The 72,089-nt window shown below is 39.2% G+C and overlaps 1 protein-coding gene and 1 long non-coding RNA gene across 2 annotated transcripts; both read left to right on the top strand.

Annotated features, from left to right (window-relative positions):
* Positions 1 to 25,220: 25,220 nt before the first annotated feature.
* On the top strand, positions 25,221 to 37,995 carry LOC140873344 (uncharacterized). Its single transcript, XM_073276442.1, has 6 exons — positions 25,221 to 26,391; positions 35,463 to 36,687; positions 36,770 to 36,875; positions 36,959 to 37,192; positions 37,295 to 37,588; positions 37,924 to 37,995. Exons 1-6 carry the CDS (start codon positions 25,221 to 25,223, stop codon positions 37,993 to 37,995), a joined length of 3,102 nt encoding a protein of 1,033 aa, XP_073132543.1.
* A 12,713-nt stretch (positions 37,996 to 50,708) lies between these two features.
* On the top strand, positions 50,709 to 51,150 carry LOC140873623 (uncharacterized). The gene is made up of 3 exons (XR_012148089.1): positions 50,709 to 50,780; positions 50,858 to 50,965; positions 51,061 to 51,150. It is a non-coding gene; the product is annotated as an uncharacterized lncRNA (long non-coding RNA).
* Positions 51,151 to 72,089: the final 20,939 nt, after the last annotated feature.

The following is a 72,089-nucleotide window of genomic DNA, read 5'->3' on the forward strand; positions in this document are numbered from 1 at the left end:
TAGGAGGTGTTGTCAGAGTTGTTGGCAACACTCCTTTGACAACATCTGAATTTCCAGAATTATCAAGCAGATCATTAACTTCATCCTCAGCTATTTTCTTCTTTAGATCTGCAAAGTCATCAAAAACAACATTTATTGACTCAAAAATAGTCCTTGTTCTCAAGTTATACATCCTATAGGCTCGGCTATTTGATAAATACCGCAAGAACATACACTTATCACTTTTTGCATCAAATTTAGCAAGATGATCCCTATCATTCAAAACGTGACATACACATCCAAAAACATGAAAATATTTAAGGATTGGCCTCTTTCTCATGATGATTTCATAGGATGTCATAGTCGTACCACTCATCAAATAAACTCTATTTGAAATATGACATGCAGTATTCAAGGCTTCAGCCCAAAAATGTTTTGAAATATTTTTCAAACTCAACATCACTCTTGCCATTTCTTGCAAAGCCTTATTTTTTCTTTCAGCAATTCCATTTTGTTGTGGAGTTTTAGGATCAAAAAATTCATGAAAAAGACCTTTCTTATCGCACAAACTAACAAAAAAAGAGTTTTCGAACTCCTTACCATGGTCAGAACGAATTCTAATTACCTTCAAATTGTATAGGTTCAAAATCTTAGTGAGCAGTTTCTTGAATGCATCAAATGTGTCTGATTTTTCTCTCAGAAAATTTATCCAAGTATATCGTGAGAAATCATCCACACAAACAAAAGAATATTTCTTACCACCAAAGCTTTCAACATCCATTGGACCCATCAAGTCCATATGTAAAAGCTCAAGACAGCGTGTTGTCACAGATGTTGGCAACACCTCATGTGACACCTTAGTTTGCTCCCCTTTCTGACATGCTTCACAAACAAATGGAACACCAGATTTTAAGTTATACATACCTCTCACAACATCTAACTTACTTAAGTTCTTTAAAGTCTTGACATTTGCATGACCCAATTTTTGATGTCATAGGTCAAACTTATTCACTTTTGTGTGCCTACAAGCCATCTCTTCTCCGAGTTGATAACAGTTGTCAGATGATCTAGTACTTGTCATGAAACAGAGATTTGAATCATCAAAAACTTTGCGTAATTTCTTATCAAATTGCACATGCAAATTATCATCACAAAGTTGGATTATGCTTATTAGATTTGCAGTTAGTCCTTCAACATGAAGCACATTTCAAAGCTTAGGCAAACCAGCAACATTCAGAGTTCCCTTTTCAACAATGTTTCCCTTTGAACCTCCACCATAGTTTATTTTTCCACTTTTTTGTTCAACATAGTCAGTGAGAAACTTCTTTGAACTTGTCATATGAAGTGAACTGCCACTATCAAAGTACCAAGCACCTGAAAAATTAGTTCTCAAAGCAGTATAAATCATATGACATTGAATATCAGCTTTTGGTACCCAAACCTTCCTAACATAAGATCTGTTTCTGGAGGTGTTGTGGGGAGCTGTTGTGTAGTAGCCCGTAACCAAAATCAGTAATTAAGGAATTAATCATAATTACTTGGATAGAGTTCGGAAGCTCCGAAGGTGAGTTCGAAAGTTCCGAACAGGATCGGAAGCTCCGATGGTATTACGTCAGGTATGACGTGTGGCAAGATCGGAAGCTCGGATCAGGATCGGAAGCTTTGATCACCCCTATCCGAAGTCAAAAAGTGATATTTTGACACATGGCAGATCAGGATCTTCGGAAGCTCCGATGGTAGGATCGGACGTTCCGATCGAGGTTCGGACGTTTCGATCGAGGATCGGAAGCTCAGATTGTTGTCTATAAATAGAAGGCCGAGAATTCATTTTCAATTGTCAATTCCGGATTTCCTCTCTACTCTAGTTGTATTCGAGTTGTTCCAGCCTTCCTAGGCTCGACCCGGGAGTTGTCAAGGCGTTCGATAGTCGTAGCGGAGTTGTGCCCAAGTTCTGGAGGCATTGACATCAAAGGGCTAACGACGAACGAAGTATAGCTTTTGCTTCCTATAAATATTTAGGAGTATGCAATAGCTTTGTTAAGGCTTTTAGAGCGCTTTTATGATAGTAGTATCATTTGGCAGTGTAGAGCAAACTATAGGCGTGGACCTAAAGTTGGTAGAGCTTGCACTAATTTGATGTACGAAAGTACTGTTCGAGATATCCTGACTGAGTATGCATGTATTATATGACTGCATGGTTTATATGTCATTGATTTATGCCGCATTCATTTACATACTGAGCTATCTCATTCGAGATGTCTGTTAGTAGGGTTTTTCCCTATCTTGTTAGTGGTTAAACTTCCATCGATTTGGGTCCGGCATATCCACTTGTATTATGGTATGGGTGCCACCTCCTGAAGCGACGGCACAGCGTGCTACATACCAGGGCCCGATCTGTCTTTGTTATCTGATCCTTGACCTCGAGTTTATAGGGAGTTCACTTTGCATGCATTTATACTCATACTCTCGTATTGAGCATTTTATGCTCACGTCTCGTACTCTGTGTTTCTGGACACCCTATTCCATGGGGCAGGTTTGCGATTGGACGAGGCGGGTGGATCCAAGAGGGGCTAGTAAGTGGTTGACCAGCTGGAGCTTCGTCTAGGTTTTATTTCTTTTTTTTGTGAAGTTGATACAGCTATTCGATTTGGTTGTATATTATTTGAATAAATTACAGATTCCTTTACTTGGGAATGTATAATGTTTATGGTTTCTGCAGTTTTATTCTGATATCTATTTATTTAAGTTAAATTCATGCCTAAGTTCTGTTAGTAGGTGATCTGGGTAAGGGTCACTACATTTATGGTATCAGAGCATGCAAAAGTATTCTTGGGATTTAGTCTTATCATGAGGTATTTTTGTAGATGGCAGATCGTGATGACCAGAGTTCTCATTGCAGTATTCGTGGGCGTTGGGGTGATGCCGACTGAGAGCGTCGTCAGGAATGGCGTCATCGTCATCATGAGGACGAGCGTTTCACTTTGCATAGATTCTTAGCTATGGGTCCTAAGCCCTTAGTTGGAGGTGATGTTGGAAAACTGGCGAGTTCCCAGACCAATTACGATTGATACCCGGTGCAGCGGAAGTTTAAAATTTTTCTCATGGAACGATTCCATGGTGTGGGTATCAACCATACGACGATTGAATTATTGTGTGTGTAAAATTTAAATAACAGTTATTAAATTTTACCTCCAATCTCGCAACGAGATTAATGGACACCAACAGATTTTATCTGCTCTTGTTGTCTCTCCCTGGAACCAATGAACGCCTTTGATCAGGTCCACGAACAGAGGTTTAATCCCTCTGATAGATTGCACTAGAAAATCTATCAGAAGTTTTCTACGAAGAGAATACACGAATCTGATTCGTTATTCCTGACTGCGATTCAAAATCACAGACCAAAATTTCTCGGGCAGAGCTGGGAGGGGGTTCGGCCAAAATCCTTCTTGAGAGACTAGGGTTTTCGAAAATTTGCTCTCAAAAATTATGACCTGTTGTATCTAATTTCTGTACTGAAATAACTTATTTATAATGCAGGCCACTAACACCTTAGGGCCCATTAATCATAAGCTGGGGCCCGACAAGCAAAGCCCGCTCGTTCAGAAATTAATATAAAATTCATCGTGACTCCGATTGATGAACCGATTTCACCAATGTGCACAGAAACCATTTCTGCACGTTTTAAAGTCAAAATAAATTTTCCTGAATCCGAATTCAGTGGTTTCCAAAAATGTCCATCCCTATGTCATTTTAGGAAACCCTACTCCCTTGCTCTTATTTAAGAAGTCCAACTCCTTAGTTCATTAAATTTAACTCTTTAAATTTAACTATCTCAACGGGGATTAAAACTCCATTACACTGTGTGACCCTCAATGGTTCAGGGATACAGCTAGCCGTGGGCTCACAACTCCTTGTGACTCGGAACAACACTTTCCGACTTGCCCAACGAATCATGGTAAAGCGCCTAGCAACATCGCCCCATGATTCCCTAGGTATCACTGATAGTGCCTACAAGAACCAGTAGATTTTGGTTAGCGTACAGTACGGTCCCTTCATCCATATATCCCGATCGAATCAACAACCATTGGTATATCGAGAGTCGCTCAAGATTCGATAACTATGCAATACATCTTGAAGATCAAATTAGTGACATCGCATGTGCTACTAAGAAACCATTTCTCAAATCACATCAATTACTCTGGCCAGAGATTTATCACACTAATATCTCCTCAGATCGCATAGGATATCCACACTCGCAAGTATGTGGTGAATCCTTGACAACAATGCATTGACTCCTATATGTGTCGTAACTGTACCCAATCTCGACACCTGATGACCCCCTCAGAGTCGGTAAACGAGTCAAAGCACAGTACTAGCATATAGAGTCTCCATGATGTTTCAAGTCATAAGGACTAATGGTGTACAACCAAAACCGCGGACTTTATCCACTCGATAAGTGATAACCACTTGGAAAGTCCGGATAGGGTAGTTCGATTATTCATCCTATGAATATCCATTTGCATGCTTCGAACATCTCCATGTTCCCTACCAATGAAACGTGGTACTCCGCATCGCAAATGCTAGTCTCAAACTCGAGCGATCCTTATCCTTATTATCGGACGGCTCAATCGACTAGGAACGGTTTTAGAATATACAGTGACTATAAGATGTATTTCATGATAGACATCTCCATGTTCTACCACATCTTACATACACTATAGTATATTCAAGGTCTTTATCAAAACAACAATAGTATATCACAATATAACAATATGAAGTAATATAAAGTCATTGCCATAATAGTGTAAATAATATTAAACAAAAGATTGTTTATACAAAGAGTCAACAAAAACCCATAGCCACACAGTTGGCTCACTGGGCACCCACTCTTACAATCTCCCACTTGCCCTATAGCCAACTAGTCATACTACGTAGACCCATTGCTTCGCGATGTTTGTCAAACAATGGTCCTGGCAAAGGCTTAGTAAGTGGATCAGCGATATTGTCTGCAGAGGCCACTCGTTCGACAGCGATGTCTCCTCTTTCCACAATCTCCCGGATTATGTGGTATTTCCTCAGTACGTGTTTGGATCTTTGATGAGACCTTGGTTCCTTTGCTTGAGCAACGGCACCCGTGTTGTCGCAGTACACCGGGACTGGACCAACAAATTCAGGAATGACGCCCAACTCTTGGACGAAATTCCTCATCCAAACGGCCTCTTTAGCAGCAGCTGATGCTGCAATGTATTCAGCCTCAGTGGTGGAATCCGCTGTGGTGTCCTGCTTGGAACTCTTCCAAGAGACAGCACCGCCATTGAGCATGAACACAAATCCAGAGGTTGACTTCGAGTCATCCATATCACTTTGGAAGCTAGAGTCGGTATAGCCTTCCAGTTTGAGTTCTCGTCCTCCATAAACCATGAACATATTCTTAGTCCTTCGCAAGTACTTAAGAATGTCCTTCACGGCTTTCCAATGCATCTGACCAGGATTAGACTGATATCTGCTCGTGACACTCAGAGCAAATGCTACATCCGGTCTGGTAGATATCATCCCATACATGATACTACCTATAGCTGACGCATATGGTACATGTGTCATATTCTCTATCTCTGCATCAGTCTTGGGACACATAGACTTGGATAGAGAAACTCCATGACACATGGGTAGATGTCCTCTCTTGGACCCATCCATTGAAAACCGTTTCAATATGGTATCGATGTAGGTTGATTGAGTGAGTCCTATCATTCTCTTAGATCTATCTCTATAGATCTGTATCCCAAGAATGTAGGATGCCTCACCCAAATCCTTCATCAAAAATCTACCTGATAACCATATCTTTGTTGACTGCAACATCCCTACATCATTCCCAATGAGTAGGATGTCATCAACATAAAGTACTAAGAATGTCACCGCATCCTTAACTACTTTCTTGTACACGCAAGGTTCCTCCGGGTTCTTGATGAAACCAAAATCTTTAATTGTTTCATCAAATTTCTGGTTCCAACTTCTTGATGCTTGTTTTAGACCATAAATTGATCTCTGAAGCTTGCATACCTTATGCTCGCTTCCCATGGATGTGAACCCTTCAGGCTGCTTCATATAGATTTCTTCCTTAATGTCTCCATTAAGAAAAGCAGTCTTCACATCCATCTGCCATATCTCATAGTCATACCATGCAGCTATGGCAATCAGGATTCTTATGGACTTGAACATTGCAACTGGTGAAAAGGTTTCATCATAGTCAACTCCTTGCCTTTGAGTATAACCTTTCGCCACCAATCGCGCCTTGTAGGTCAATACCTTACCATCAGGCCCAAGCTTTCTTTTGTAGATCCATTTACACCCTATTGGAACAATTCCATCGGGAGGATCTACTAAAGACCAGACTTGGTTTGTATGCATCGAATCCAATTCAGACTGCATAGCTTCAAGCCATAAATTCGAATCCGCATCAGAAATTGCTTCCTTGAAGCTTCTTGGATCACATCCAATGTCGGGTTCATCTTGACCCTCTTCAAGAAGAAGACCATATCGAACTGGAGGTCTAGAAGTCCTCTCGGATCTTCTAGGTGCAGGCGTGTCCATCAATGGTTCCTGAGGTGTAGGATCGTTATTTTGTATTTCGGGCTCTTCTCGAACTTCTTCGAGTTCCATCATCTCGCCTTTCTTATCCAATAAGAACTACTTCTCCAAGAAGGTGGCATTCCGTGAAACAAACACCTTTGTTTCAGCAGGATAATAGAAATAATATCCGATTGAGTTCTTCGGATACCCCACAAAATAACACAAGCTGGATCGACTATCCAACTTATCTCCCACTGTCCGCTTCACGTAAGCAGGACATCCCCAAATCCTTAAGTACGAATACTTAGGAGTTTTGCCATTCCATAACTCGTATGGTGTCTTGTCCACTGCTTTAGTGTGGACGTTGTTCAACAACAGTACCACCGTTTCAAGCGCATAGCCCCAAAACGAAGGTGGAAGCTCAGTGAAGCTCATCATGGATCGAACCATGTCCAACAAAGTTCGATTACGACGCTCCGATACACCATTAAGCTGTGGTGTCATAGGAGGAGTCCACTGAGAGAGAATCCCATTCTCTTTTAGATAGTCCAAAAACTCGGTACTCAAGTATTCTCCACCTCGATCCGATCGAAGTGCTTTAATACTTTTACCTAGCTTGTTTTCTACTTCAGCCTTGAATTCTTTGAACTTTTCAAATGCTTCAGACTTATATTTCATTAAATATAAATACTCATACCTTGAATAATCATCAGTAAAGGTAATGAAGTAGGTGTGGCCATGTTGAGTCCCTACTCTAAATGGACCACAAACATCTGTATGGATCAAATCCAACAGATTTTGACTACGCTCAGGCTTCCCCTTAAAAGGAGATTTAGTCATTTTACCTTTCAGGCAGGATTCACAAGTAGGTAGAGAGTTAATATCAGACATATCAAACATGCCCTCTCCCACTAGCTTGTTCATCCTCCTTGAGGAAATATGACCTAGTCTAGCGTGCCAAAGGTTTGCCGGGTTTTGACTATCGATTTTCCTTTTGTTTGTTGTCGCCGGTTTGTCAATACAATTCACTGGAACGTCTTTTAGTTTTAAATTGTATAGATCGTTTTCAAGTTGTCCATTTCCAATTAAACATTCATTCTTGTAAATATTGCAAATCCCATTCACAAAATTACAAGAATAACCATCTCTATCAAGCATAGAAATAGAAATAATGTTTTTAATTAAATCTGGAACAAATAAAACATCTCTCAACAATAATTTAAAACCATTCTGCAAAATCAAACAAACATCTCCAATGGCCGTAGCTTCAACTCTGGAACCATTCCCGAGCCTCAGCTGGGTCTCACCCATTCTAAGCCTGCGACTTCTTGTCATCACCTGCAAATCATTGCAAATGTGAGATCCACATCCGGTATCCAATACCCAAGAAGTTGTATTAAGTGACATGTTTATTTCGATATAGAACATACCCTTTGCAGTTCCTAACTGCTCAAGATACTCCTTGCAGTTGCGCTTCCAATGACCCGGCTTCTTGCAGTAATGGCAAAAATCCTTGGATTTTCCATTGTTTGAAGCCTTTGTCTTATGCTTCTTCTCGGGCTCGACTTTCTTGGGTGGGGCAGAACGTTTCTTGCCCTTCATACTTGGCCCCTTCTTAGCAGAAGATGAGGAGCCCACCAAGAAAGCTGGCTTATCCTTCTTAAGTGTGGATTCATATGTAACGAGCATATTGACCATCTCTTCAAGGGTGGCCTCTATCTTGTTCATATTAAAATTTATCACGAATCCATCAAATGAAGAAGGAAGAGATAGAAGCAACAAGTCCACATTGAGTTCATGCTCCAACACCAAATCAAGGGTCGCTAACTTCTGTATGAGCCAAATCACTCGTACCCCATGATCACGGACCGAAGTCCCTTCACGCATGCGGCACGTCATCAACTCCTTAACAGTAGAGAACCTTTCAGCCCTCGACTGAGCCCCAAAAAGTTCCTTGAGTTGCGCGTGAATGTCAGCAGCATTCACCGTGTCCTCAAATCGCCTCTGGAGTTCATCAGACATCGAGGCTTGCATATAGCATTTGGTCTTGATGTCATGGTCCCACCATGCATCAAGCTTGGCCAATTCCTCCGGACTAACATCAGCTGGTGCTTCCTTCGGAGGTGCTTTCTCTAACACATAGAGCATTTTCTCCGAAGTTAAGACAATCTTCAACTTCCGGAACCATTCCGTATAGTTGGCGCCAGTCAGCTTGTTTTGTTCGAGGATCGAGAATAAAGGATTTCGCGAATTCATTGTATGAAATACTGAAAAGGAAAACAGACATATATCAATGATTGTTTAACAATTTACTAAGACATAAAATAGGCGAATTTAATTTTATGAATCTCACTCCCACTATTTTAACGATTTCACCACCCTCTAGTGAAAACGGGAAACTTTTTCCTTAGTGAGAACATGGAGTCCAATTGACAAACTTATGGTCCCGAATAATATCAGCCAACCATAATTCTCAAAAGGTAGAGCCCAATTGCTTCCAAAGCAACCCCCATGTATTTACCTCATGTCCAATAAGGGCCCAATAATATGACGCCATTTTAAAGTGACATGTCAAGATGACCCATCAATATTAGGTTGTGATGGACGGTCGCCATGTGGATCCCCCAATAATATGAGCCGATCCCATGGGAGTTCCACCCAACTTACAACATTTGTCGATCCAATGTACAGCTTTCCGACGGACGGGCCCCCCCAATAATATGAGCCGGACCGTATCCGCGGGTAGCATCACATACATTGACCGTTGATGGAAGGTAGGAACATTTAAACAATATTTAAATTTCCTTTATTTATCTTGATATAAATTTTAAATCATATTTAAAATGAGGGATTTTTATTTATAAAAATATTTGTCTCATCATATTTAATTTATTGCATGCATTGCCGGATTCACGCAATTTATGTCTAAACATGCATACAATCATAATATCACATATTATATAGGATGATCGATTCCATTTCTAATTGACCCGTGGTTGCCAATCACGGGTCTTAGTCCAATCCTAGGTAATATGCAGTATGCAAATGCAATCCTATTACATATGCTTCCAATTTACATTTCTTCAGTCTTCATTGTCTGCTGGGCCCACCATCTTCAAATCTTGATCTCCCACTAAATCTAATATTTTTACAATAAATAACAATGACAAGTAGGGGATACATTTTTAGGGGTGGGAACGGGCTATAAACCAAGCCCACTTTTATTACATATGACATTCATATCGGGCCATAAACCAGGCCCATTAATAAAACCAACAACAATAAAGACAAAATGTAAATTCCTAACATACACCTACAAAATTGGTCATGGCAATCGATCATCCTTATCCAATAACATTTAATTCAAAATTAATTTATTGGATAACATGCTGTGGCAATTCAAATTTAAACAAGATAAAATCATATTTTATATATAAAATCTCATTTCACATATAAAATCATATTTTATCTCTATATCAAATAAAATCATATTTTATTTATAAAATCCAATTTTACAAATAAAATCATATTTTACTTAATATATCATAAGATCATATCTTATCATCAATTGTACCAAAATAATTGATTTCAAAATTCAATTTACGGATAAAATATTAAAATTTTCCAAAAATTCAAATTTATCCAAAATCAATTTTAAAATTTACGGACTCGAACAATTCGATCCGAAATCTCGTGAACCAATCAAAAACAATTTTTGACCGGACCAAAAATAAAATTTTAACATATTAAAATTAATTTTTAATAAAAAAAATAATTTTTCCCGCGGGCCGCCCGGGACACTCCCGGGCTGGCCCGCACCCGGGGCGCGGGCCGGGGGCAGCCCGGCTGCCCCCTTAGGGCAGCAACCATTGCTGCCCTGGCGGCGCCGTGCGTCGCCCTGGGCGCCGCCGAGCGCCGCCCTGGGCAGCGCCGAGCGCTGCCCTGCGCAGCGCCCAGCGCTGCGCTGGGCAGCGCACAGCGCTGCCCTAGGCGGCGCCATGCGCCCCCTTTGGGCGGCGCCGTACGCCGCCCCCGGGGGCAGCGACCATCGCTGCCCGGGTTTTGCCCCGAAAAAAAAATTTTTATTAAAAATATTTATTTTGTTTCAAAAACCGAGACTCAAAAATTTTGTACAATTGATTAATTCAATCGATTGATCTGAGCAACCTGTCTCTGATACCACTGTTGGAAAACTGGCGAGTTCCCAGACCAATTACGATTGATACCCGGTGCAGCGGAAGTTTAAAATTTTTCTCATGGAACGATTCCATGGTGTGGGTATCAACCATACGACGATTGAATTATTGTGTGTGTAAAATTTAAATAACAGTTATTAAATTTTACCTCCAATCTCGCAACGAGATTAATGGACACCAACAGATTTTATCTGCTCTTGTTGTCTCTCCCTGGAACCGATGAACGCCTTCAATCAGGTCCACGAACAGAGGTTTAATCCCTCTGATAGATTGCACTAGAAAATCTATCAGAAGTTTTCTGCGAAGAGAATACACGAATCTGATTCGTTATTCCTGACTGCGATTCAAAATCACAGACCGAAATTTCTCGGGCAGAGCTGGGAGGGGGTTCGGCCGAAATCCTTCTTGAGAGACTAGGGTTTTCGAAAATTTGCTCTAAAAAATTATGACCTGTTGTATCTAATTTCTGTACTGAAATAACTTATTTATAATGCAGGCCACTAACACCTTAGGGCCCATTAATCATAAGCTGGGGCCCGACAAGCAAAGCCCGCTCGTTCAGAAATTAATATAAAATTCATCGTGACTCCGATTGATGAACCGATTTCACCAATGTGCACAGAAACCATTTCTGCACGTTTTAAAGTCAAAATAAATTTTCCTGAATCCGAATTCAGTGGTTTCCAAAAATGTCCATCCCTATGTCATTTTAGGAAACCCTACTCCCTTACTCTTATTTAAGAAGTCCAACTCCTTAGTTCATTAAATTTAACTCTTTAAATTTAACTATCTCAACGGGGATTAAAACTCCATTACACTGTGTGACCCTCAATGGTTCAGGGATACAGCTAGCCGTGGGCTCACAACTCCTTGTGACTCGGAACAACACTTTCCAACTTGCCCAACGAATCATGGTAAAGCGCCTAGCAACATCGCCCCATGATTCCCTAGGTATCACTGATAGTGCCTACAAGAACCAGTAGATTTTGGTTAGCGTACAGTACGGTCCCTTCATCCATATATCCCGATCGAATCAACAACCATTGGTATATCGAGAGTCGCTCAAGATTCGATAACTATGCAATACATCTTGAAGATCAAATTAGTGACATCGCATGTGCTACTAAGAAACCATTTCTCAAATCACATCAATTACTCTGGCCAGAGATTTATCACACTAATATCTCCTCAGATCGCATAGGATATCCACACTCGCAAGTATGTGGTGAATCCTTGACAAAAATGCATTGACTCCTATATGTGTCGTAACTGTACCCAATCTCGACACCTGATGACCCCCTCAGAGTCGGTAAACGAGTCAAAGCACAGTACTAGCATATAGAGTCTCCATGATGTTTCAAGTCATAAGGACTAATGGTGTACAACCAAAACCGCGGACTTTATCCACTCGATAAGTGATAACCACTTGGAAAGTCCGGATAGGGTAGTTCGATTATTCATCCTATGAATATCCATTTGCATGCTTCGAACATCTCCATGTTCCCTACCAATGAAACGTGGTACTCCGCATCGCAAATGCTAGTCTCAAACTCGAGCGATCCTTATCCTTATTATCGAACGGCTCAATCGACTAGGAACGGTTTTAGAATATACAGTGACTATAAGATGTATTTCATGATAGACATCTCCATGTTCTACCACATCTTACATACACTATAGTATATTCAAGGTCTTTATCAAAACAACAATAGTATATCACAATATAACAATATGAAGTAATATAAAGTCATTGCCATAATAGTGTAAATAATATTAAACAAAAGATTGTTTATACAAAGAGTCAACAAAAACCCATAGCCACACAGTTGGCTCACTGGGCACCCACTCTTACAGGTGAGTCTCCGGAGGATGCGGAGAACTGGTTAGACCGCATGGAGACGACTTTTCAGACTTTCCAATGCACTGAGGAGCAGAAGATGGAGAACTTGGGTTATCTTCTGGATGGACGTGCGCGCAGGTGGTGGAGGTTTACTTCTGCACCTTTTGTTGCGGCCAGAGGAGTGGCCACCTGGGCCGAGTTCCGCACAGCATTTCAGAAGTTGTATTTTCCTACTGCACTCTGTCAGTCGAAGGCAGGCGAGCTACTGAGTCTGCGACAGGGAGCCATGTCTATCGATGAGTATCAGCAGAAGTTCTTTGATTTGCTATCCTATTGCCCCAAGATTGCCGACAGCTCTGGGATGAAGTATAATCTATTCCTTCAGGGCCTTAAACCTGAGATCCATGACCGTGTGGCGGTTGGCGACGACATGTCCTACGAGGGTTTGGTTAGCCGTTGTCACCAGGCGGAGGACAGCATTCGGCGGAACAGGTCTTTCCCTCAGTCTAGGCCTGCTAGTTCTTTGGGTCCCCGTGCCCAAAATTTTAAGAAGTATGGATCTACTTCTTCCTCTGGTTCTGGAGGTGTTGTCCGTTTCGGTAAGAAGGACAAGTGTGATCACTGTGGGAAGAACCATCCATCCGACAAGTGCCGTAGAGCTTCTGGAGCTTGTTTTTGTTGTGGAGAGACTGGTCATATTCGGAGGGATTGTCCACTATCTGGGGGAGGTGGTTCTGGTTCTGGTTCAGGATCTGGTTATAAGGCCACCGTTCAGCAGAGGTCGCAGGGACAGCCTGTTGGGAGTTCTCATTTGAGGCCACAAGCTTCTGGCTAGGTGTTTGCCTTGAGGCATGATCAGGCTGTGGAGGAGAATGAGAAAATCATCACAGGTATATTTCTGCTTTATGGTATACCTGGTTTTGTACTTATTGACACTGGTGCATCTCATTCCTTCATTTTTGCACGTTTTGTTAAGAGGCATAAGTTACCATGCATTGCACTAGACGTAGTGATGTCTATTTCTACTCCGACGGGCCAATCTACTTTGGCTAAGCGTCTAGTGATGGGTTGCCCTTTAGAGTTTGAAGGGAACATTCTGTTAGCGAATCTCATGCTCCTGGCGATGGACGACTTTGATTGCATTCTGGGAATAGATATGTTGACTACCTATCGAGCTTTTCAGTGGACTGCTATCAAAGATTAGTACGCTTTCATTCGGAGGGGAGTGAGAGCTGGTTTTTCTATGGTGAGGGAGCGCGACCCCCAATGCCTTTGGTATTAGCTTTGAGAGCCTGTCGAGCTCTAGAGTCTGGTGGGGAAGGCTACCTTATCTATGCAGTTGATTTGTCCGCTGAGAGTATTGGGATAGAAAGCATTCCTGTTGTGGATGAATTTCCAGATGTATTTTCTGATGAGATTCCGGGTTTTCCTCCTGTTAGGAAAGTCGAGTTTGGCATAGAGTTGATGCCGGGTACTTCACCTATTTCTTGAGCACCGTATCGTCTGGCTCCGTTGGAGATGCGTGAATTGAAGAATCAACTACAGGATCTTTTGGACAAGGGGTACATTCGTCCTAATGTATCTCCTTGGGGAGCTCCTGTTCTCTTTGTAAAGAAGAAGGATGGGTCGATGCGGTTGTGCATTGACTATCGGCAGCTGAATCGAGTCACTGTGAAGAACAAGTATCCGTTGCCTCGTATTGATGACTTGTTTGATCAGCTGCAGAGAACTTCAGTTTATTCCAAGATTGACTTGAGATCTGGGTATCATCAGTTGAGAGTCCGTGATCAGGACGTAGCCAAGACTGCATTCCGTACTTGCTATGGGCATTATGAGTTCCTAGTGATGACATTTGGTTTGACTAATGCGCCGGCTATATTCATGGATTTGATGAACCATGTCTTCAGGGAGTATTTGGACAAGTTTGTCGTGGTCTTCATTGACAACATCTTGGTGTATTTGCGTAATACGGAAGAGCATGTTTCTCACTTGCGATTGGTACTGCAGACTCTTCGAGATGAGCAGTTGTACGCCAAGCTGAGAAAGTATGAGTTCTGGATGGATAAAGTGGTCTTTCTTGGCCATATCATATCCAGGGAAGAGATTTTTGTTGATCCAAGCAAGATTGAAGCGGTACTTAATTGGTCGCGTCCGATGACAGCTGCTGAGATCTGTAGTTTTTTGGGTAGGGTATTATCGTCGCTTCATTTTGAACTTCTCTCAACTATCTCGAACAGCTTACCCGCAAGGGTGTGGATTTCGAGTAGTCCTCCGAGTGTGAGGAGAATTTATGTGAGCTTCGACGGCGGTTGACTTCTGCGCCGGTGTTGACATTACCGTCAGGATCTGGAGGGTATGTGGTATACACTGATGCTTCTCTTCAGGGGTTAGGGTGTGTTCTAACTCAGAATGGGCATGTGATCACATACGCTTCTAGACAGCTGAAGCTTCACGAGGACAACTATCCAGTCCATGATTTGGAATTTGCAGCCATTGTGTTCGCTTTGAAGATCTGGCGTCATTATCTGTATGGCGAGAAATTTGAGGTCTTCACCGACCATAAGAGTCTCAAGTATTTGTTCACTCAGGCGGAGTTGAACATGAGGCAGAGACGTTGGATGGACTTGCTTAAAGACTATGATTGCAAGATAAAGTACCATCCGGGAGCTGCTAATCTCACCGCTGATGCCTTGAGTCGCAAGGTGCGACTATCCGTACTTCAGACTTGTTCGATGTCTAGTGCGATCAGTGACTATTTTACTTCAGGTTATACCTTCAAGCATAAGAAAGGTATGCAGAGTATCCAGATTTTTGCGATATTATCTGAGCTAGCTTTGTATTCGCGGATTCGAGATGCTCAGATGTCTGATTCAAAGACCCAGCGTTTAGCTCGTCTAGCTAACGAGGGTAACTCGTCTGGATTTCATTATCGGTCAGATGGCTTTCTGTGTTTGTCTGGTAGGCTTGTGATTCCGCAGGATGAAGAGTTGCGAGAGGAGATTTTGTCTCAGGAACATCGCACTAAGTTGAGTATTCATCCTAGGAGCAACAAGATGTACAAGGATCTACGTACTCGTTTCTGGTGGAAGAGAATGAAACCTAGTGTTTATCAGTTTGTTTCGAGATGTTTGGTGTGTCAACAGGTCAAGGCAGAGCACCGACGACTTGGAGGATTGCTTCACAGTCTGCCTATTCCTGAATGAAAATGGGAGTTTATCACAATGGACTTTGTGACCCATTTGCTGGTATCCTCGAGGAACTGTGATGCTATCTGGGTTGTGGTGGACCGACTCACCAAGTCAGCGCATTTCATTGCCTATAGCCGAGAGTACTCTGTGGATCACATGACACGGATGTACATTCAAGAGATCGTTCGACTTCATGGAGTTCCTGTGAGCATTGTCAGCGATCGGGACCCCAGGTTTACTTCTAGATTCTGGGGGAGTGTTCAGCGTGCGATGGATACTACTCTCAGTTTGAGTACTGCCTATCATACGAAGACTGATGGTCAATCGGAGCGCACTATCCATACTTTGGAGGATATGCTTAGAGCGTACGTCATGGATTTTGGTTCAGCCTGGCAGGATCATTTGCCATTGATCGAGTTCGCGTACAACAACAGCTATCATACTAGTATTGGGATGGCACCTTTTGAAGCGTTGTACGGGCGACGTTGTCGTACTCCACTCTTTTGGAAAGAAGTGGGGGAGAGACAGGCTGAGGGACCGGAGTTTATCCAGCAGGCGATAGACATTGTTGATCAGATCAAAAAATAGATTAAGACTGCACAGGATCGTCAGGCCAACTATGCTAATATCAAGCGTAGGCCTTTGCAGTTCGATGTCGGGGAGAAAGTGTTTCTGAGAGTGTCACTTTTCCGCAAGATTCTCAGATTCGGCCTTAAGGGCAAGTTATCTCCCAGGTTTATCGGTCCGTTTGAGATCTTGGAGAGCATTGACGATTTGGCTTATCGACTAGCTTTGCCAATGCATCTATCCAGTATTCACAACGTGTTCCACGTATCTCTGTTGCGACGGTATGTGGCGGATGAATCTCATATTCTGGAACGGCCTGAGGTTCAGGTGAACAAGGATTTGACCTATATTGAGAAACCTATTCGTATCCTAGATTATAAGGATAAGGTTTTATGGAACAAATTCATTCCTTTGGTTTTAGTTCAGTGGCAGCGCCGAGGCACAGAAGAAGCTACTTGGGAGCTTGAGGACAGGATGCGTGAAGACCATCCTGAGTTGTTTTGATTTCATTCTTAGGTTGTATTCAGTTGCAAACTCTGTAAATGTTTGATTTGAATAAAGAATGTTTCTGATTTCTGTATTACATTCAGTACTTAAGATCTGATTTCGAGGACGAAATATCTTAAGTGGGGGAGAATGTAGTAGCCCTTAACCAAAATCAGTAATTAAGGAATTAATCATAATTACTTGGATAGAGTTTGAAAGCTCCGAAGGTGAGTTCGGAAGTTCCGAACAGGATCGGAAGCTCCAATGCAGGATCGGAAGCTCCGATGGTATTACGTCAGACATGACGTGTGGCAAGATCAGAAGCTCCGATCAGTATCGGAAGCTCTGATCACCCCTATCCGAAGTCAACAAGTGATATTTTGACACGTGGCAGATCAGGATCTTTGAAAGCTCCGATGGCAGGATCGGACGTTTCGATCGAGGTTCGGACATTCCGATCGAGGATCGGAAGCTCCGATCGTTGTCTATAAATAAAAGGCCGAGAATTCATTTTCAATTGCCAATTCCGGATTTCCTCTCTACTCTAGTTGTATTCGAGTTGTTCCAGCTTTCCTAGGCTCGACCCGGGAGTTGTTGAGGCGTTCGATAGTCGTAGCAGAGTTGTGCCCAAGTTCTGGAGGCATCGACATCAAAGGGCATAATGATGGACGAAGGTATAGATTTTGCTTCCTATAAATATTTAGGAGTATGCAATAGCTTAGTTAAGGCTTTTAGAGCGCTTTTATGATAGTAGTATCATTTGGCAGTGTAGAGCAGACTATAGGCGTGAACTTAGAGTTGGTAGAGCTTGCACTAATTTGAGGTACGAAAGTACTGTTCGAACTATCCTGACTGAGTATGCATGTATTATGTGACTGCATGGTTTATATGTCATTGATTTATGCTGCATTCATTTACATACTGAGCTATCTCCTTCGAGATGTCTGTTAGTAGGGTTTTTTCCTATCCTGTTAGTGGTTGGACTTCCATCGATTTTGGTCTGGCATATCCACTTGTATTATGGTATGGGAGCCACCTCTTGAAGCGACGGCACAACGTGCTACATACCAGGGCCCGATCTGTCTCTGTTATCTGGTCCTTGACCTCGAGTTTATAGGGAGTTCACTTTGCATGCATGTACACTCATACTCTCGTACTGAGCGTTTTATGCTCACGTCTTGTAGTCTGTGTTTCTGGACACCCTATTCCATGGGGAAGGTTTGCGATTGGACGAGGCGGGTGGATCCAAGAGGGGCTAGTCAGTGGTTGACCAGCTGGAGCTTCGTCTAGGTTTTATTTCTGTTGTTTTGAGGTTGATACAGCTATTCGATTTGGTTGTATATTATTTGGATAAATTACAGATTCCTTTACTTGGGATTGTATAATGTTTATGGTTTCCGCAGTTTTATTCTGATATCTGTTTATTTAAGTTAATTGCATGCCTAAGTTCTGTTAGTAGGTGATCTGGGTAAGGGTCACTACATGTTGGCAACAACTTAGGCAACACCTTCAATGCAGATCTATACCTGTAGTATTTCTGCAGCTTAAAATAGTATGGTTTGATATGACCAGGTCTATGACAGTAGTGACAAATGTACTTATGTTTCCTTCTAGACATTGAAGGAGCAGCAAGTTGTGGCTTTGGTTTTGGAGGGACAATTGGTGAGGCCTTTTTGCTTGAGTTTTCAGAATTGCTACTTTCCTTAAAAAACACAGGGCCTTTCGAACTTTCACCAACCTCAAATATGTTGTTTTCAAAACCTAAACCAGCCGTACCATCTCTTCCCATCATGAGTAACGAATCAAGCTTGGAATTGCTTGAATTAAACCTAAGCCAATGTAGCTTTTGCCTTTCCGAGTTCTTCCTTCACTTGACTTAATTCCATGTCTTTTTTACTCATCATAACTTCCAACCTTTACACACCAGCCTTTAGATCAGAATTTTTCTTTGAAAGAATAGTATTCATCTTATTCCTTTCAATCCAATCAGTATGTAACTCTTCAAACATAATCCGAGCTTATTCCATGGACATTGTCTCTTCACCTGTATCATTATCACACATATTATCAGTAATAGAGGAATTCAAACAAACCGACCTTTGGGAGATGTTGCAGCCAGGTGTGGCAACACTAAAGGATTGACTTGAAATTTCTTCTTGCTCTCCAGCAGTGCAGACAAGGAAGTATGGCTTTCTTCATTTTCCAGTTCTTCTTCTTCAGACTCTTCATCACTTAAAGACGTTTTCATCCCTTTCCTAAGCATGTTGGCACACTCATTTGCATAGTGTCCAAAACCTTGACAAGCATGACATTGAACAGTATCCAACTTCTTTGAGACAACCTTCTTCTTCCCTTCCAACATCAGTCGAGGCTTAGGAGTATCAACAGGTTTCTTTGGTGATTGTTCTGGTCCAGTAATCCTTAAAGGCTTGTTAGAGAACATTGGAGCCTTTAGTTTTTGATCCGTATTTCTTGACTCTTTAATCCTTTTCAGATAATCATTGAATTTCCTAGTCATGAGAGAGATCGAATCATCTTCTATGTCAGATTGATGAACTTCTTGATGAAATTGAACATACTCCTCGTATGAGGGTTTTGAGGCTTGAAGGGCTATTGATTTTCCTTTATCCTTCTCTTGTTCTGTATTGTTCATGTCAAAAACTTGAAGGATGCTAATCAGTTCAGTCATCTTCATCTTTGAAGTGTCTTTTATTTCTTCAAGTGCCCAAATCTTCCCATTAAATCTTTTAGGCAAGGATCGAAGAACCTTGTTCACAATGGCTTCACGAGAAATAGGTCTTCAAAGAGCATGTGCCTCTGTAGCTATCTCCCTCCGTTTCTTATCATAATCATCAATAGTCTCATTCTCATCCATCCTGATATTTTCAAATCTTGCGTTTAACAATCTCAATCTTTTTCTTCTCACGCTACCAGTTCCTTCACAGTGTTATTGAAGAGCATCCCATGCATCCTTAGCAATAGTGCAGTCAGATATGATCCCATACATCCTCATATCCACCGTTGCAAAATTTGCATTGAGTGCCTTAGCATTGTAGCTTGAACTTTGTGCTTTCTCGACAATCCAAGTTTTTTCTTGCTTGATGATATAATCTCCATCTTCATCTTGCGTTTTGGAGGATCCAACCAGTTAGAATGCTTTGCCAAGCACGAACATCCATAGCTTTAGTAGTATATCACATCCTATTCTTCCATAGTGCGTAATTTGTGCCATCGAGAACCGGAGGTTTCAAGAACGAGTTTGCAACAGACGATGAGTCCATCTTATTCCTTGTAATAAAATAAACAAACCAAGATCAGTTCTTAGTGTATCAAAAAGATGAATCTGATGCCACTTGTAAGGAAATAGTGGTTGCATATAAACAGTTTGAGGTGTTGTCACAAAGTGTTGACAACACCTACAATAACACCTTGAGTAATTTGCAGCGGAATATAACTTAAGCGTGTATAAAATTAACAAGCAACCAAATAAATAAACTCAAATGAATTAAGCAAGAGTATAAATACTCTTGCAGTGCCTTAGGGCAAAACTTCACAAGAAAACTTTCAAAGAGTTTTACAAACCCTAACACTAGTGATTATTGTCAAATCAATTTTCTCCAACATATGAGAAGATAAAACGAATAAAAATAACTCCTAAAAATTCCATGTGACTAGAATAAAGAAAATAGATCAAGGAGTTTAAAATCTCGATGCCAAAAACTTGTAGGGACGAAAACACTTTTTGATCAAAGATCTTCATGCATCAAGTATCCACGACCGATAATGACTTCAGAAGATCTTCACTCAACGTACGTGTATGAAGCCTTTTCTCTATAAAATCTCTCGGTTTTTCTATGTATCGGTCTCCCTGTTCCTAGATTTGATCATATCAAATCTACATAAATAAATAAAGATATATATTGGATATGATATGATAAATATTCTAATCAGCTTATCAATATCGCAAATAGGAAATAAATCACTTAAATAAAGATTACTTCATGTCCAAGAAAGACAAAATATATTTAATAAAATCTTTTTATAATTAAGAAATTTTAAGGAATAAAATATTCCTTTCAATATATGATTTACTACTTTCCATATGAAATATGTCATGTGCATATACACGTTGAGCCTATACCTTGTTATACCTGATTATAGAGCCGTGCAGCTCTATACTTGTTAGTCTGTCACTGATAGCACCGCTATGGCGGTGACATGTATGTCTGACTATTCTAGTGTCTAGACGAGTGTGGTTGTACCCAGAGGTTGATCCGCGAGGTTACAACACTCATGTGGCGCCGGTACTGAGCATGACTTTTCAGATGACCATTTACGAGTAATCATGTTGCATGCATCATATATATACGTTTACTCATGTTTATGTACTGGGCGTTAGTGCTCACGTCCTAGTTATACACCCTATTAAGCATTCTTACTTTATTAAGTTTAATGCATGCTATTAGTTGTCAGTTAGTAGGTGATTCAATGTAAGGTCACTACACTCTATCTTGATTCTAAGCAGTTTTAGGGGTTTTCCAGCCAACTTTGGCAATGGACGATCCTTGGCGAGGTGTCCCGGAGTAGTATTGGATTTGTGCCCAAGTTTTGGTGTGTTTGAAATCTATGGGCTGACAACGGATGAAGGTATTCCCGAGATCTTAAAAATAGTTTGGAAGTATTTAATAGCTTAGTTAATACTTTTAAAACATTACGAGTAATTCATGGTTATCATGATTTGTAGTGATGGAATGTAGGACAATTATTAAGTACGAAAGTATTGTTCAAGATATCCAGACTGATTATGAATGTATTATGTGTTGCATTGTTTATATGACATGATTTTATTTGAATATTACTTTTCACGATATTATGCATCATACATTAACATATTGAGCTTATAACCTTGAGGTAGTCGATAGTAGGGCGCTCACCCTGCGTGTAGTGGATGGTTGGACACGTGGAATCGTTTTAGGTCACCGATATCCATAGCCACCTCCTAGTGCAACGACATAGAGTGCTATATATATTTGGGGACCGAGTCAGTTAGCAGGATTTCTTGACCTAGTGTCTTGGTACCCATACACTTGCATCCATGCTCATATAGTATTTGTATACTACTACTCTCGTACTGAGTGTAGTTCGCTCACATTCATCTTTTTGTGTTTTTTGAACACTTCATTCGATGGGGTAGTTACAAGTAGTTCTCCTAACACTACAACAAAAATGCACAAACACAACACTTAAAAGACAACGCTTTTAATGAAAAGTGTTGTCTTTTTTAAAATGACAACGCTTTTAGGAAAAAGCGTTGTAGTTATATATTTTTTTTAATCAAAGACAACGCTTTTTTAAAAAAGCGTTGTCAATAAGCGTATTTTTTGGGTCAAATACAACGCTTATAAAAGCGTTGTCTTTGAGCATTTTTTTTTCTATATTACAACGCTTATAAAAACTTTTTTTAAAAAAAATTTAAATAAAAATTAAAATGACTACAACGAAAAAAAAAGAAGAAAACGACACTTCTCTCTCAAGCCATTCTCGGCTCTCGCGATCCCCTTTCTCCCCAAACCCTAGCAGCCTCATCATGCCTTCGTTTCGCCGCCCTAGCCGCCGGAAAGCTATCGATTGAAGCTAGAAAAGGTAAGGTTCGTACTTGGCTTCAATTTAATACCAAAATATGGAGGAATCTCGGACCAAAGCTCAAACTGTCACGCCTCGTTGGCGACTGGAGCTGCGCGGGTTCTTGTTCGTTCGGTAGAAAAGGATTTCTGCGTTTGCGTTTTCTTTTGTTTTTTTTATTATTAGCATTGCTCCAATTTTATTGCTTGCGTTATGATGAGTAGGAGGTGTTTGAGCAAGATAATCCTCTCAACGTTTTGGGTATGATCCAGGTGGTATCTTGATCTCTTTTTGGATTCTAATTTGAGTTCGTTAAATAATACTGATGATTGGAGTATCGAAGATAAGGAAACTAGAATCTTCTTGTTCTTGTATGGAAAGAATTTGAATGAGATCTGCAGGATTCTCCGGCTAATCTGGAAATCAGTCTAAGGGCATTTTGCTCCAGTCTATCGGATTTTGGTAGTATATCCACTAGTGAATTCTATATTTGTATGAAATTTTATTTTATTCGAAGAGGTTTCAGTAGACATCCAGGTTACATGGAGTTAAATTTGTTCCATTAGCTACTGATGGCTTGAGAAAGGTCCAGTCTTTCTCTGTGTTACTCGAGTTTCAAAAGCAAATTGAAAAATAACATGGAATGGGTAAATAAACTAAATAGCTTTTCGATGGTCATGAAACATATGGGAAAGAGTTGTGGTGCAAATAGCCTAAAAATCCTGTTGTCATGCAGTAAACTCTGAAGAATGAAATGATCTGGACTGGTGTTGTGGATGGAGAGTCTTATCCATGCTCGAAAAACATGCAAGATTAAAAGTTTATTTGGCTGGCTAAGTTATTTTTTGTGGATTCTTCATAAAACTTTTGTTTGGGTTTTGCTTACCTATGAGATGATGTATCCCTCTTCAACTTTATAATAGGATCAGGATCTATTTATCTCGCCCATGTCATTCTTGCCATTAGATTTGTTTTAACATTTGCCAATTATTTTTTTTTTTAGTGGATTGAGGAGCCAACACTTTTAGTCACACGCTTTGAATACGCCAACGTATTTCATACCTTTACGGATTGGTATAGTGCATATGTGGCTTCCAGGGTTATCGGTTTGCCTAGCAGACCACGCTTGGTTTTTGTAGATGGCCACTGTCAGGTTTACCTTCTTGGTTTTTCCTTATTAGGCAAATTTCTTATTGTGTTATACTCTTTAGTTTTGCATGATAAATAAACCATTGCTATATTTTTTGACAAATCAGACTCGCTTGGAAGAAACATGGACAACTTTATTTTCAAGCCTTGCTTACGCTAAGAATCTAAGTGGCCCTGTTTGTTTCCGCCACGTTATTCTAGCACCATTGGGATATGAAACTTCTCTCTTTAAGGGTCTTTTTGAAAATATTAATTGCCAAGGGGCTTCTGCGCATGATCTTTGGCAAAAACCGGATGATCGGAAAACAGCTCGATTGTCTGAGTTTGGTGAGATGTTAAGGGCAGCCTTTGGGCTTCCACTGGATAGACATCATATTCATAGGTCAGGCTCGGATCACAATATCCTCTTTGTCCGTCGAGAGGATTATCTTGCTCATCCTCGTCATGAAGAAAGTTTGTGTTTATTTTTTAAAAACTTAATAAATTGAGTATATATTTTACATTTATCTCCCATACATCTATATTTTTGAGAGCTAGGTGTGACAAAGCTGATTTTTTTTTCTTATATAGCTTTATCTTTTCTTTGTTTTCTGATTAATGTTCGTGAAGGATTAATATCAGGGAAGGGGTAGCAACAGGAGATTAACCATTCCAGAAGTTGATCCATTATCCAACCAAGAGGCTCGAAATATTAGGTGGCAATCATCATCATCAGTTGCAGGGGGTTTACTTCCATTAGGCAGGTTCATTTTCAACAGTGTATTCTTTCTTCTGATTTTTTTTACTTGATTCCAAGTTTAGTACATAAACATGATATCATATTTTTCAGATTCTTTATCACTGTTTGATGAAATCAAAGAGCACAATTTGAAAGCCTTAGGGGAGAATAATATGAAACATACTTAAATTGGAAAAAACTATGTAACCAAAAATGTAGATGGAATTATGAGTGGCCAAATATTCCTAAAATGAGTAATTTGAAATGAACATTTTATTTGAGTTTTCAACTCTGCCTCTCTAGCAAGTCATTGAAAATTTCTTCTTAAAATAAAAAATATCCAGTCATTTCATGACAAATGAATAAAAGTCATGACTATTAAAATTATTTTTTAATTCTTTATTTTGTAGTTTAAATGTGGATGCTTATTTATTTTCTGGTTCATGCTGACATGATAAAAACCGTAGAATATATTATGCCTGAACATGCAAGGCAACTGTTTTAAATTGGCATAACAGCCTTTTTGTTTTTTTTTTGGTGATAATCTTTGAGTTATACCTCATTTTTTTCACCAAATTACTACCAACTCCAGCTGATGGCTATTCTAGTTAATGTTTGGCTAACCTATGTAATTATTTGTTTTCTATTTAAATGAATATGCTGCTCAATTGGTGAAACAGAAGATGGATTATTGTTTTGCGTTCCCTGAAATTGCCAATGATATGTATAAAAATCAGAATCAGAAAATACTAAAGCTCTTTAAGAAGTTTCCTGAAATTGCCAATGATGTGCTTTGCGTCCCCTGAAATTGACAAAGAATGGATGCCAAAGTCTTGGTTATCATCAGCTTGAAAATATACATATTAACATTATATCTTTTATTCTCTATAGTGTTACTTACTAAAAGAATGGACAAAGAATGGATGTCAAAGTCTCGGTTATCAAGGGAATATGAGCATGGAGTAGAGTATTTCTTGAAATTTGCAATAAAAAATGCCGAAGATCGGGAAGCAATATCTTGTCCATGTACAAAATGTGGTAATCTGAAGAAGAAAAAGTTAGAGACTATAAGGGCACACATGTATTCTAATGGTATAGATTTGACATATCATACTTGGATATGGCATGGTGAAAGGTCTGCGATGAAGAACTCAAATAATGATCGTGATCAAGAAAGGGAAGATGTACCAAAGTTTGACGCCGAGGAACCAATAGATATGGTACATGCTGCATTTGATAGTTATGCTGAGAATCCAACCACATTCAAAAATCTACTTGAAGATGCTGAGAAACCTTTATATCCTGGATGCAGTAAATTTACAAGGTTATCTGCAGTTGTAAAATTATTCAACTTGAAAGCCAAATATAGTTGGAGTGACAAAAGTTGCACCGACCTACTCAATTTGTTAGGAGAAATGCTTCGAGATGACAACGAATTGCCTTTATCTTTCTACGATGCAAAGAAAAGCTTGTGTGCATTAGGGATTACTTATGAGAAAATCCATGCTTGCCCTAATGATTGCATCTTATATCGGAAGGAGTATGAGGATATGAACAGTTGTCCTACTTGTGGGATGTCAAGGTGGAAGATGGGCCAAAAAGATACGATAAAGGAAGGAGTTCTTGCAAAGGTTCTATGGTACTTCCCTCCAATTCCGAGATTTGTACGAATGTTTCGAAATAAGGAGTTTTCCAAGGAGCTGACTTGGCATGCTGATAAAAGACTTAATGACGGATACTTACGCCATCCAGCTGATGAACCTTCTTGGAAATTAGTAGATCACAAGTGGCCAAATTTTGCTGCTGATTCAAGAAATCTTAGATTGGCCAGTTCAGCTGACGGGATCAATCCCCATGGTATGATGAGTTCTACATATAGTTGTTGGCCAATTTTAATGATCACTTACAATCTTCCCCCGTGGTTGTGTATGAAGAGAAAATTTATGATGCTCACAATGTTGATTTCTGGTCCCAAACAACCAGGAAATGATATCGATGTTTACTTAGAACCTCTAATCGATGACTTGAAATTCCTATGGGATACAGGTGTTGAAGCATATGATGTTGGAAAACTGGCGAGTTCCCAGACCAATTACGATTGATACCCGGTGCAGCGGAAGTTTAAAATTTTTCTCATGGAACGATTCCATGGTGTGGGTATCAACCATACAACGATTGAATTATTGTGTGTGTAAAATTTAAATAACAGTTATTAAATTTTACCTTCAATCTCGCAACGAGATTACTGGACACCAACAGATTTTATCTGCTCTTGTTGTCTCTCCCTGGAACCGATGAACGCCTTCAATCAGGTCCACGAACAGAGGTTTAATCCCTCTAATAGATTGCACTAGAAAATCTATCAGAAGTTTTCTGCGAAGAGAATACACGAATCTGATTCGTTATTCCTGACTGCGATTCAAAATCACAGACCGAAATTTCTCGGGCAGAGCTGGGAGGGGGTTCGGCCGAAATCCTTCTTGAGAGACTAGGGTTTTCGAAAATTTGCTCTCAAAAATTATGACCTGTTGTGTGTAATTTCTGTACTGAAATAACTTATTTATAATGCAGGCCACTAACTCCTTAGGGCCCATTAATCATAAGCTGGGGCCCGACAAGCAAAGCCCGCTCGTTCAAAAATTAATATAAAATTTATTGTGACTCCGATTGATGAACCGATTTCACCAATGTGTACAGAAACCATTTCTGCACGTTTTAAAGTCAAAATAAATTTTCCTGAATCCGAATTCAGTGGTTTCCAAAAATGTCCATCCCTATGTCATTTTAGGAAATCCTACTCCCTTACTCTTATTTAAGAAGTCCAACTCCTTAGTTCATTAAATTTAACTCTTTAAATTTAACTATCTCAACGGGGATTAAAACTCCATTACACTGTGTGACCCTCAATGGTTCAGGGATACAGCTAGCCGTGGGCTCACAACTCCTTGTGACTCGGAACAACACTTTCCGACTTGCCCAACGAATCATGGTAAAGCGCCTAGCAACATCGCCCCATGATTCCCTAGGTATCACTGATAGTGCCTACAAGAACCAGTAGATTTTGGTTAGCGTACAGTACGGTCCCTTCATCCAAATATCCCGATCGAATCAACAACCATTGGTATATCGAGAGTCGCTCAAGATTCGATAACTATGCAATACATCTTGAAGATCAAATTAGTGACATCGCATGTGATACTAAGAAACCATTTCTCAAATCACATCAATTACTCTGGCCAGAGATTTATCACACTAATATCTCCTCAGATCGCATAGGATATCCACACTCGCAAGTATGTGGTGAATCCTCGACAACAATGCATCGACTCCTATATGTGTCGTAACTGTACCCAATCTCGACACCTGATGACCCCCTCAGAGTCGGTAAACGAGTCAAAGCACAGTACTAGCATATAGAGTCTCCATGATGTTTCGAGTCGTAAGGACTAATGGTGTACAACCAAAACCGCGGACTTTATCCACTCGATAAGTGATAACCACTTGGAAAGTCCGGATAGGGTAGTTCGACTATTCATCCTATGAATATCCATTTGCATGCTTCGAACATCTCCATGTTCCCTACCAATGAAACGTGGTACTTAGCATCGCAAATGCTAGTCTCAGACTCGAGCGATCCTTATCCTTATTATCGGACGGCTCAATCGACTAGGAACGGTTTTAGAATATACAGTGACTATAAGATGTATTTCATGATAGACATCTCCATGTTCTACCACATCTTACATACACTATAGTATATTCAAGGTCTTTATCAAAACAAAAATAGTATATCACAATATAACAATATGAAGTAATATAAAGTCATTGCCATAAAAGTGTAAATAATATTAAACAAAAGATTGTTTATACAAAGAGTCAACAAAGCCCATAGCCACACAGTTGGCTCACTGGGCACCCACTCTTACAATCTCCCACTTGCCCTATAGCCAACTAGTCATACTACGTAGACCCATTGCTTCGCGATGTTTGTCAAACAATGGTCCTGGCAAAGGCTTAGTAAGTGGATCAGCGATATTGTCTGCAGAGGCCACTCGTTCGACACTGATGTCTCCTCTTTCCACAATCTCCCGGATTATGTGGTATTTCCTCAGTACGTGTTTGGATCTTTGATGAGACCTTGGTTCCTTTGCTTGAGCAACGGCACCCGTGTTGTCGCAGTACACCGGGACTGGACCAACAAATTCAGGAATGACGCCCAACTCTTGGACGAAATTCCTCATCCAAACGGCCTCTTTAGCAGCAGCTGATGCTGCAATGTATTCAGCCTCAGTGGTGGAATCCGCTGTGGTGTCCTGCTTGGAACTCTTCCAAGAGACAGCACCGCCATTGAGCATGAACACAAATCCAGAGGTTGACTTCGAGTCATCCACATCACTTTGGAAGCTAGAGTCGGTATAGCCTTCCAGTTTGAGTTCTCGTCCTCCATAAACCATGAACATATTCTTAGTCCTTCGCAAGTACTTAAGAATGTCCTTCACGGCTTTCCAATGCATCTGACCAGGATTAGACTGATATCTGCTCGTGACACTCAGAGCAAATGCTACATCCGGTCTGGTAGATATCATCCCATACATGATACTACCTATAGCTGACGCATATGGTACATGTGTCATATTCTCTATCTCTGCATCAGTCTTGGGACACATAGACTTGGATAGAGAAACTCCATGACACATGGGTAGATGTCCTCTCTTGGACCCATCCATTGAAAACCGTTTCAAGATGGTATCGATGTAGGTTGATTGAGTGAGTCCTATCATTCTCTTAGATCTATCCCTATAGATCTGTATCCCAAGAATGTAGGATGCCTCACCCAAATCCTTCATCGAAAATCTACCTGATAACCATATCTTTGTTGACTGCAACATCCCTACATCATTCCCAATGAGTAGGATGTCATCAACATAAAGTACTAAGAATGTCACCGCATCCTTAACTACTTTCTTGTACACGCAAGGTTCCTCCGGGTTCTTGATGAAACCAAAATCTTTTATTGTTTCATCAAATTTCTGGTTCCAACTTCTTGATGCTTGTTTTAGACCATAAATTGATCTCTGAAGCTTGCATACCTTATGCTCGCTTCCCATGGATGTGAACCCCTCAGGCTGCTTCATATAGATTTCTTCCTTAATGTCTCCATTAAGAAAAGCAGTCTTCACATCCATCTGCCATATCTCATAGTCATACCATGCAGCTATGGCAATTAGGATTCTTATGGACTTGAACATTGCGACTGGTGAAAAGGTTTCATCATAGTCAACTCCTTGCCTTTGAGTATAACCTTTCGCCACCAATCGCGCCTTGTAAGTCAATATCTTACCATCAGGCCCAAGCTTTCTTTTGTAGATCCATTTACACCCTATTGGAACAATTCCATCGGGAGGATCCACTAAAGACCAGACTTGGTTAGTATGCATCGAATCCAATTCAGGCTGCATAGCTTCAAGCCATAAATTCGAATCCGCATCAGAAATTGCTTCCTTGAAGCTTCTTGGATCACATCCAATGTCGGGTTCATCTTGACCCTCTTCAAGAAGAAGACCATATCGAACTGGAGGTCTAGAAGTCCTCTCGGATCTTCTAGGTGCAGGCGTGTCCAGCAATGGTTCCTGAGGTGTGGGATCGTTATTTTGTATTTCGGGTTCTTCTCGAACTTCTTCGAGTTCCATCATCTCGCCTTTCTTATCCAATAAGAACTCCTTCTCCAAGAAGGTGGCATTCCGTGAAACAAACACCTTTGTTTCAGCAGGATAATAGAAATAATATCCGATTGAATTCTTCGGATACCCCACAAAATAACACAAGCTGGATCGACTATCCAACTTATCTCCCACTGTCCGCTTCACTTAAGCAGGACATCCCCAAATCCTCAAGTACGAATACTTAGGAGCTTTGCCATTCCATAACTCGTATGGTGTCTTGTCCACTGCTTTAGTGTGGACGTTGTTTAACAACAATACCGCCGTTTCAAGCGCATAGCCCCAAAACGAAGGTGGAAGCTCAGTGAAGCTCATCATAGATCGAACCATGTCCAACAAAGTTCGATTACGACGCTCCGATATACCATTAAGCTGTGGTGTCATAGGAGGAGTCCACTGAGAGAGAATCCCATTCTCTTTTAGATAGTCCAAAAACTCGGTACTCAAGTATTCTCCACCTCGATCCGATCGAAGTGCTTTAATACTTTTACCTAGCTTGTTTTCTACTTCAGCCTTGAATTCTTTGAACTTTTCAAATGCTTCAGACTTATATTTCATTAAATATAAATACCCATACCTAGAATAATCATCAGTAAAGGTAATGAAGTAGGTGTGGCCATGTTGAGTCCCTACTCTAAATGGACCACAAACATCTGTATGGATCAAATCCAACAGATTTTGACTACGCTCAGGTTTCCCCTTAAAAGGAGATTTAGTCATTTTTCCTTTTAGGCAAGATTCACAAGTAGGTAGAGAGTTAATATCAGACATATCAAACATGCCCTCTCCCACTAGCTTGTTCATCCTCCTTGAGGAAAATATGACCTAGTCTAGCGTGCCAAAGGTTTGCTGGGTTTTGACTATCGATTTTCCTTTTGTTTGTTGTCGCCGGTTTGTCAATACAATTCACTGGAACGTCTTTTAGTTTTAAGTTGTATAGATCGTTTTCAAGTTGTCCATTTCCAATCAAACATTCATTCTTGTAAATATTGCAAATCCCATTCACAAAATTACAAGAATAACCATCTCTATCAAGCATAGAAATAGAAATAATGTTTTTAATTAAATCTGGCACAAATAAAACATCTCTCAACAATAACTTAAAACCGTTCTGCAAAATTAAACAAATGTCTCCTACGGCTGTAGCTTCAAGTCTGGAACCATTCCCGAGCCTCAACTGGGTCTCACCCATTCTAAGCCTATTACTTCTTGTCATCATTTGCAACTCTTTGCAAATATGAGATCTACATCTGGTATCCAATACCCAAGAAGTAGTATTAAAAACATTTTAATGTAAAACATACCCTTTGCAGTTCGCAACTGCTTGAGGTATTCCTTGCAGTTACGTTTCCAATGACCGGGTTTTTTTTGCAGTGATGGCAAACTTGTTTAGACTTGTCCAATTTTGCATGTAACATTTGGCCTTGAGATCATGGTCCAACCATTTCTCTAGTTCGGCCAACCTTTCGGCAGTTACATCAGCCGGGGCTGTTTTCGGAGAAGCCTTTTCTAACACTTTAGAAAATCTTTTCCGAACTTAGGACAATCTTAACTTATGGAATCATTCTGTATTATTTGCGCCAATAAGTTTTGTTGGAGAACAGAAACATGTGGATTACTGAGATAAAACAGACAATTATCGATGATTGTTTAAGCAATTTACTAAGACATAAAATTGGCGAATTTTATTTTATGAATCTCACTCCCACTATTTTAACGATTTCACCACCCTCTAGTGAAAACGGGAAACTTTTTCCTTAGTGAGAACATGGAGTCCAATTGACAAACTTATGGTCCCGAATAATATCAGCCAACCATAATTCTCAAAAGGTAGAGCCCAATTGCTTCCAAAGCAACCCCCATGTCTTTACCTCATGTCCAATAAGGGCCCAATAATATGACGCCGTTTAAAGTGACATGTCAAGATGACCCATCAATATTAAGTTGTGATGGACGGTCGCCATGTGGATCCCCAATAATATGAGCCGATCCCATGGGAGTTCCACCCAACTTACAACATTTGTCGATCCAATGTACAGCTTTCCGACGGACGGGCCCCCCCAATAATATGAGCCGGACCGTATCCGCGGGTAGCATCACATACATTGACCGTTGATGGAAGGTGGAAACATTTAAACAAATTTAAATTTCCTTTATTTATCTTGATATCAATTTTAAATCATATTTAAAATGAGGGATTTTTAATTATAAAATATTTGTCTCATCATATTTAATTTATTGCATGCATTGCCGGATTCACGCAATTTATGTCTAAACATGCATACAATCATAATATCACATATTATATAGGATGATCGATTCCATTTCTAATTGACCCGTGGTTGCCAATCACGGGTCTTAGTCCAATCCTAGGTAATATGCAGTATGCAAATGCAATCCTATTACATATGCTTCCAATTTACATTTCTTCAGTCTTCATTGTCTGCTGGGCCCACCATCTTCAAATCTTGATCTCCCACTAAATCTAATGTATTTACAATAAATAACAATGACAAGTAGGGGATACATTTTTAGGGGGTGGGAACGGGCTATAAACCAAGCCCACTTTTATTACATATGACATTCATATCGGGCCATAAACCAGGCCCATTAATAAAACCAACAACAATAAAGACAAAATGTAAATTCCTAACATACACCTACAAAATTGGTCATGGCAATCGATCATCCTTATCCAATAACATTTAATTCAAAATTAATTTATTGGATAACATGCTGTGGCAATTCAAATTTAAACAAGATAAAATCATATTTTATATATAAAATCACATTTCACATATAAAATCATATTTTATCTCCATATCAAATAAAATCATATTTTATCTATAAAATCCAATTTTACAAATAAAATCATATTTTACTCAATATATCATAAGATCATATCTTATCATCAATTGTACCAAAATAATTGATTTCAAAATTCAATTTACGGATAAAATATTAAAATTTTCCAAAAATTCAAATTTATCCAAAAATCAATTTTAAAATTTACGGACTCGAACAATTCGATCCGAAATCTCGTGAACCAATCAAAAACAATTTTTGACCGGACCAAAAATAAAATTTTAACATATTAAAATTAATTTTAAATAAAAAATTTAATTTTTCCCGCGGGCCACCCGGGACACTCCCGGGTTGGCCCGCACCCGGGGCGCGGGCCGGGGCAGCCCGGCTGCCCCCTTAGGGCAGCAACGCTTGCTGCCCTGGCGGCGCCTGGCGCCGCCGCTGGGCGGCGCCGTGCGTCGCCCTGGGCGGCGCCGTGCGCCGCCCCTGGGGGCAGCGACCATCGCTGCCCCTTCCGGGCAGCGATCAAATCGCTGCCCGGGTTTCGCCCCCGAAAATTTTTTTTTTTTTTTTATTAAAAATATTTATTTTGTTTCAAAAACCGAGACTAAAAAATTTTGTACAATTGATTAATTCAATCGATTGATCTGAGCAACCTGGCTCTGATACCACTGTTGGAAAACTGGCGAGTTCCCAGACCAATTACGATTGATACCCGGTGCAGCGGAAGTTTAAAATTTTTCTCATGGAACGATTCCATGGTGTGGGTATCAACCATACAACGATTGAATTATTGTGTGTGTAAAATTTAAATAACAGTTATTAAATTTTACCTTCAATCTCGCAACGAGATTACTGGACACCAACAGATTTTATCTGCTCTTGTTGTCTCTCCCTGGAACCGATGAACGCCTTCAATCAGGTCCACGAACAGAGGTTTAATCCCTCTGATAGATTGCACTAGAAAATCTATCAGAAGTTTTCTGCGAAGAGAATACACGAATCTGATTCGTTATTCCTGACTGCGATTCAAAATCACAGACCGAAATTTCTCGGGCAGAGCTGGGAGGGGGTTCGGCCGAAATCCTTCTTGAGAGACTAGGGTTTTCAAAAATTTGCTCTCAAAAATTATGACCTGTTGTGTGTAATTTCTGTACTGAAATAACTTATTTATAATGCAGGCCACTAACTCCTTAGGGCCCATTAATCATAAGCTGGGGCCCGACAAGCAAAGCCCGCTCGTTCAGAAATTAATATAAAATTTATTGTGACTCCGATTGATGAACCGATTTCACCAATGTGTACAGAAACCATTTCTGCACGTTTTAAAGTCAAAATAAATTTTCCTGAATCCGAATTCAGTGGTTTCCAAAAATGTCCATCCCTATGTCATTTTAGGAAATCCTACTCCCTTACTCTTATTTAAGAAGTCCAACTCCTTAGTTCATTAAATTTAACTCTTTAAATTTAACTATCTCAACGGGGATTAAAACTCCATTACACTGTGTGACCCTCAATGGTTCAGGGATACAGCTAGCCGTGGGCTCACAACTCCTTGTGACTCGGAACAACACTTTCCGACTTGCCCAACGAATCATGGTAAAGCGCCTAGCAACATCGCCCCATGATTCCCTAGGTATCACTGATAGTGCCTACAAGAACCAGTAGATTTTGGTTAGCGTACAGTACGGTCCCTTCATCCAAATATCCCGATCGAATCAACAACCATTGGTATATCGAGAGTCGCTCAAGATTCGATAACTATGCAATACATCTTGAAGATCAAATTAGTGACATCGCATGTGATACTAAGAAACCATTTCTCAAATCACATCAATTACTCTGGCCAGAGATTTATCACACTAATATCTCCTCAGATCGCATAGGATATCCACACTCGCAAGTATGTGGTGAATCCTCGACAACAATGCATCGACTCCTATATGTGTCGTAACTATACCCAATCTCGACACCTGATGACCCCCTCAGAGTCGGTAAACGAGTCAAAGCACAGTACTAGCATATAGAGTCTACATGATGTTTCGAGTCGTAAGGACTAATGGTGTACAACCAAAACCGCGGACTTTATCCACTCGATAAGTGATAACCACTTGGAAAGTCCGGATAGGGTAGTTCGACTATTCATCCTATGAATATCCATTTGCATGCTTCGAACATCTCCATGTTCCCTACCAATGAAACGTGGTACTTAGCATCGCAAATGCTAGTCTCAGACTCGAGCGATCCTTATCCTTATTATCGGACGGCTCAATCGACTAGGAACGGTTTTAGAATATACAGTGACTATAAGATGTATTTCATGATAGACATCTCCATGTTCTACCACATCTTACATACACTATAGTATATTCAAGGTCTTTATCAAAACAACAATAGTATATCACAATATAACAATATGAAGTAATATAAAGTCATTGCCATAAAAGTGTAAATAATATTAAACAAAAGATTGTTTATACAAAGAGTCAACAAAGCCCATAGCCACACAGTTGGCTCACTGGGCACCCACTCTTACATATGATGCATATAGACAAGAAACCTTCTCGCTCAGAGCTGTCTTGCTGTGGACCATCAATGACTTTCCTGCATATGGAAACATGTCAGGATGTATTGTGAAAGGATATCACGCATGTCCGATTTGTGGTGAAGAAACATATTCAACAAGGTTGAAACGTAGCAGGAAAATGTCGTACACAGGCCATAGAAGGTTTCTACCTGCAAATAATCCTTATCGAAGGCAAAGAAAGGCATTTAATGGGTACCAAGAGTTCAACCCTGCACCCAAACCATTGAGTGGCGATGAAGTGTTAATAAAAGTCGATGGAATTCATTGTCATTGGGGAAAAATGAGAAAGAAGATTCAGTCCACGAAAGATGATGTAAAACCATCCTTCAAAAAGAAATCAATTTTCTTTGAACTTGAGTATTGGAAACATCTCTTTGTTAGACATGTTCTTGATGTGATTCATATAGAAAAGAACGTTTGTGAAAGTCTTCTCGGTACGTTGCTTGACATTCCGGGAAAAACAAAGGATGGAATTGCAGCTAGATTAGACCTTGCTGAAATGAATTTGAGGACAGATTTGGCTCTAGTGATGGGGGAGAAGAAATCTTTTCTGCCAGCAGCATGTTATACACTTACAAAAGATGAGAAAAGAAAGATTTTGAATTCTTTGTGTGGAATGCAATTACCTACATGTTACTCATCCAACGTTAAAAACTTTGTTTCGATGAAGGACTTGAAACTTGTTGGCCTTAAGTCACACGACTACCACACTTTAATGCAGCAATTACTTCCAGTGGCCATACGTGGTGTCTTGCCCAAACATGTCAGAGACTCTATCACTCGTTTGTGCTTCTTTTTCAATGAGCTATGTAATAAAGTGATGGATCCCTCAAAGTTGGATGAGCTGCAGAGAGAGATTGTGATCATATTGTGTTTACTTGAAAAGTATTTTCCACCTTCGTTTTTTGACATAATGATTCATTTAACCGTTCATCTTGTGCGAGAGGTGAAATTATGTGGCCCAGTTTGGTATAGGTACATGTATCCCTTTGAAAGATACATGAAGATTTTGAAAGGTTATGTGCGAAATCGCAATAGACCGGAAGGTTGCATGGCTGAATGTTATATTGCTGAAGAGGCGGTTGAATTTTGCTCAGACTATCTTGGTAGTTTGCACACAATTGGGATCCCTACAAGTCATCGACAAATAGAACTTACTAAACCTTTGTCGGCTGCAATTGTGCAATCCATTGCTGAGGATGAGTTGCAACAAGAACATCGTTATGTATTGGAAAATGATGTTGACACTGATCGCTATATTGAGTAATTTCTTCCACTTACTAATATGTTCATTAAGTTTTCTTAAATCTACATGTTTGCTTACTCATAATAATAATTTTAATAGGGAACACATGGCATATTTGAATGCAAGATTTCCACAAAGGGCTAAGTCCAAGAGGTGGTTACAGGATGAGCATAACCGAACGTTTAGTACCTGGTTGCTTGATCGTGTGAGTTCATTTATTATCACAATTGGCGTACATTTATTATCATGACTATGCATAAATAATAAGTTATCACATAAATAATATAGGTTGCATGTGTTGATGATCATTCCACTTATCAAGTATCCGAAAGATTAAAGTGGATGGCGCGTGGACCTTCCAAGCAAGTCTTAAAGTACTCTAGTTATTTGATTGATAGGGTTACTTATGCTACAAGAGAGCGTGATGATATGCGAGTTGTTCAAAACTCCGGAGTCAGCTTAGTTGCAAAGACAATGCAAGTTTCTAGTGCAAAGGATAAACATCCTATCGTGTCAGATATGGTTTTTTATGGAGTAATACAAGAAATATGGGTGGTTGATTAGCACAAATTTCAAATTCCGATGTTTAAATGTAATTGGGTGGAGAATAGTAATGGTATCAAGGTAGATGATCTTGGATTCACGTTGGTCAACCTCCATAGAATTGGATACAAATCTGATTCATTTATTTTAGCGAGCCAAGCGAAGCAAGTTTTTTACATTGAAGCTCCTGAAGATCCTTTATGGAGTGTTGTACTTGCGACTCCAAGTAGGGAGTACTTTGAATACACAAAGGGTGAAGAGTTGGAAGAAACTGCAATGCATTATCAGTCTTCTAGCAGAGGGTTAGCACCAATGGATGTTGATGTTGCAGATGACAATGAACCATGCATTCGTGAAGACTGTGATGGGATTTGGGTTGAAAATAATTAAGTACTTAAGTTTCACATTTGAGATGAGTTTGTAAAAAATTTACATTGAGATGTTATTTACGGTTTGAAGATGCTTGTTTGACATTGTTAGTTATGATCAGATATTTTTTGAAATTCAGTAATCGAACAATGGCAAATTAGTAGTTCTTGGATATTGAGAGTACTTCTATCTTACATGAATTGTTCTTATTTTTGGTTGTTGCCTATATTTCTTTCTTATTTCTAGACAATGCATTTATTTGTGATTACATAATGCATAAAAGTTTACAGGAAAGAGTTCGACAACTAGCGAATACTTATCAGTGCTTGTATTTGCTGTAGGTTTTGGCTTCTGAAAAGCTGTTGGAGAACAAATATAAAGCTGCCCAACGAAGCAAAGAAGTTCCTGATTAGCGTCTGCTGTTTCAAAGTTTTTTCTGCTTTTTTGGGGCTAAATCTGGTTTGAACTAGCGAATACTTATCAGTGCTTGTATTTCTAAATATGCTTGTATTGATTGATATCTAGGTATGCCAATAATAAATAACAAAATATAGTATACCAAACCGACGGGTACAATTCAAACTAAAAAACAAGATTAAATTTTGTTCAGCTGCGTGCATGCATGCTTTCATTTATATTACTGCTATTCGTCTCATAGATTCTATAGTACAATTTAAATATGCTTGTATTGATTTATTTCTAGGTATGTCATTCGTCTCATAGATTCTATTAACTTCAGTCTTGTTAAAACTTTTTGTTAGAATCACTCACTTTGCTAATGGAAGATTAAATTTTTTGCAGAATCAGATTAGTGAAGTTGGTTCTGCCCTCTACAATTGCAAACAATAAATATTAGTGAAAGAAGCAAAAATGGGAAAGGGTAAAGAGAAATTAGAATATGCTGCCACTATTTCAGACGCAAAGTTGGGCAAGGGTAAAGAAAAAGTAGAATATGCTACCACTAGAGAGAGTTGGTGTGGTAACACTGGGTTGGATTCTGCTGACAACGACACCACTAGAACTCCTAGAGGTCGCACAAAAATGGATAGTCTTGCAATACAAAGAGTTAAAGGAATTAAAAAGGATGTTGCATTCAACAAACTGGGACAGCCAGTTGGAGAAGCTGCTATTGGAATGCAGAGTTACATTGGCGTGGTTACACGGGAAAAGGTCAAGATTTCTTACAAGACATGGAAGCAAGTTCCAATAGATGTTAAAGAATTGATATGGGATTCGGTTAATGTAAGTAATTTATCATGTATTAAAATATAGGATATATTTAATATTATTATGTTATTAATTTCTAATGTATTCTCGCTTTTGTTATTTGTAGTTGTCATATAATGTTGACGCAAAGTGGAAGAAGGTTGTTTGAGATCAGCAAACATGAAGTGGCGTCAATACAAAGCCCATCTTACGCAGACGTTTATTTTAGACAAGCTTGATAAACCTGAGGAGTTGTATGAGCCACCTGCTGGTCATGGTATACCAAAAGATGATTGGAGTGCGTTTGTCATCAGTCTTATGTCTGGAGACTTCATTGTAAGATTCATTATTATTTTATAATTTGTACATAATCAACCAAAAGTCATTCTTTAACTATTATTCAAATTTGACTTGTCGCATATTTGAAATGACTAGAAACTAAGTGAGCAACAAAAAGATAGAAGAAAACAAAACATATATCCTCATCGGCTTTCACGCAAGGGATATGCACGATTTGCGTCTGAAATAGTAAGTATTTCTTTACAAACCATCCAAATTATTCACATACAATTTATTCACATGTGTTATTGTATTTTTCTTCCTTGTAGGCGGCTGAATTAGGTGACGATGATGACATTAACAGGGCTATTATGTGGAAGAAAGGACGAGCCAACAAAGCAGGAGACTTTGAAGGGGAGGATTTGACGCAAAGAGTACAAAAGATTGTAAGTGAATTCACATTTTAGAAAATCAGCATGTTTTTTGAAATGACAATTATTTTAGTAATTATTCTTTTAATTTGCATGACAGGATGATTATATCCAACAAAAAAGAGATGGTGTGCTGAGAATTGAAGGGACAAAAGAGGATGTCCTTACAAAAGCACTTGAGACCAAAGAATATGATGGGCGTGTGAGGGGGATTGGAGGTCATGTCACTCCAACCTTATATTTCAATGCTGGCAGAACATTGAAGAGCATTGGAGTTCCCACAGATGTACTCGTGGAGCATGAAAGGAAGTTGATGGAAGCAAATAGAATAATTTCAGAACAAGGTGCACGTTTACAAAGACTTGAGGAAATGATGCATAACATGGGTGCACGCGACCTTTTAATGGATGACAAAGGCAGTTGCTCAGTGAAAAATCAAGTTAACCAAGCCAAGATGGAAGACAATGATTATGAAGACGTGCTGATTTTGAGCAAAGCCGATGCTTTACAGGTATGACAATAGTTTGAGTCATATTAAATAGATGTAATAAACTTATTGACATGTCTATTTGTCTTTTTTAGGGTAAATCAGCTGCATTAACTTTGGAATCTAGCACAAATATTGTTGCTTATGGTACAATTATTTGTGTTGATCCTCAAAAGTTGCTTCATGGGGTTCCATTACCAAAGAATTGCTACCGAGTCTCTATTGATGTAGTAGTTGATAAATCAGCGCCTTTGCCATTTCCTATTGCAAATGAATGTGAAGTTGTGGGCGATGCTCTTGGAACCCATGTGGCTTGGCCACAACACTTGATAGTGGAGCAAGATAAGGTATATGTGATATTGCAACTTTATTCATTATTCAACCTATCTAACTTGTATGTATTTACAATTAATAGAAGCCTCGAAAGAAGGATTTGGCACCACCCAAAGAGAAACATGTTGTGTCACCTTCTGTCCCACTGTCACTACATATGATGTATTGTTATAGCAAGCATGCTTTGGGTGAAGGAAGATTTATATCACTGCGTTTAGATCGTGAGGTGTTCGATGATGATTGTGTAATTCTTTTGCACTGTGAGGACATTGATGGTTTGTATCATGTTGGGCCAATATCAGGCAATTGTGTAATTGCCTATATATGGTAAGTTTTTTGTTTTTTAAGCTAAGTAATACATCAACTTTATATTTTTTCTTACATTCATTTTTATTTTATTATATTTACAATGAAAGGTATCTTTACAAAAAAATATTGGAAGATAACAAGGAAGGAAAATTCAGATTTGTGAATCCACACAGAATTTCGTATATGGGAGAAACTACACACGACAAAAAGAGTAAGCTTGAAAGGTTGAACCAAAGGGCGAGTGCTTTAGCAGATAGACTGAGTGGTGCATCGGTTGATCAACTAGTTTTGGCGCCATGTAATTGAAAGAGTGGGTGCCCAGTGAGCCAACTTGTGGCTATGGGCTTTGATGACTCTTTGTATAAACAATCTTTTGTTTAATATAATTTACACTTTTATTAATGGCAATGACTTTATCTTTCTTCATATTGTTATATTGTGATATACTACTGATGTTTTGATAAAGACCTTGAATATACTATAGTGTATGTAAGATGTGGTAGAACATGGGGATGTCTATCATGAAATACATTTTATAGTCACTGTATATTCTAAAATGTTCCTAGTCGATTGAGCCGTCCGATAATAAGGATAAGGATCGCTCGAGTTTGAGACTAGCATTTGCAATGCAGAGTACCACGTTTCATTGGTAGGGAACATGGAGATGTTCGAAGCATGCAAATGGATATTCATAGGATGAATAATCGAACTACCCTATCCGGACTTTCCAAGTGGTTATCACATATCGAGTGGATAAAGTCCGCGGTTTTGGTTGTACACCATTAGTCCTTACTACTTGAAACATCATGGAGACTCTATATGCTAGTACTGTGCTTTGACTCGTTTACCGACTCTATTGGGGTCATCAGGTGTCGGGATTGGGTACAGTTACAACACATATAGGAGTCGATGCATTGTTGTCAAGGATTCACCATATACTTGCGAGTGTGGATATCCTATGCGATCTGAGGAGATATTAGTGTGACAAATCTCTGGCCAGAGTACTTGATGTGATTTAAGAAATGGTTTCTTAGTAGCACATGCGATGTCACTAATTTGATCTTCAAGATGAATTGCATAGTTATCGAATCTTGAGCGACTCTCGATATACCAATGGTTGTTGATTCGATCGGGATATATGGATGAAGGGACCGTACTGTACGCTAACCAAAATCTACTGGTTCTTGTAGGCACTATCAGTGATACCTAGGGAATCATGGGGCGATGTTGCTAGGCGCTTTACCATGATTCGTTGGGCAAGTCGGAAAGTGTTGTTCCAAGTCACAAGGAGTTGTGAGCCCACGGCTAGCTGTATCCCTGAACCATTGAGGGTCACACAGAGTAATGGATATTTAATCCCCCTTGAGATAGTTAAATTTAAAGAGTTAAATTTAATGAACAAAGAAGTTGGACTTCTTAAATAAGAGTAAGGGAGTAGGATTTCCTAAAATGACATAGGGATGGACATTTTTGGAAACCACTGAATTCGGATTCAGGAAAATTTATCTTGACTTTAAAATGTGCAGAAATGGTTTATGTGCACATTGGTAAAATCGATTTATCAATCGAAGTCACGATGAATTTTATATTAATTTCTAAACATGCGGGCTTTGCTTGTCGGGCCTCAACTTATGACTAATGGACCCTAAGCTATTAGTGGCCTACATTATAAATAAGTTATTGCAGTACAGAAATTAGACAACAGGTCATAATTTTTGAGACAGAGTTTCGAAAAACCCTAGCCTCTCCTCTCAAAGAATTCGGCCGCCCCCCTCCCTTCTCTGCGTGAGAAATTCCGGTCTGTGATTTTGAATTGCAGTCTGGAATAGCGAATCAAATTCGTTTATTCTCTTCGTAGAAAACATCTGATAGATTTTCTAGTGCAATCTATCAGAGGGATTAAACCTCCATTCGTGGACCTGATTGAAGAAGCGTTCGATCATCAGTTCCAGGGAGATACAAGAAGCGCAGAGAAATCTGTGTGGTGTCCATAAAATCTCGATTCGAGATTGAAGGTAAAATTTAATAATTGTTATTTAATTTTACACACACAAACAATTTAATCGTTGAATGGTTGATACCCACACTATGAAATTGTTCCATACTAAAATTTTTAAACTTCCGCTGCACCGGGTATCAATCGTGATTGATCTGAACGCCAGTTTTCCAACAGTGGTATCAGAGACAGGTTGCTCAGATCAAACGATTAAATTAATCGATTGTACAAAAATTTTTGAGTCTCGGTTTTTGAAACAAAATAAATATTTTTAAATAAAAAAATTTTTCGGGGCAAAACCCGGGCAGCGATTGGATCGCTGCCCGGTGGGGCAGCGATGGTCGCTGCCCTGGGCGGCGCACGGCGCCGCCCAAAGGGGGCGCACAGCGCCGCCAAGGCAGCGACTGTCGCTGCCCTAATGGGGCAGCCGGGCTTCCCCGGCCCGCGCCCACGGGTGCGGGCCGGCCCGGGAGTGTCCCGGGCGGCCCGCGGGAATAATTAATTTTTTTATTTAAATTAATTTTATTGTGTTAAAATTTTATTTTTGGTCCGGTCAAAAAATTGTTTTTGATTGGTTCACGAGGCTTCGGATCGAATTGTTCGAGTCCGTAAATTTTAAAATTGATTTTTGGATAAATTTGAATTTTTGGAAAATTTTAATATTTTATCCTTAAATTGAATTTTGAAATCAATTATTTTTGGTACAATTGATGATAAGATTTGATCTTATGGATATATTAAGTAAAATATGATTTTATCTATAATATTGGATTTTGTAGATAAAATATGATTTTATTTGATAAAAGGTAAAATATGATTTTATATGTAAAATATGATTTTATATATAAAATATGATTTTATCCTGTTTAAATTTGAATTGTCACTGCATGTTATCCAATAAATTAATTTCGAATTAAATGTTATTGGATAAGGATGATCGACTGCCATGACCAATTTTGTAGGTGTATGTTAGGAATTTGCATTTGTTTTATTGTTGTTGGTTTTATTAATGGGCCTGGTTTATGGCCCAATATGAATGTCATATGTAATAAAAGTGGGCTTGGTTTATGGCCCGTTCCCACCCCATAAAAATGTATCCCCTACTTGTCATTGTTATTTATTGTAAATACATTAGATTTAGTGGGAGATCAATATTTGAAGATGGTGGGCCCAGCAGACAATAAAGACAGAAGAAATGTAAATTGGAAGCAAATGTAATAGGATTGCATTGCATACTGCATATTACCTAGGATTGGACTAAGACTCGTAATTGGCAACCACGGGTCAATTAGAAATGGAATCGATCATCCTATATAATATATGATATTATGATTGTATGCATGTTTTAGACATAATTGCGTGAATCCGGCAAGCATGCAATAATTTGAAATTGATGAGACAAATTTTTATAATTAAAAATCCCTCATTTTAAATATGATTTAAAATTGATATCAAGATAAATAAAGGAAATTTAAATTTGTTTAAATGTTCCTACCTTCCATCAACGGTCAATGTATGAGATGCTACCCGCGGATACGGTCCGGCTCATATTATTGGGGGGGCCCGTTCGTCGGAAAGCTGTACATTGGATCGACAAATGTTGTAAGTTGGGTGGAACTCCCATGGGATCGGCTCATATTATTGGGGGATCCACATGGCGACCGTCCATCACAACTTAATATTGATGGGTCATCTTGACATGTCACTTTAAACTGCGTCATATTATTGGGCCCTTATTGGACATGAGGTAAAAACATGGGGGTTGCTTTGGAAGCAATTGGGCTCTACCTTTTGAGAATTATGGTTGGCTGATATTATTCGGGACCATAAGTTTGTCAATTGGACTTCATGTTCTCACTAAGGAAAAAGTTTCCCGTTTTCACTAGAGGGTAGTGAAATCGTTAAAATAGTGGGAGTGAGATTCATAAAATTAAATTTGCCTATTTTATGTCTTAGTAAATTACTTAAACAAACATTGATATATGTCTGTTTTTCTTTTCAGTATTTCATACGATGAATTCGCGTAATCCTTTATTCTCGATCCTCGAACAAAACAAGTTAACTGGCGCAAACTATACGGAATGGTTCCGGAAGTTGAAGATTGTCTTGACTTCGGAGAAGATGCTCTACGTGTTAGAGAAATCACCTCCGAAGGAAGCACCAGCTGACGTAAGTCCGGAGGAATTGGCCAAACTTGATGCATGGTGGGACCATGACATCAAGACCAAATGCTATATGCAAGCCTCGATGTCTGATGAACTCCAGAGGCGATTTGAGGACACCGTGAATGCTGCTGACATTCACGCTCAACTCAAGGAACTTTTTGGGGATCAGTCGAGGGCTGAAAGGTTCGCTACTGTTAAGGAGCTGATGACGTGTCGCATGCGTGAAGGGACTTCGGTCCGTGATCATGGGGTACGAGTGATTTGGCTCATACAGAAGTTGGCAACCCTTGATTTGGTGTTGGAGCATGAACTCAATGTGGATTTACTGCTTCTGTCTCTTCCTTCTTCGTTTGACGGATTTGTGGTAAATTTCAATATGAACAAGATAGAGGCCACCCTTGAAGAGATGGTCAATATGCTTGTGACATATGAATCCACACTAAAGAAGGATAAACCAGCTTTCTTGGTGGGCTCCTCATCTTCTGCTAAGAAGGGGCCAAGTATGAAAGGTAAGAAACGTTCTGCCCCACCCAAGAAAGTCGAGCCCGAGAAGAAGCACAAGACAAAGGCTTCAAACATTGGTAAATCCAAGGATGTTTGTCATTACTGTAAGAAGCCCGGTCATTGGAAGCACAACTGCAAGGAATATCTAGAGCAGTTGGGAACTGCGAAGGGTATGTTCTATATTGAAATAAACATTTCACTTAATACTACTTCTTGGGTATTGGATACCGGATGTGGATCTCACATTAGCAATGATTTGCAGGTGATGACAAGAAGTCGCAGACTTAGAATGGGTGAGACCCAGCTGAGGCTCGGGAATGGTTCCAGAGTTGAAGCTACAGCCATTGGAGATGTTTGTTTAATTTTGCAGAACGGTTTTAAGTTATTTTTAAGAGATGTTTTATTTATTCCGGATTTAATTAAAAACATTATTTCTGTTTCTATGCTAGATAGAGATGGTTATTCTTGCAATTTTGTGAATGAGATTTGCAATATTTATAAGAATGAATGTTTGATTGGAAATGGACAACTTGAAAACGATCTATACAACTTAAAACTAAAAGACGTTCCAATAAATTATGTTGATAAACCGGCGACAACAAACAAAAAGAAAATCGATAGTCAAAACCCAGCAAACCTTTGGCACGCTAGACTGGGTCATATTTCCTCAAGGAGGATGAACAAGCTAGTGGGAGAGGACATGTTTGATATGTCTGATATTAACTCTCTACCTACTTGTGAATCCTGCCTGAAAGGAAAAATGACTAAATCTCCTTTTAAGGGGAAACCTGAGCGGAGTCAAAATCTGTTGGATTTGATCCATACAGATGTTTGTGGACCATTTAGAGTAGGGACTCAACATGGCCACACCTACTTCATTACCTTTACTGATGATTATTCAAGGTATGGGTATTTATATTTAATGAAATATAAGTCAGAAGCATTTGAAAAGTTCAAAGAATTCAAGGCTGAAGTAGAAAACAAGCTAGGTAAAAGTATTAAAGCACTTCGATCGGATCGAGGTGGAGAATACTTGAGTACCGAGTTTTTGGACTATCTAAAAGAGAATGGGATTCTCTCTCAGTGGACTCCTCCTATGACACCACAGCTTAATGGTGTATCGGAGCGTCGTAATCAAACTTTGTTGGACATGGTTCGATCTATGATGAGCTTCACTGAGCTTCCACCTTCGTTTTTGGGCTATGCGCTTGAAACGGCGGTATTGTTGTTGAACAACGTCCACACTAAAGCAGTGGACAAAACACCATACGAGTTATGGAATGGCAAAGCTCCTAAGTATTCGTACTTGAGGAATTGGGGATGTCCTGCTTACGTGAAGCAGACAGTGGGAGACAAGTTGGATAGTCGATCAAGCTTATGTTATTTTGTGGGGTATCCGAAGAATTCAATCGGATATTATTTCTATTATCCTGCTGAAACAAATGTGTTTGTTTCTAGGAATGCCACCTTCTTGGAGAAGGAGTTCTTATTGGATAAGAAAGGCGAGATGATGGAACTCAAAGAAGTTCGAGAAGAACCCGAAATACAAAATAACGATCCTACACCTCAGGAACCATTGCTGGACACGCCTGAACCTAGAAGATCCAAGAGGACTTCTAGACCTCCTATTCGATATGGTCTTTTTCTTGAAGAGGATCAAGAACCCGACATTGGATGTGATCCAAGAAACTTCAAGGAAGCAATTTCTGATGCGGATTCAAATTTATGGCTTGAAGCTATGCAGTCTGAATTGGATTCGATGCATACAAACCAAGTTTGGTCTTTAGTAGATCCTCCTGATGGAATTGTTCCAATAGGGTGTAAATGGATCTACAAGAGAAAGCTTGGGCCTGATGGTAAGGTATTGACCTACAAGGCGCGATTGGTGGCGAAAGGTTATACTCAAAGGCAAGGAGTTGACTATGATGAAACCTTTTCACCAGTTGCAATGTTCAAGTCCATAAGAATCCTTATTGCCATAGCTTCATGGTATGATTATGAGATATGGCAAATGGATGTGAAGACTGCTTTTCTTAATGGAGTCATTAAGGAAGAAATCTATATGAGGCAACCTGAGGGGTTCACATCCATGGGAAGCGAGCATAAGGTATGCAAGCTTCAGAGATCAATTTATGGTCTAAAACAAGCATCAAGAAGTTGGAACCAGAAATTTGATGAAACAATAAAAGATTTTGGTTTCATCAAGAACCCGGAGGAACCATGCGTGTACAAGAAAGTAGTTAAGGATGCTGTGACATTCTTAGTACTTTATGTTGATGACATCCTACTCATTGGGAATGACATAGGAATGTTGCAGTCAACAAAGATATGGTTATCAGGTAGATTCTCGATGAAGGATTTGGGTGAGGCATCCTACATTCTTGGAATACAGATCTATAGAGATAGATCTAAGAGAATGATAGGACTCACTCAATCAACCTACATCGACACCATATTGAAACGGTTTTCAATGGATGGTTCCAAGAGAGGACATCTACCCATGTGTCATGGAGTTTCTTTATCCAAGTCTATGTGTTCCAAGACTGATGCAGAGATAGAGAATATGACACATGTACCATATGCGTCAGCTATAGGTAGTATCATGTATGGGATGATATCTACCAGACCGGATGTAGCATTTGCTCTGAGTGTCACGAGCAGATATCAGGCTAATCCTGGTCAAATGCATTGGAAAGCCGTGAAGGACATTCTTAAGTACTTACGAAGGACTAAGAATATGTTCATGGTATATGGAGGACGAGAACTGAAATTGGAAGGCTATACCGACTCTAACTTCCAAAGTGACATGGATGACTCGAAGTCAACCTCTGGATTTGTGTTCATGCTCAATGGCGGTGCTGTCTCTTGGAAGAGTTCCAAGCAGGACACCACAGCGGATTCCACCACTGAGGCTGAATACATTGCAGCATCAGCTGCTGCTAAAGAGGCCGTTTGGATGAGGAATTTCGTCCAAGAGTTGGGCGTCATTCCTGAATTTGTTGGTCCAGTCCCGGTGTACTGTGACAACACGGGTGCCGTTGCTCAAGCAAAGGAACCAAGGTCTCATCAAAGATCCAAACACGTACTGAGGAAATACCACATCATCCGGGAGATTGTGGAAAGAGGAGACATCACTGTCGAACGAGTGGCCTCTGCAGACAATATCGCTGATCCGCTTACTAAGCCCTTGCCAGGACCATTGTTTGACAAACATCGCGAAGCAATGGGTCTACGTAGTATGACTAGTTGGCTATAGGGCAAGTGGGAGATTGAAAGAGTGGGTGCCCAGTGAGCCAACTTGTGGCTATGGGCTTTGACGACTCTTTGTATAAACAATCTTTTGTTTAATATAATTTACACTTTTATTAATGGCAATGACTTTATCTTTCTTCATATTGTTATATTGTGATATACTATTGATGTTTTGATAAAGACCTTGAATATACTATAGTGTATGTAAGATGTGGTAGAACATGGGGATGTCTATCATGAAATACATCTTATAGTCACTGTATATTCTAAACTGTTCCTAGTCGATTGAGCCGTCCGATAATAAGGATAAGGATCGCTCGAGTTTGAGACTAGCATTTGCGATGCAGAGTACCACGTTTCATTGGTAGGGAACATGGAGATGTTCGAAGCATGCAAATGGATATTCATAGGATGAATAATCGAACTACCCTATCCGGACTTTCCAAGTGGTTATCACTTATCGAGTGGATAAAGTCCGCGGTTTTGGTTGTACACCATTAGTCCTTACTACTTGAAACATCATGGAGACTCTATATGCTAGTACTGTGCTTTGACTCGTTTACCGACTCTATTGGGGTCATCAGGTGTCGGGATTGGGTACAGTTACAACACATATAGGAGTCGATGCATTGTTGTCAAGGATTCACCACATACTTGCGAGTGTGGATATCCTATGCGATCTGAGGAGATATTAGTGTGACAAATCTCTTGCCAGAGTACTTGATGTGATTTAAGAAATGGTTTCTTAGTAGCACATGCGATGTCACTAATTTGATCTTCAAGATGTATTGCATAGTTATCGAATCTTGAGCGACTCTCGATATACCAATGGTTGTTGATTCGATCGGGATATATGGATGAAGGGACCATACTGTACGCTAACCAAAATCTACTGGTTCTTGTAGGCACTATCAGTGATACCTAGGAAATCATGGGGCGATGTTGCTAGGCGCTTTACCATGATTCGTTGGGCAAGTCGGAAAGTGTTGTTCCGAATCACAAGGAGTTGTGAGCCCACGGCTAGCTGTATCCCTGAACCATTGAGGGTCACACAGAGTAATGGATATTTAATCCCCGTTGAGATAGTTAAATTTAAAGAGTTAAATTTAATGAACAAAGAAGTTGGACTTCTTAAATAAGAGTAAGGGAGTAGGATTTCCTAAAATGACATAGGGATGGACATTTTTGGAAACCACTGAATTCGGATTCAGGAAAATTTATCTTGACTTTAAAATGTGCAGAAATGGTTTCCGTGCACATTGGTAAAATCGGTTTATCAATCGGAGTCACGATGAATTTTATATTAATTTCTGAGCATGCGGGCTTTGCTTGTCGGGCCTCAACTTATGACTAATGGGCCCTAAGCTGTTAGTGGCCTGCATTATAAATAAGTTATTGCAGTACAGAAATTAGACAACAGGTCATAATTTTTGAGACAGAGTTTCGAAAAACCCTAGCCTCTCCTCTCAAAGAATTCGGCCGCCCCCCTCCCTTCTCTGCGTGAGAAATTCCGGTCTGTGATTTTGAATTGCAGTCTGGAATAGCGAATCAAATTCATTTATTCTCTTCGTAAAAAACTTCTGATAGATTTTCTAGTGCAATCTATCAGAGGGATTAAACCTCCATTCGTGGACCTGATTGAAGAAGCGTTCGATCATCAGTTCCAGGGAGATACAAGAAGCGCAGAGAAATCTGTGTGGTGTCCATAAAATCTCGATTCGAGATTGAAGGTAAAATTTAATAATTGTTATTTAATTTTACACACACAAACAATTTAATCGTTGAATGGTTGATACCCACACTATGGAATTGTTCCATACTAAATTTTTAAACTTCCGCTGCACCGGGTATCAATCGTGATTGATCTGAACGCCAGTTTTCCAACAGTAATATCGGGTAAGTAAAAATTTAAATATCAATTTGGTTGCTTTATTTCGATTATTTATTGAATTAGAAGCACTAATTATGTTTTTTTTGCGTAGCTATCATTGGATTCTCACTGTTATTCAACCATACAAGGATGTTATTTATGTGTTGGATTCCTTAAGTCTCCGCATTCGTGATGATGATTGGAAATATGTAGTGGATATGTGAGTTTATATTTATTTATTTTTATCAAATATTTATTTCACTCATACAAAAACTCATATATCAAGTATATTGAAGGGCCTTGCGATTGTTTAACTCAAACAAAGGAAGGAAGGGTAGAAAGAATGCTATGTGGGTAGTAGTACAGGTATGCATAATTTATGTTTAATCTATTATGTTTAAATATCTAAATTTGTCACCAAAAATTTTTCTCTACTACCATAGGGTCCTCGGCAGCCAGATGCAAAACAATGTGGTCTTTATGTGATGAGATATATGAGACAAATTATTCAAGAAGTTGAGAATATCGAGAACGTTTCACTACGATCAATAGTAATCTTTCTTAACTCAAATAATTACAACTAAATTGTTTTAAATTTGCAAAGTTATTGTTATATGATTTTTTATTACCATAATATATGTGACAGTTCTCAAAAGGTGAGTACTCGTTAGAAGAAATTAAAGACGTGCTTTCAGAGTTGACAGAATGTATACAAGAACACGTTTATGAATAGGTATGCACATGTATTTTGTGTCTTGAATAATGCAACAACTATCATAATGCATGGATGAATTGAATTAATTAAAGCCTCGATTGCATGGAGTACATGCGTGAATTTGGTGGTTTGGGCACATGCAACTACTGTCCATATTTTTTTTTCAAGCAGACAGTAGGCGAATTGTACAACATCTGAGTTGGTCAGTTTTTGATTGGTCCGAATGGTTGAGAGACTGGAGGTGATTGAGTTCAAGCTGACTGTTATGCTATCCATAAAAAAAATGTACATAAGATCTCCATTTTAGGAGATTCAGAAAGTTGAGGAACTTCCTTAGCAGTGAAAACAATCAAGCAGTTTCTTGGACCTGCCTCTTGTGCGTTAGAATTCTTTACTGGCTCACTTGATACTTGGTCCTCAATTGATTTAGTATTCACAGCTTGTTATCTTTCGGGTGTCACTACTTTTTCTGTTAGTACCATTGGTTCTTGAATAATTTCCCCTTGCACAACTGGTTTCTGAACACTTGGTGAAACTTGGAACATTGGAGGAATTTTTCAAAACTGTCTCATAACTTACAAGTTGCTCTACTGATTCTTTCATCTCATGAACTGATTCAAGAATCATTGGCACAACAACTTATTTGAAACTTCATTATGCTCAACTGTTTCTTGAATTTAAATCTCAGCTAATTTACTTACTTCATTCACTGACTCTTCAAATATCTTAAACACAATCAACTGCTTTTCTGAGGCCAAATCTCTAGACATGCGAGATGATTGAGCAGTTGTTGTCTCAATCATAGAATTTCAATCTTGGCCAAGATGTCTTCGTCTATTTATTAACTGACGTTCCTGGTAGCTCAGTCATTGTATTTTCTGGAATTACTGCTTGTTGAACTGCATTATATCAGCGTCATCTTCATTGCCCATATTATATGTGTCATATTATATGTGTCTCTTGGTGTGTGAAATCTAACGTCAAATGGTGGTTAGTCTATTTTCTGTTTCATGATGTTTGATATGCTTTTACTGTGTTGTCATTTATAAATTTATGGTTAGATTTATATGGTTTGATATGATATTATATTTAACATGTTTTATCTAATGTTGTATTTCAGAAGTCTGGTTCTTACTGGTGGCGGAGATCGTCTAGTTCTTGCTGGTGGCGGAGATCGTCGCTAACTGTGGTCGCATTCAGAAAAATTGCATTGTTAGGAACAATTTTCTTTCAATATTGCAGCACCATCTTTGTGGAGATAACTAGCGTTAAATGCTTGTTGATACCTTGCAATTTCAATATGTTGCAGCACAATGACTCTATAATTTTTTATGAGAATATTTTGCCACAGATTTGCAATTTCATGTATTTTAATAGTGTTATTTATATAGAAATTTAAATTTAAAAAACGTTTTTTTATTGGTAGCGCGCACAATGATTTTTTAAGCAACATTTGCCAAGCACAACGCTTTTTTACACGGAGAAAGCGTTGTAGTAGCTGCAATCCACAACGCTTTATATGCGTTGTGATTTCTACAAAGAACAACGCTTTAAAAGCGTTGTTCTTTGTACAAATCACAACGCATATAAAGCGTTGTGGATTGCAGCTACTAAGCGTTGTTCTTTGTACAAATCACAACGCATATAAAGCGTTGTGGATTGCAGCTACTACAACGCTTCCTCAGGGAATGCAAGCGTTGTAATATCAAAGTAACACAACGCTTTTAATCGATACGACAACGCTTTTTAAGCGTTGTCGTATCCAAATACCACAACGCTTTTTAAGCTTTGTGTTTTCTGGAAACGACAACGCTTTTTCCGCGTTGTCTTTGAGCGTGGCTTTTACAACACTGGCTACGACAACACTTTTTTGGGGTCATTAACAACGCGGAAAAAGCGTTGTCGTAGGCCATTTTTCTTGTAGTGTAGGGATTTGGAGATTAGGTGGTGATCAAGGCAGGATTTCAAAGTTAGTCTCTAGGTTTTACTTCATTTGTATTAAGTTAATTTGATTGGGTTGAATTATTTGGGTCTATTTACCGATTTTATTCTGCCGGTTCAGTATTTTGAATTAATTCCGCAGTTACTCTGATTATGTTTATTTTACAATTTAATTGCATGCCTAAGCTTCTAATTAGTAGGTGATCACGGAATGGATCACTATAGAAATTATATACGATCTTTGTGGATACAATCAAGTTTTCAAAGGAAACCTTGACCCTTGATGAAGTTATAACAACACTTGAATCCAAATAATCCCAAAAGAATAGAATTCTCGAAAAAACAAATGTAAAAGGACTTATGGCAAGAGGTATACCTGGAAAAATAATTCCAAAGACAAAATGGGAGGAATAAGTAGATCAAAATCAAGGTCAAGATTCAAGTATTTTGTTTGTCACAATGAGGGAAAATTTAAATGGGACTGTCCTAATAGAAAGAAAAGGGATAAATAGAAAGAAAATAAGCCCTTAGAACAGGCCATGATCACAGATGGATATGATAGTCCTAAGGTATTTGTATTGTCAACAAGCCATGGTGGGGATGAATGGATTCGGGTTGCACCTATCATATGACTCCCAATAAAGATTGTTTTGAAATTTTCAAAGATTATGGTGGAGGGAAATTCATCATGGGAAATGATGCAGAGTTCCATGTTAACAAAATCGTTTCCATAAGAGTCAGTATGAATGATGGAACTAACAAAGTTATTTCTGAAGTGAGATATGTCCCAGATCTTAAAAAGAATCTGAGTTCACTTGGGACACTTGATAATAGAGGATACACATATAAGCCAGAAGTTTGAATACTTAAAGTGCACTCTGGATCATTGGTGATAATGAAAGGCCTGAAAAAGAATGTCTTATATGTTCTTCAAGGTAACACTAATCCTTCAACTTTTAGACTCAGAACTAGATTCAGATATGACTAGAATATGGCATTTAAGATTATGACATATTATCCAGCGAGGTATTGATGAATTTAAGAAACAAGGTGCCTTTGGTAAAGATCATGTACATACATTGGAATTTTGTGAGCATTGATCTTACAGAAATGCAAAGTACTTTCTCAAGTTCAAATCAAGCTATCTCTTTCTCTCTCCGCATTTAAAAGAGAGAAACTAGAATGTCAACTCCTTGCCGATATTGTTGCAAAAAGTATTTTCGCAAAAGGAGGATCTTTTGCTAAACTGACAGTTGAAAAGTTCAAGGTGATGACCACTATTATGAAGGGCGTCAAGATCAACTAGAGTTATATTCTATTTAGAATATTTTTTCAAATGATTATTGCTTCCAAACAATCTTTAGGATATGTTTCTCAAATTAGTAGACTCCTCGAAAGCTTGGGAGTCACTCTTCAAGAGATTTCTCTTGTAAGGCCCGGGATTAATTAATATTAATCTGAATTTATTTAATTTTAATCCGAGTATATTTAATTTAGGAATATTTATAGTTTTGATTTAAATTCTAATATTCTAAAATTATTTAGGATTGAAATTGAATTAAAATAAGGGCCGAGGACCAAATTGCAAATAGTGAAATTGAGGGGCCAAAGTGCAATTTTGGCTAAAGTTATCAGATTTTAATTGTAAGACTCAGCATGTGCACGTGTAATTCCTTCTCAATTCAGAAACATAAGAACAGAGCCGAGATCCTTTCTTTTCTTTTGGATTTGCAATCTTCAAATCCTTATAACTTTTGCACCAGTTATTCGATTTCGATTTCGTAAATCGTTCTGGAATCCTTACGACGAGGGCTTCGATCTCGTGTAAGTTTTATGTTGTGTTATATGGATTTAAAAATCAATAAAGGGCAGATATCAGATGTTGAGTTTTCGATTATGTTTATCGACGTTTATGCGATTCTATATCGAAACCGGATTGATGAGTTTGTATTAAATGTATCCAATCTTGATTTCAGCATGTTAATTGATATGTATAGCTATTGAGATGAGGATTTGAATGATTTATCAGCTGGTTATTGACTTGACTATACGTATGATTGGGTTTTGAAGTTAGAAGTGGTTTCGGGATTACGTCGGTTATCGATTTTCAATCACTACGCTGTCGATTCGAGTTTTTGGATCGTTTTGATAGCCTATATCTGAGCTGAAGTTGTTATCTTGATGATGTGAATGTTATAGCATTTTTATTCTTCAATTTCGGTTGAGTTTGAAGGCTAAACGACACAAGACGTCGACTTGAACGAATGAAGAAAGAGTGGAGGTTTGAAATGCGATTGATTGACGATTTTATGATGGTTTTGATTCATTTCTGAAATGATAATCTTGAATGAAGTTTGATATATGTATTTTGGTCGTATCTTTCAGATTTTAAGAGTTCAAAATCAAAATAAACAAAGGTATAATGACGAAATCGTGAAGTAGGGACTTTGAAACTCAAGAACGATTATCTTTGAGTTGGCCCGCAAAAATCACATACTTGTTTATGTTTTGATTTGATTGTGATGTTGTCGATCCATCTCAGGTAATAGATCTTTATATTCGAGTTGATATGATGCTATATTGAATTGATTCTATGAGGTTGCTGTTAACCTTATTTGCGAGTCGGTTACGAACTCGTTAGATGGATATCCATGTCAAGATCAGTTATGAATCTTGATGGCTTTGAAGTTATGTGAATCAATTTGTTTGTAAAGCGTTTACGTACTCTATTTGTTGAGTCGATTTTAAATAGAGTCAAGATGATTTATTTAACGCTTTCTATATGTTGGTTATACTGAGAATTGTTTTTCACCGGAGTTTATCCGGTTGTTGTCTTGTTTTGTATGTGTGCATGACAACAGAAGGTGTTGGAACACGGTCGTTCCTCGGATCGAAAAAGAAAGTGATACCCAGTGCAGCGAAAGTTTTAAAATTTTATATGGAACGATTCCATATGGGTATCAAATTCTACGATTAAAATTGATAACATAAAATTTAAACAATGTAAATTTTACCTTAAAATCTCGAAGCGAGATTATGGACACCAATAGATTAAACTGCTCTTGTTGTATATCCCAGAAACTGATGAACGAACAATTCTTCAATCAGGTCCACGAACAGAAATTTAATCCCTCTGATAGACTGCACTAGAAAGTCTATCAGAAGTTTCTACGAAGAGATAGAACAGATATGATCTGTTAAATAAGTCTGCAAATTCAAAAATTTACAGACTGAATTTTCGAACACTATGAGAGGGAGAGGGAGGGGTCGGCCGAAAACCCTATGAGAGAGCTCTCTAGGTTTTTGAAATTATGACCTGTGTTGTGTAATTTTTGTACTGCAATAACTTATTTATAATGTGGCTGCTAACAACTTAGGGCCCATTAGTCATAAGTTCAAGCCTGACAAGCAAAGCCTTCATGTTCAGAAATTAATATAAAATTCATCGTGACTCAGATTGATAAACCAATTTCACCAATGTGCACAGAAACCATTTTTGCATCTTTTAAAGTCAAGATAAATTTTCTGAATCCGAATTCAGTGGTTTCCAAAAATGTCCATCACTATGTCATTTTAGGAAATCTTTTTCCCTCTACTTTTAAATAAGAAGTCCCACTTCTTTATTCACTAAATTTAACTCTTTAAATTTAATTATCTCAACGGTGATTAGAAATCCATTACTTGTATGACCCTCAATGGTTCAGGGATACAACTAGCCGTGGGCTCACAACTCCTTGTGACTCGGAACAACAATTTCCGACTTGCCCATCGAATCATGGTAAGAGCTCCTAGCAACATCGCCCCATGATTCCCTAGGTATCACTGATAGTGTCTGCAAGAACCAATAGATTTTGGTTAGCGTACAGTACGGTCCCTTCATCCATATATCCCAATTGAATCAACAACCATTGGTAATTGAGAGTCGTTCGAGATTCGATAACTATGCAATGCATCTTGAAGATCAAATAGTGGCATCGCATGTGCTACTAGGAAACCAAGTAACCAAAAACACATCATGTACTCTGGCCAGATATTCGTCACACTAATATCTCCTCAGATTGCATAAGATATCCACACTCGCAAGTATGTGGTGAATCCTTGACAACAAAGCATCGACTCCTATATGTGTCGTAACTGTACCCAATCCGGACACCTGATGACCCCAATAGAGTCGATAAACGATTCAAAATACAGTACTAGCATATAGAGTCTCAATGATGTTTCAAGTAGTAAGGACTAATGGTGTACAACCAAAACCGTGGACTTTATCCACTCGATAAGTGATAACCACTTGGAAAGTCCGGATAGGGTAGTTCGATTATTCATCATATGAATATCCATTTGAATGCTTAATTTGAACATCTCTATGTTCCATACCAATGAAACATGGTACTCGGCATCGCAAACGCTAGTCTCAATCTCGAGCGATCCTTATCCTTATTAATGAACGGCTCAATCGACTAGGAACTGTTTAGAATATACAGTGACTTTAAGATGTGTTTCATGATAGTCATCCCCATGTGCTACCACATCTTACATACACTATAATATATTCAAGGTCTTCATCTAAACATCTTATAGTATGTCACAACATAATATAAAAGATAAAGTAAATGCCATTATAAAAGTGTAAATTATATTAAACAAAAGATTATTTATACATAGAGTCATAAAAGACCTTAGCCACAAGTTAGCTCACCGGGCACCCACTCTTTCAGAAGGGGCAGGAGCTAGTCATCGACGTCATTGACAGCTGGGAGAGTCTAGCACGTGAGGATTCGGGTTGTAGATTATGTCTTGAACTTTAGAAGCACTAAACTTTAGTTATGTTGGTTTTGGAATACATGTATGAAACTTGATATAGTTGTTGTCGTTTACGATCTTTAGCGACTTGTTGATGTAATGAAATGCATGTATAAATGCTTATGATCTTGTTTATATGTAGATGCATGTTTTGGAGTTGATATATCATATTTTGGATCGAATTTGGTGATTGGAAGTGATAGTGCTCAAGTTTGAAAGCAAAATGTGATATGCAGATTTTCTGGAATTTGAAGCCCGCTCGATCCGCAGAAGTTGATGGATCGAGCGAGCCCTGTATTTTGCAAAACAGAGATTTGAGTTTTTGGCTCGCTCGATCCGCAGAAGTTGACGGATCGAGCGAGGCCAAATTTTTTTCCATCCGAGAGTTGAGCAATTGTGCTCGCTCGATCGGGTGTTTTTCACCGATCGAGCGAGGCACTGAAAATTTTAAAAAAAAAAATTTTTACTTGGCTCTTGGTTTTTTAATTGATGTTTAATGAATGTTAATTGTTTATTAATTGTCCTAAGATGAGATTAGCAACCCAAGGTCCCCACAACAGGTGGTATCAGATCATAAGTTTCTTGGACTAAGATTAGATGAGCGGGGTAGATCGAGTCTTCTATTCTGATTTATTTATTGCTTTCATAATTGTATGGTATATGATTGATTGATTACAGATATTAAATTGTCACATGATGCTGTGATAATTTGCAAAGAATATGCTATACAATGGTTTGAATTACATGCTATCTAGTTATTTGATTGAAGTACTAGCATGTATTATGAGGATGAATCGAAACTCGATCTTTTATGAAGGCAATGTGGACTGTAACAGACTTGTTGTAATTGAGATTGAAATGTACACTAATCTGTTTGATAATCAGATATGCCTCCCCGACCAGCACCGAGAGTTAGACAGACGTTGGCTATGAATCAGCCTAAACAGACGAATGTTGAACAGGTCCCAGTGACAGTGTCTGAACATGGACAAGGTAGTACGTCTACTGATGATTTTAGTGATGCTAATCCAATGGAGAAACTTCTGAAACGATTCCAGTCATTCCAACCACCGAAGTTGCAAGGAACTGAGAATGCTGTGGAATGTGAGAATTGGCTGGAAGATATTGAGCAGTTATTTGAGTCTATTGACTATTCAGATGATCGTCGTGTGAGACTGGTTATTCATCAACTGCATGGCCTTGCCAAGAGTTGGTGGATAGCGACGAAGAAAGCATTGGAAAACCAAGGTACTGTTATTACCTGGTCTGTATTTCGAACTACTTTCTATCAGCGTTTCTTTCCTGTGTCTTATCATAAGGACAAAGGAGCATAGTTTGCAAGTCTGCAACAGGGGCAGTTAAATATCGAAGAATATGTTGCCAAATTCACCAGCCTGTTGAAGTTTGCTCCACATATCGCTGTTAATGATGAAGCTCAAGCCGATCAATTTATCAATGGCTTGAATCCTGATGTGTTTACACTTGTGAATTCGGGAAGACCGAATACCTTTGCTGATGCTCTGAATCGAGAAAAGGGTGCAAAAGCAAGGATACTGAAACAACGAGGAGCACAGTTTGTGCCACAGCCAGTGAGACAGTCCCAAGAACAATCACAGATTCCACTGCCACCTCGATTTGAAGCTGGAGGTAGTAGTAGTGGAAAGAAAAATTTCTTCAAGGGCAAGAGCAAACAATTCAAGAGATCTGGTGGTAGTAGCTCTTCAAGTTCAGGTATGTGTATTGCACCAAGTGTGGTGGACGCCATACAAATGAACAATGCCGGGGGGTATTTGGAAGCTGCCACATTTGCAACAAGATGGGACATTTTGCACGAGTGTGTCCACAACGAGGTTCTGAAGGTGCACAGGGTGCGGGATCATCAAGACCAGTAGGTCAATCTACATCTTCTCTTCACTCTTTTCAACCACAGCCTGCAGCACCGAGTAGAGGAGGAGGTCAGATAGTGAATCAACCTCCGAGGCAACAAGCACGAGTGTTTGCATTGACAGAAGAGTAAGCACAAGCAGCACCGGACGATGTGATTGCAGGTAACTGTTTTCTTTCTGGTTATCCTGCTTATGTCTTATTTGATACTGGTGCGTCGCATACCTTCATATCTGAACAATTTGTTACGTTGTATTCATTGCCTGTTGAGTCATTAGCTACTGTAGTGTCTATATCTTCACCGTTGGGAAAAGGTATAGTATCAGTGAAGTCTGTAAGAAATTGTGTACTACAGTATGAAGGTAATGAAGTTGAGCTTGACTGTATCGTTCTTGGTTTATCTGATTTTGATTGCATAATCGGTATCGATATGCTAACCAAGTACAAAGCTACATTGGATTGTTTTCAGAAGATTGTAAGGTTCAGACCTGATATGACTGATGAGTGGAAATTCTATGGTAAGGGAACACGAGCCAGAATTCCTTTGATATCTGTTCTTTCTATGACTGACTTGTTACAGAAAGTGGCGGAAGGATTCCTTATTTATGCAGTCGATATACTGAAGTCTAGTCCGACATTGACAGATATACCGGTGGTGAATGAGTTTGCAGATGTATTCCCTGACGAGATTCCAGGATGCCACCGTACAGAGAGGTAGATTTTGGTATTGAATTGATGCCAGCTACACAGCCGATATCGAAAGCACCTTACCGTATGGCACCGATTGAACTGAAAGAATTAAAAGACCAACTCGAAGATTTGTTGGCCAAAGGATATATTAGACCGAGTGTATCCCCATGGGGTGCTCCGGTATTATTTGTTCGAAAGAAAGACGGATCAATGAGATTATGTATTGACTACCGGCAATTGAACAAAGCAACGGTAAAGAATCGCTATCCTTTACCTCGTAACGATGATTTATTTGATCAATTGCAGGGATCGTCAGTATATTCGAAGATTGATCTATGATAAGTGCATTTTGTATGCATTATTTCATGTTATTTTTATGTCTATTTTGTGTGCATTCATATTATTTTTATGTGTTTTTATGTGTTTTAGTGCATGTGTGTGTATTTCACTCCTTGGGTTAATTTTGTAGGAAAATGGATTTTTGAAAAGTGAATTACGGAGCAGCCTTGATCGAAAAAACATATTTAATTTTAGAGACATTGAAATCAAATCTCCACCATTCAGATTAAAGTTAAAGATGTTTTGAAGCTGCTGTCCAAATTTCAGCTCAATCCGATTGCTAGTCTCGAGATATGAATTTTTGAAAATTGTCGCTCGGTGCATATTTTTTGTACTGCGCGCGCACGAGAATCAAGCTCGCACACGCGCGAGTCCGACGTACAGCCTTCTGTTTTTATGTGTTGCGCGCGTGCGAGGCCTATGGCACGCGCGCGCGTGTTCGGGGGTCATATGTGTTTCGAAAAATCCTTATTTTGAGAGGAAATTAACTGGTAGGCATTCCGGACCATATATATAGAAGATATAACATATTTTTGAGGGTTTCGGAAGCTCCAGAGCGCAGACAACGCAAGAGGAGGCGGCTACAAGGCTTGGGAGAGAAGATTTCTCTTTTCTTTTCTTCTTCTTATTTTTATTTTTGAATTATTGTTTTTAATTATTGAGTAGTTTATTTTCAACCAAGACGGCGTGATTGGGCCGAACAAATTCATGTAGAAAACTTGGATGTTTGTTTGGGATTTTTTAGAGTTGATTTTATTTTATTGATTGTCAGATTTATATTTGTCTTGTGAATAGTCTGATCAACTGTTTTCTTGCATGTTAATCAATTCCAAATCGACAGAGGAGGTTTTGATTTTGATCACTCTAATAATTAACATATTGTAAAACCGACTAGAAATAGAATTCGATTTCAATGTGCGGTTTAGGTGTAAACTGAATTTTCACAAATATTTAATGCATTCAAATTTGATTAGAATTACGAAAGATTAGTTCATCAATATTTGAATAGGTTTGATTGTTCTAGAAATAGACCTTTGAACAAATTAGGAGAATTCCCGTGAATTAAGATTAAATCTGAGTCCTGAATCGACTACATGTTACGTGATTTGTTCGGTACCTACGTGTGTCTTGGTTGTCTTTATTTTAATTATTTTTATCTTTAGTTATTTTTATTCGTATTTCTTAAGCAATTTTTATTTTATATTCTTATTTTATTTAATTCAAAATCCTTCTATTATTTTGTCTAGATTAAGTAAAATAATTAATTCTTGAGAATTGACTGCAGTCCCTGTGGTATTGATACTTGGACTCTCTGTCCACTTTACTATTACTTGACCTGGTACGCTTGCCAGTAGATTTATATCACACCGATTTAGCCGGTCAATCTACGATCCCGATATCATCAGTTGAGGGTGAGAGACGAAGACATTCCTAAGACTGCATTTAGAACCAGGTATGGCCATTATGAATTCATAGTCATGCCTTTTGGTCTAACGAATGCACCGGCAGTTTTTATGGTATTGATGAATAGAGTATTTCAAAGATATTTAGATGACTTTGTGATTATCTTTATCGATGATATTTTGATATACTTTAAGAATCTGTGTGAACATGCTGATCATCTCCGAACTGTATTGAGAATATTAAGAAAAGAGAAATTATATGCCAAGTTATCCAAGTGTGAGTTTTGGTTGCAGCGAGTTGTTTTTATTGGTCATGTAATTTCAGGAGATGGCATTTCCGTGGATCCGAGTAAGGTTGAAGCTGTGATCAGCTGGCAGAGACCGACATCTGTGCCAGAAATTCGAAGTTTTATGAGCTTAGCTGGTTATTATCGTCGATTCATTCGAGATTTTTCATCGATAGCGAAGCCTATTACACAGCTTACACAGAAGAATGCACCATTTATTTGGTCTGAGGCTTGTGAAAGGAGTTTTATCGAGCTAAAGAATAGATTGACTACAGCGCCTGTTTTAATAATCCCTACAGGTACTGGTGATTTTTTTGTTTATTGTGATGCTTCTCACCAGGGTTTGGGATGTATTTTAATGCAGAAAGGACATGTTGTCGCTTATGCTTCTTGAAAACTGAAACCACATGAAGTCAGGTATCCGATTCATGATCTGGAATTGGTTGCAATCGTCTTTGCATTGAAAATCTGAAGACATTACTTATATGGAAAGAAGTTTGAAATCTTTTCTGATCACAAAAGTCTAAAGTATCTGTTCTCACAATCTGAATTGAATATGAGACAACGACGATGGCTTGATTTATTGAAGGATTTTGATTTTGAAATCAAATACTATTCGGGAAAATCTAATGCAGCAGCGGATGCCCTAAGTAGAAAGGTATGTGTTTTATCCTTGTCTACGATAGGTGTATCTAATTTGATTGAAAATTGTTGTATTTCGGGGTATGTGTTTGAGACAGATAGAAGGCCGATGAGAGTGTATGCAATCAGTGTTGAGCCAGAGTTATTGATTCGTATCAAAGAAGCACAAAAAGCCGATCAGAATGTGCAGAAATCGATTGAAATGATTCGATTAGGACATCAGTCTGAGTACAAGGTTAGTGACGATGATATCTTGTATGTAAATGACCAAATAGTTGTTCCCGATATTGCAGACTTGAGACAGAATATTTTGAAAGAAGCCCATTGTAGTCGCTTCAGTGTTCACTCTAGAGGCAGAAAGATGTACAACGACTTGAAGAGTCAGTACTGGTGGAAACAAATGAAGTCTGATGTGACTGAATTTGTATCTAAATGTTTGAATTGCCAACAGGTAAAAGCTGAAAGAAAGAAACCAGGTGGCTTATTACAGAGTTTATCGATTCCTGAATGGAAATGGGACCACATTTCCATGGACTTTGTAACGAAGTTGCCATGATCATCTCGAGGATGTGATGATGTTTGGGTGATCCTCGACAGATTGACGAAATCTGCGTGCTTTATTCCCCTACCGAATGACTTATCGTTATGATCAAATGGCGGATCTCTATATTCGAGAATTGGTAAGACTACATGGTGTGCCAAAGTCGATTGTATCTGACCGAGATCCGAGGTTTACTTCGCACTTTTGGCATAGCCTACAGCAAGCTCTAGGTACGCGTTTACATTTGAGTACTGCTTACCATCATCAAACTGACGGTCAATCTGAACGAACTATACAGACGCTTGAGAATATGCTGAGAGCTGTAGTACTTGATTTTGGTGTTACATGGAAAAATTCTATACAACTTGTGGAATTTTTTCTTATAACAACAGTTATCAAACGAGTATAGAGATGGCACCATTTGAAGCATTATATGGGAAGAAGTATCGATCGCCTTTGTATTGGGATGATGTTTCTGAGGTACCTGAGTTAGGGCCGGATATGATCAGACATATGACTGAGAAAGTGAAATTGATACAGCAGAGAATGAGAACTGCGCAGCATAGACAGACGAGATATGCAAATGTACGACGACGACCGTTATCTTTTGATCAGGGAGATAATGTGTTTCTGAAGATTTCACCGTTCAGGGGCACAGTTCGATTTGGCAAACGAGGAAAATTATCTCCGAGGTATATTGGGCCGTATGAGATTCTCGAGAAGATAGGCAATCTTGCTTATCGACTCGCTCTTCCTATGTCTTTATCTGGGATACATGATGTCTTTCATGTATCGATGTTGAGGAAGTATATATCTAATGTGTCTCATGTGATTCGATCTGATGAAGCTGAGTTGTATGATACTCTTTGCTATTTCGAACGACCTATTCAGATTCTTGATAGGAAAACAAAGCAACTCCGAACGAAGACCATTCCATTGATGAAGATTTAATGGAATCGACACGGAGTTGAAGAAGCAACTTGGGAAGTCGAAGAAGATATGAAGCAACGATTTCCTTATCTATTTTACTAATGTGAGTTCTTATTCAGTTTTCAGTTATTCTTTATTCTTATGAGCATGCAATCTGCATATCTATACTATTTATGAATTCGAGGACGAACTCATGTCTTAGTGGGGGAGAAATGTTGAAACGTCCTAAACTTCTACATAAATGCGGAATTTTTTTTTTTAAATAATACTAAGTAAAATAGATGTACATACATGCCCATACATATATGCACAAAATAAATATATTTAAAAATAATATAAATAAAACGCAACATTTTTACTAAAATAACTGAGTCAAACTTATCAGACATTCTACCTAAAAGTTTGCATGCAATAAAATTACTTAATAAAAATAATATTAAAATTCACCACTGATAAAACATAAAAGAATAAATAGAAATAGAGTTTAAAAATTCTTAAAAATGTTCTCAAGACTCAGCCGGCGGTCACGGGGGATCACTGCGTGTCCGCTCATACGTCCTCACCACCGATAGGACTTACATCTTCCTCTACGTACTCACATGCACCATATAAGTGTAGTGAGCCTAGAGGCTCAACATGTCTAATCCTTTATAACAAGATTAAAAATAATTCATCACATAATTGCATTAATACATATCATATACATGAATGAGCATGCTTAAAAATCATGAATCATGACTGAAAATCTTTCTTAAACTTGATCTTAGATATAATCATATAATACATACATAACATTGTAGAGCATAACATTTTCTAACATCGCATGGTCATATCCGTAGTGTAACCTTAAACTTAAAAGTTCAACTGATCAGTCTCTTAGAACCAACGTACGCGGCGGTGACGAATCACCTCTTACTGGTAGTAAACTACCCTTAAATTGACAGTAAACTGTCCTTAACATGTGGGGACTGGTCCCTCTTAAATTGTCACACTACTTCAAATTCCAACATAAAATTATTTTCTAGCTCAACCTTAAAAATTAAATCATGCCATAAAATTATTTCATGAATGCATGCACTGAAAATATGTCTGTAATATATATTTAATTAATTTTTCATAATATAATATACTTATACTTAAAATAGACTTTATGCATAAAAATAATTAAATATATATCCCGGACATATTTATTTTTCATGGGTTGGTCTAGACTGCTGGTCACTCATCTAGGCCCAATAATCTTAAATAAATTTCCAATCATTTTATTCAACTTAAATGGGACTAAAGAAAATATTTAAGCCCATTAACTTAAACAAGCCCAATAAGACTCTAGACAGACCCAAAAATCTCCTGATTGACCCAAAAATTTATATGGGCCCACGAGCCCATAAAATTTATTGAGTTAGCTTAAAAATAATTTAAAAAGCCCAAATAAAATTATTTGAAGGCCCAAATAATTTTCTAACTAATTTTAAAAACCCAAAATACACTTGAACTATTAAATACTTAAAAATTAAAATACCCGAGCCCGGCCCACCTAACCCGAACCCGGACCCTAGTGACCCAACCCATGACCTACCAAACCCGACCCAAAAACCCAGCCCCAGCCCAAAACCCGACCCCCTCCTTTCCCAGCCCTCCTCGGCCGCGAGCAGCAGGCCTTCTTGGCCTGCTGCCGGCCAGCCCCGGCCACCCCTGGCCGGAGCGCCGCCACCTAGACATAGCCCACATATGGGCGGTGCTAACCCACCATGGCTCAACCCAAGCCATGGCCCCTAGCCCCTGACCGATCCAACCTTCCACAAAACCCTAAACTCCCGACTCCTTTGACCAAACCATGAATCAGATCAAACCCAACCCACACCAGTCTAAACCAGCTAATCCTGCTCGACCCTAAGGCACCCTAGGACACCCCTTGACCGAGCCCTAGCCCTTGGACCGAGCCATGCAATTAAAAACGTGAACCATGGCTGGAAAATCATCAAATATGCAACATACATCAAAACTTACATGAAATTCGAGATGTTCAAGAACAATTCTAAAAATAAAAACATAATGCATGCATAATAGCTTATGTGGTGGCCAAACGAAAGATTTAGACATGCCTTAATGAATAAAATGAAGGCTATTGCGTCTACAGACTCCGGGACGACGATCGGACGAAAAACTTGACAGAACCTTAAAAAGTTGGCAATGGAGGCTTGAAGATTTCTGATAATTGGCGTGATGGAGGTGGGAAGAAACTGGTGGAAGCGGCTGAGGGAGTTAGACGTGAGATATGGGAGGGATTGGGTAGGATATTAGGAATAAAATCTTTAAATATAAGCTAAATAGATAATATAACTAATTAGGTAGATAATATAACATAATATATAAATTTTTAAACTCTTAAAATACATAATAATCTGATATAAATTCCTAAATCCCGAAATATTAAAATAAGGAATTTTTAAAATTTAATAAAAGTCATTAAAATGACTTATTTTGGCTAAAAATCAACCCTTAAATAAATATATAATTAAATACTAAAATTTTCTTGACAAAATACCTTAAAATATTATTTTAAGGCTCATAAAACTCATAAAATACTTTTGGCTAAATATTTTGGTATCTCGTCCGTCCACGGTCCCATCTACGCGATCAAAACAATTAATTTCCATAAATCATGAAAAATCACTAATTATGGGTTAAATGCTTAAAAATAACTTAAAACATGCACACATAATTTCACATAATTATTTAACCCATAATCTAAAATTCTAAATAAATAAAATCCCTAATTATGCATGCGAATTTACGTACTAAAAATACTGGGTGTTACAATTCTCCCCCCCCCCCCCCTTAATTTGAATTTCGTCCTCGAAAATAAAGTACTTTCTCGAACAACTTCGGGTAGCGAGTCCTCATGTCTGCCTCGGTCTCCCAAGTAGCTTCCTCCTCCGAATGATTCAGCCACTGGACTCTGACCATCGGTATGACCCGCGTCCTCAATCTGCGCTCCTCCCTAGCCAAGATCCGTATAGGCCTCGTCTCAAATGCTAACTCCGGTGTCAACTGAAGAGGCTCAAAATCCAACACATGTGACGGGTTCGAGATGTATCTCCGAAGCATGGATACATGGAATACATTGTGCACTGCCGCTAGCCCTAGTGGTAGAGCTAAACGGTAGGCCAACGTGCCAACTCTCTCCAAGATCTTGAATGACCCTATATATCTAGGGTTAAGCTTGCCTCTCCGGCCAATCGCACTACTCCCTTCATAGGTGACACCTTCAGGAATACGTGATCACCTACAGCGAACTCCAAATCTCGTCGTCGAGTATCTGCATAACTCTTCTGACGACTCTGAGCAGTCCTCATGTGATCCCGAATCTGGGTCACAATATCAGCAGTCTGCTGCACTATCTCAGGACCAAGTAAGATCCTCTCGCCGACCTCATCCCAATGCACAGGAGATCTGCATCTTCTCCCATACAATGCTGCATAAGGAGCCATACCTATAGAAGACTGAAAACTGTTTTTATAGGTAAACTCCACTAATGGCAATATCGTCTCCCATGAGCCCTGAAAATCTATGACACAGGCTCTCAGTAAATCCTCAAGAACCTGTATCACCCTCTCAGACTGACCATCTGTCTGGGGATGAAAAGCTGTGCTGAACAGTAATCTGGTCCCCAATGCTGTATGCAGACTCTTTCAAAACGCGGATGTGAATCTCGGATCTCTATCGGATATGATAGACACTGGTATGCCATGCAGTCTAACAATCTCCTTGATGTAAAGCTCTGCATACTGTGTCAAGGAGTGGTAGTCCTCACCGGCAATAAATGAGCTGACTTGGTGAGTCTATCCACGATCACCCAAATAGCGGTACACCCTCTAGTACTCCTCGGAAGGCCAACTACAAAGTCCATCGTAATGTTCTCCCATTTCCATTCCGGAATAGGAAGAGGTCTAAGAAGTCCTGCTGGATGTTGATGCTCAGCCTTGACCTGCTGACAAGTCAAGCACTCTGACACAACTCTCCCGATGTCTCTCTTCATCCCGGGCCACCAATAAAATAGCTGCAAATCTTGGTACATCTTCGTACTTCCGGGGTGAATGGAGTACGGAGATGTGTGAGCCTCTGCTAGAATCTCAGCTCTCAACTGATCGACGTTCGGTACCCACATCCTACCACAGTACTGAACAATGCCATCCACAACTGTATACAGAAGATCACCCTTGGCCTCATCTCTCTGCCTCCAACGCTGCAAATCCTCATCTGTAGACTGTCCCTCTCTGATCCGATCCCGTAGAATCGGCTGCACCGTCAACACTGACAAGCTCGGTGCATGACCACTCGAGTAAAACTCCAAATCAAACCTTTGAATCTCGCTCTGCAGCGGTAACTGCACTGTCAAACACGATACCACAGTCGACTTCTGACTCAAAGCATCGGCCACTACATTAGCCTTACCTGGATGGTAGCTAATGTCGCAGTCGTAATACTTCACTAACTCCAACCATCTCCGTTGCCTCATGTTTAACTCCTCTGAGTGAAGAAGTACTTGAGTCTCTTATGTTCCGTGAAAATCTTGCACTTCTCACCATACAGATAGTGCCTCCAGATTTTCAAAGCGAAGACCACTGCTGCTAACTCCAAATCATGTGTTGGGTAGTTCTGCTCGTGAATCTTCAACTGCCTCAACGCATAAGCAATAACTTTACCACACTGCATAAGTAATGCGCCTAAACCTAGCTTAGACGCATCGGTGTACACCACTAACTCCTCGTGTGGTACTGCCATTGTAGTGGCCCATATCCAGAATTAACGATAATGAGTAATTATCGTGTGATCATGTTATATTTAGTAAAATGTGATTAAGGAGACTTATAAATGGATTAACGGAGCCCGGAAATAGACCCAAAATGATCAGAAATGGTCCGGAGGGTCAGACAGATTGGAAGCTCCGAAGTTAGGATCGGATGCTCCGAAGGTGATCGGAAGCTCCGATGAACGATCGGAAGCTCCGATCGAATTACGTCATCCATGACGTGTGGTTGATCGGAAGCTCCAAACAGGATCGGAAGCTCCGATCACCCCTATCCAAAGTCAACCAGTGAGATTTTGACATATGGCAGATACGGATGTTCGGAAGCTCCGATGGCAGGATCGGACGTTCTGATCAAGGATCGGAAGTTCCAATCGAGGATCGGAGGTTCCGATCGATGCCTATAAATATAAGGTCCGAGGCATTCATTTCTTGACAATTCCGAATTCTCTCCTTCGCCCTCGTGGTCCTATTTTAAGGCTTTGGGTACTCTTATTTTAGAGCTGGAGTAGGATATTTGTTTTAGTATAGTCAGACAGTGTCTGACATAGTAGCGGAGCAGTGCTCGTGTTGTAGAGCCGTGTTCGAGGCTGTGGATTTTTAGCAGGGGAGTGCCTAGTACGGGATAGTCGCCATCAGTGGGCTGACGACGGACGCAGGTATAGCTATGGTCTCCTTAAATTATTTAGGAGTATGCAATAGCTTAGTTAAGGCTTTTAGAGCTTATTGAATGATGCATGGGTATTTGCATTGTAGACTTGATGATAGGCTTGGAACCTAGAGAGGGACTACTAGGACTGCCTTAGAAAGGTACGTAAGTACTGACTGAGATTGCCAGCGGATATGCATGCTTATAAGTTGCATTTATGTGTTTGCATGTTATTATTGTTATGCGGCATGTGCATATCATCTTGTGCATGTACATCTGTATATCTTTCGAGATGAGCCAGTTAGGGTTGCTCAGCCCTGTTAGGACATTTGATATCGAGTACCCCTAGGTACTGATACCTGAAGGACTCCGTGGTCCGCGTCCGTGATTCGAGAATGAGTGGTCGCACACAGTGGTTAGCTACCCCGATGTGACGAGCTTATATCCCAGGCGCCAGTCTGAGTAGTTCGTATACAGTTATCCCAGATATAGATACCCTGTCATTTTCATGCATCATATTTGTATGTTTATCCGTGCTTTCGTATTGAGCTTGGAGCTCACATTCAGTATTTTCTGTGTATCTGGATAATCTATTCGTCGGGGCAGATGTAGGTGCAGGATTGAGCACCAGGAGCTTGGAGGAGCCAGCGACCTTGAAGACAGCAGTATTTAGCTGTAGGTTTTTATCTATGTAAATTCGATTGGGTTGTATAAATCGATGATGATTAGCCGGTAGTATTCTGCCGGTCTGCTTGTATTTAAGTCTTCGGCAGAAATTTTATTTAATGCATGCTTAATTATGCTCTTAACTCTGTTAGGTAGTGGATCTGGGTCGGGTCGCTACATTTATTGGTATCAGAGCTGCATGCAAGGGACTTAGGAAATTGATAATAAGACTTCTTGATTATCCTTGTAGGATTGATTGAGGCCTAGCGAAAGAAGATTTGGTTCTTCATTGCCGAGGTTTGCGGCATAAGTCTTTACTATAAGGAATGCAGCAGTGATGAGAACACCAGTAGTAGCACATCGATAGATAGACTGACTGCTGTGGATGGTTCGTCATTCGATGCATTGGGATGTTGATCGAAGAATATATGGATTTCAACCAGGGAAGATTGGAAGGGAAGATCGAGTATATCGCGTTAGATACCTCTGATGGCTTTTTGGAACGAATGGTGTTTAGTAATCCATGTGGTTCCAGTCCTTGAAGATTCTCCACTCGTAGCTGGAGAGATTGGTAGATAGACCTTCACAGGAGATACCTTGAGTGCCTAAGGCATGACAGGTTTCGAACGTAAGGTCTGTAAACTCGTGCAGAACATGGTTTTGCCGGTATGCTTGTATCGATGCTTTTGGTAGGCATACAGAAAACTTCATGTTCAAAAGCATGATTTGGATACAAGAAGAACGCTGATGGTAGATCGTGAGCAGAAGAAGTCGACTAACATGCACTGACGCAGAGCATAGCTGGTTAGCTATCACGTGTCATTTCTCCGGAGTTCTTTGCTGGAGGACATGTAGAGAGACTTGGACGGAAGTATGCTTGTATCGATGCGTGTGTCGATTGGAAGTTTCATTCTCAAGGAGTGAAGACAAGTTCGACGATTTTAAATACTGTATTGATGTATTTGTAAACAGTATTTCAGTTGTAATGAATTATCAGAATTTGGTTGTATCAGTTCAAGTTATTGATGTACATTTTGTTGTATTTGTAAGAGTGGGTGCCCAGTGAGCCAACTGTGTGGCTATGGGCTTTGTTGACTCTTTGTATAAACAATCTTTTGTTTAATATTATTTACACTTTTATGGCAATGACTTTATATTACTTCATATTGTTATATTGTGATATACTATTGTTGTTTTGATAAAGACCTTGAATATACTATAGTGTAAGTAAGATGTGGTAGAACATGGAGATGTCTATCATGAAATACATCTTATAGTCACTGTATATTCTAAAACCGTTCCTAGTCGATTGAGCCGTCCGATAATAAGGATAAGGATCGCTCGAGTTTGAGACTAGCATTTGCGATGCGGA

The sequence above is a fragment of the Henckelia pumila genome, chromosome 1 (genome assembly GCF_033568475.1).
Source record: "Henckelia pumila isolate YLH828 chromosome 1, ASM3356847v2, whole genome shotgun sequence".
Lineage (NCBI taxonomy): Eukaryota > Viridiplantae > Streptophyta > Magnoliopsida > Lamiales > Gesneriaceae > Henckelia > Henckelia pumila.

Excerpts from the sequence above, each read along its gene's own strand:
- LOC140873344 (XM_073276442.1), top strand. The coding sequence starts at position 25,221 with ATGGACAAAGAATGGATGTCAAAGTCTCGGTTATCAAGGGAATATGAG. Across the intron at positions 36,876-36,958 it reads GTACCTGGTTGCTTGATCGT|GTTGCATGTGTTGATGATCA; the intron begins GTGAGTTCATTT and ends TAAATAATATAG. Across the intron at positions 37,193-37,294 it reads ATCCTATCGTGTCAGATATG|GTAGATGATCTTGGATTCAC; the intron begins GTTTTTTATGGA and ends AATGGTATCAAG.